The 72089-nt window shown below is 43.3% G+C and overlaps 2 protein-coding genes across 9 annotated transcripts in view; both read right to left on the bottom strand.

Moving 5' to 3' along the window:
* rbbp6 (retinoblastoma binding protein 6) overlaps positions 1-11323 on the bottom strand; it is a 13875-nt gene extending 2552 nt beyond the window's left edge. The window contains exons 1-16 of one of the 4 annotated variants that reach the window (XM_076995978.1): positions 10289-11323; positions 9948-10047; positions 9700-9736; positions 6775-6816; positions 5491-5579; positions 5290-5386; positions 5034-5176; positions 4708-4880; positions 4532-4635; positions 3930-4399; positions 3750-3822; positions 2729-2789; positions 2590-2641; positions 2126-2491; positions 1745-1864; positions 1-1651 (exon numbers count right to left, since the gene is read on the bottom strand). The exon at positions 1-1651 is cut by the window's left edge and continues 266 nt beyond it. In XM_076995978.1, coding sequence (XP_076852093.1) covers positions 1-1651; positions 1745-1864; positions 2126-2491; positions 2590-2641; positions 2729-2789; positions 3750-3822; positions 3930-4399; positions 4532-4635; positions 4708-4880; positions 5034-5176; positions 5290-5386; positions 5491-5579; positions 6775-6816; positions 9700-9736; positions 9948-10047; positions 10289-10454 — 3744 coding nt within the window. In that variant the 5' untranslated portion in view covers positions 10455-11323. The remainder of the gene's footprint in view (positions 1652-1744; positions 1865-2125; positions 2492-2589; positions 2642-2728; positions 2790-3749; positions 3823-3929; positions 4400-4531; positions 4636-4707; positions 4881-5033; positions 5177-5289; positions 5387-5490; positions 5580-6774; positions 6817-9699; positions 9737-9947; positions 10048-10288) is intronic. The other 3 variants (XM_076995980.1, XM_076995979.1, XM_076995981.1) reach the window with 3 other exon arrangements.
* Positions 11324-22023: 10700 nt separating this feature from the next.
* cacng3b (calcium channel, voltage-dependent, gamma subunit 3b) lies at positions 22024-68559 on the bottom strand. Of its 5 annotated transcripts, XR_013127623.1 has the most exons (6): positions 67176-68559; positions 36130-36213; positions 32041-32181; positions 23303-25214; positions 22726-22833; positions 22024-22446 (listed from the first exon to the last, which is right to left on the bottom strand). XR_013127623.1 is itself a non-coding variant. In XM_076995983.1 (4 exons), exons 1-4 carry the CDS (start codon positions 67384-67386, stop codon positions 24727-24729), a joined length of 924 nt encoding a protein of 307 aa, XP_076852098.1. In that variant the 5' UTR covers positions 67387-68559; the 3' UTR covers positions 22028-24726. The 5 variants fall into 5 exon arrangements, 1 of the variants encoding a protein (XP_076852098.1); XR_013127617.1 differs by having other exon boundaries at positions 22025-22446; positions 22726-25214; XR_013127616.1 differs by having other exon boundaries at positions 22028-22833.
* Between the last annotated feature and the right edge of the window lie 3530 nt (positions 68560-72089).

Genomic DNA, 72089 nt, shown 5'->3' with positions numbered 1-72089 from the left:
CTCTCTTTCCGCAGGCTTCTCTCTTTCCGCAGGCTTCTCGCTTTCAGTCTTAGGTTTGGGTTTGGGGGAGCCTTTGACCATTTCAGCTGTTTCCACCCTTGGTGATTTACTCTGAGGAAGTTCGAGGTCTTTCAAAAATGGCTTTTCATCTTTACGTTTCCTTTTCTCCACCTTTGGCTCATTGGATTTGTTGATGGTTTTCTCCTCCATTTTAACTGGCTTCTCCAACTTGAGCTTCACATCTTTAGCAAGTGTTTTTTCTGGTTTCCCAGAGTCTTTAATTTGTTCTTTTTTAACTTTCTGTTCTTCTTTGACAGGTTTCTGATCCTGGTGGTGTTTGACCGGCCTAGACGGCATTAGCTTGCGGGGAAGCATGAGTTTCTCAGAAGGTTGTGATTTGGCTGTGTCAGTCTTCTGAGTTGGTTCTTCCTTGATTCTCTTAATGGCAGGTTCAGTGGTAGCCACTTTCTCGCGTGCCGTGTCCACTTCCTTTTCTTTTGCAGGCTTGCAGCTCTTTCCTGATGCATCTTTCTTTTGCGCGCCACTTTCGGTTTTACGTTTCATTTTTTCCGTTTTGTTTTGTGCCTTCTCCGTTTTCTCCTTGTCTGAAGTGCTCTTGTAGGGTACTGCAGTGCTGTCCATCGGTTCGTCTCTGACTGGGGTGGCGTCGTCACGACTCGAGTTCATCAGCACCGAATCGCCCTTACGCTCGTCTTTCTTTGTCTCATCCATGGAGTCGGAGTGGCTCAAGATGTCTCCGTCCTCGCCCTTCCTCTTCTTCCTGTGTTTCTTGTGCTTCAGGCCTTTGGAATCGACTGCTGTGCTCGTGCTGGGCTCTCGCTCTTTGGTGGGTTTTAGGGAATCTCTGCTCACACCCCTTGCCGTGCCTGCATTGTTGAGATGGAGGTGACCATACTTCTCCGCACACTTCTCCTGGTATGTCATTGGACGGCCTCTCGGAGGCATCCCATGACCCTGAGCATGGGGTGGATATTCGTCCCGGCGCCCCCTGTTGTAGGGGGAGTTGTCTCTGGGTCTTGGAGGAGCAAACCGCTCAGGGGAGTATGGATCTCGACCACCTGGGCCACGACCTCTGACTTGACCGGCCTGCGGAGCATCATAGTTCTTGAAGTACTTTTCATACCACTCTCTGTACTCCCTCTCCCACTCACGGTACCTCTCCCTCTCAAACGGGTCACTCTGGTCAACTGTTCGGCCATAGTATGCCTTTGCGTCATAAGGCGGAACCTCCCTGAACCTTCCTGGGTACTTACGGTCCGTCTCAATTTGAGAGTTCGGTGGGAGTTTCTTGCTGGGACTGTGCACTCTGTAGACAGGTGATCTGGAGCGAGAGCGATATATCCCGCTGCTGACCCCCGCACCATCCCGTGCCCTGTACGAGGGAGACCGGGTTCTGGAGCGATGGTAGGGGGGCGTGCGTGACCTGGAGCGGTAACTGCGGCTGCGCCCGCGGCCCCGGCGGGAGTATGGAGAGTAGGAGCGGGAGCGTGAGCGAGAACGTGAGCGAGACCTGGAGCGAGAGCGTGAGAGAGACCGTGAGTAGGACCGCAGGGAGCGGGACCGAGATCGGGACCGGGAGTACGAGCAGGATGACCCACTGTAGGAAGAGCCACGATACGGAGATTTTGACCTGGAGGAAGAGAACAGATCACATACACTTAGTTTCACTCAATTGTTCTAAAGAACTGAAGAACACCCTGACTGGGTATGTGAAAACACAAACCTAGAATAGGATCGTCTTCTCTCCTTCTGGATCTTTCTATATTCCAGTAACTCTTTGGCAAAATCGTTGGTAAACTCCTCAAGCTTAGACTTCTCCCTGGTAACGAATCGACAGTGGGGACTATTTATTGAAAACAGGAAGAAGATAAAACTTGACAGTTAAAACACAGCAGAGCAGGGCCTACTTCAATCAACTTTCTAGCTTATGTTTGTAGGAGAAGACAAAACATGTGTTATATTAATATTAATAATAATGAATATATAGAGATTGTCCATTCTTGTTGCTTCAGTGGACGATATGAATAAACATGAATGAATAAACAACTCATTAAAACCAGTCCACCGGTGTAAAGTAATGCAAAAGCAAACTGTTTCTACTCACTCTTCCTTGAGTCGACGCTGCTGTCTGTAAAACTCCTCCTTGGACAAGAAGGGTGCTGATGTCATGGAGGGGATAGGGTTGGGTAGGGGAGGCTGCGTGCCTGGGGGTACCCACGGAGCTGGTACGTTAGCCGGGGCTGGAGGGTACCCTGGAGGGGGTACGGTGTAAGGGGGCGGGGGCTGCTGTCCTGGGGGGTACGGCATCGTGTACTGCTGTGGCACCACGCCCGGGGGCTGTGGCATCGTGTGCTGTGGAGGAGGAAAGAGAGGGGGCACATATACAGGTGGAGCTACAGGTGGAGGCTGGATCAGTGGAACCGGAGGTCTTAGGGGTCTTTCACTGGGGGGCCTGCCTCTGTTCGTGGAGCTGGTGGAAAACAGGTAAATATAAGTAAATAAAATAACCAGCCACATTGCTTTTATAGACCATACAAAAATATTGGCGTTAGGTGTGTGAAAACTCACGGCTCCCACGCAGGCCTTGCTGGAGTTGGTCTAGGTCCACTAGGTCTGGGTCCTTAAATTAATTAAGTAAATAAATCAGAATTTCTCCTCCACATACTTATCATGGGTAGATAAGAGAGGTGTAGATAATGAGTCTCACCTGCTCTGGGAGAGGGGTGAGGAAGTGTGTGTGGTTGACCAATAACAGGAACATGGTACCCCTAAAAAAACAGAAATGGGCTGATCAAACAGATTGATCCCAGAAATCACAAGGCACTTTATTATGGGAGCAAAACTACCACATCCTCACAATCACTGAATTAGATCCAAATCTTACAGCAGCATCCTAAAACATCATAAAAGTTGAAATCGAGAATCAACTTTCATGTCTTTAAGTAAGCAACCCACAACACACATCTGTACATCATGTCATCAATGTAGCAGTAGCATACATTTTGGAATGGGTAACCTTTATTGTTTTTAAAGCAATTAGCCTGTGAAATAATTAGAATTATGGGGAGGTCACAATAACGTACTTCTTGTGGCTTACTGCTTTATTAAATTATTTTACAGCTTGTATTGTTAAAGTGACGACTTAAATTGAAGGGTGTACAGCCCCCATACTCAAATAGCGGAGCTATCTATTTCTGGCCCGCGAGCTGTTTTGAAAAGTGTTTTTTTTTTAGGAATCTTTTTTTTCCCCCAATCGCGCTATCCACTCTTATTTTGAAATCGCGCACCGCATCGTCTTGAGAAATCGCGTCTCAAGACGATGCCGGGGATTGCCTTTATGGCAACAACAAACAGGTAGCAGAAGCCCAAATGCACCCCCCCCCCCCCCCCCCCCGACAGTTTACGTTCGCCATGTGTGATGCACACTTGCCTGTCTAGCAAGGACAACCCACTTCAAAAGAACCACATATGGTTACAACACAGCCTATTGCAAGAGAGAACTGTGGATGTCCTAAAGTTACACTTTTTAGTGCTTTTTACAACGTCACTTTACAAACACAAGGGTCCAGATCCCTAATGAGCAAACCAGGGGTGACAGTGGCAAGGAAAACTCCGTAGGCAGATTAAGAAGAAACCGCCAGGGGACCAAGACTCAAGAGGGAATCCATCCTCCATTGGGCATCCATGGCCCAATGTGGTATGGCCTGTGGTTACTACACACGTGGTACCTTTGGAATAAGCGGGGTTGGCAGTGGAGTCTCGGATGAAACTACAGCTGGTGGTGCCTGGATCTCTGGCTCTCTGTCAACACCACAAACATACCACAAAACCTCAAACACAATGCAAGCCAACAGCTTTATAATTCAGCTTTTCATGTATTTCACCAACAATTCTGTGGAACCACGTACTTGGGCATTGCCGGCTCTTCCTGTTTGTTGGGCTGTTGTTGGAGAGGCAGTGCTGTGTTGTAGTTAGCGGCTGCAGAAACACTGCTGCTCCCTGCAAGAGAGGACCTGCTGGCAGAGGGAGGTGGGCTGGAGCGGTTACCAGAGGGGGGCGTGCTGGAGCCCTGGAGAGATACGGCAGGGGGCGGGGCAGCTGCAGGGAGGTTCTGCGGTGGGGTGTGGGCCGCAGCAGGCCGTGGGACATTAGCCAAGAGTGGGTCCTGCTGCCGGGAGTTGGGGGGCCTGAGGGGCTGGGTGGGGCGCTGTGGGAGGGGCTGCGACTGTACAGGCCGCTGTGGGAGGGGCTGCGACTGGGCGGGGCGTTGTGGGCGGGGCTGCAGCGAGGCTGCAGGAGGAGCAGACTGAGCGGCTGCAGCTGCGGCTTTGCGGATTCGCTTTGTGTAACCAGTCTCATTCCTGAAGTTATTCACGGCCTAAAGTTAAACCAGCAGTTGACAAATATAAATTTTACAAAGAAGATGCAGAGGCAAAACAAAAAACAGAATTTGTAATTATATAAATTATGTGAAAATTATTGTCCATTATGGCAGGTGTGAGGGTATTACCTGGCGTAAGAATTTATTGGCAATCAAAGCATCAGGGGAGACTTCGGACTGGTTACATGTAGGGCAGACGTGCTCCTCTGACTCCAGTAAACTCGTCCGAATACCTGTAACAAGAGCATGTCATGAGGTTTTGAAGCAAAGCGACATCAGCCAGGACTTTCTGAGTTCACACTCACACTCGTCACAATAGCTGTTCCCACAGCAGGGGATGACCACAGCGTCAGTCATCAGGTCCTTGCAGATGAGGCAGAGCAGCTCATCCGGTACAGGGTCCTCTTCCTCCGAGGAAGAGGAACGCTCCTGTGGCAGGAACGGGGGCTTTTCCTTCTTCCCAATTGCGTAGGCTTCCCTATAACATCACCGCAATAGAGGCAAAGAAAATCCATCAACTACACCTCAAAAAACAAAGGCTTCAACACTGGCTAAGGGATTTCTGAACTGACACACAGTGGGAGTGTATTTAGGACACCGTGTGTGTGTGTGTGTGGTAGTGGGCTCTTACGCGTCGATTGTGGGAATTGCGTATGTCCCAGTGTTGGTCAGCATGGCACCTTTGATGCTGGGATCATCCACCTCCACCATGAAGCTGCGAGGAATCCCAGTACTCTTCTTGATCCGCTGAGGGGCTTCGAAACTTTTGTCCTGCTAACACGAGTGAAGCAGAGGATTAGATTACTCACACACCCAGAGACTAGGGAGAGGGCTCCACACACACTTCTTAGAGATACAACTAGAAACAGTAATTAAAACCCAATTACCCCATTGGTGGGGCAGTTTCTGATGTAGTGTCCATTTTTTCCACAACGAAAGCAGGTGTAGTTTGGTGGAGGCGGTCCCACGAGTTTCTTTGTGTAACTAAAAGGATGAGAAAAAACAACAAAACAAAAACAGCAACACTAATTAGGGTCTGCATGGGGACACAACAAGACACGCGACTCAAGTGTGAATGCAGTACTTACTGAACTGGATCATAGTCATGATTGGACTGAGACATCATTGCTCTAATTTTGTCTTCCTCTGACGCATTTGCTTCTGCCAGATTGGCGGTCTGTGTAACAGGCAATAATGTTTGCAAATACAGATCAATAGAGGTAGGCCAGCAGGATTCCGACATGCCCTGGTTGCTGACGCTGTAAAGAGTCATGGGAAGCGGGACAGGGAGCACGTCTAGCCTTGCGGGACACCAGCTACTGGGCTACTTGAGCTGGTGGAATAGAGAGGACATCACGGAGCCCTTCAGAGCAATTTAAAGGGCAAAACTAATTTAAATACATGCACAAGGGTGCAAAGCTGGCACTAGGTCGTCACTAGGGACCATTAAACAAGATTTAAAGATCAGTCAATCTTTTAAGCCTTCATATGATCCAAAAATCTGTAGATTGTCTGCACAAAACATGCTTCAGTCATTCAAATAGTCAGCTTCATTACATTCCATTAACCTTGCTATTTTTTTACCAGATACCTTTAGTTTGTCAATTAAAAATATTAACTAAAGGCAGCATTATACAAATGTTTAACTTTTAAAAACATTGTGTGCATTTAAACCATACAAATAACACTCAGAAAATAAATCTATAACGTTAATACAAAAAAGGTTGCATAAAAGGTCAACGCTACCATAAAATCCATAGTAGAAATTTTTTTATATTCAAAGTAATACTGTATAAACAGCATCAGTAGTAAAACAGACCACATGGCCTTTGTCTTAATTAATGGGGAGGGGGTGTCAGTCAATTGAAAGACAGTAGGACACAAAGGCTTGCCCCCTTAACACATTTCCAATTATGTCTGTGGGCAAGAGGGCTGTAGGGTTCTCTCTGTCCTCCACTGAACATGGCAGAGAGCGTCGTCTTTAGAGCGTCTGGCAGACTCACGGCCAACACCCAAATGCACACAGGAATCCATCAGAAACTACTACAATCTAAATCATCAAGCTAAACCAAGTCATTCACCCGCTATTTATTTCAATAGGAGTAAATTGATCAACTGCAACAAAACAATGAAACGTTTCTAACGTTATTACACACAGCAATGCAGTACTGCAATTATGAGTTAACATACATTACATATTTGACACACAAACCAACAGCAATCTGCTAGGCTAGAGCAAACTATAGGACAGCTTTAGCCAATCTTAATGTGTGGAAGAAATGACTCTTGCATAATTAATATGGTTTGCTAAATCAAGTAGAGCAAAGTGCCTTCCTAGCTGTGTGTGCTGGGAACTGACAGGAGGGGTATACCTTTGAAAGCTGGGCCAGAGAAATGGATGGAGAATCATCAATCTGTTTGCAAAGAAATTGGACAAGAAGGTTTACTGCAACATTAAACATTATTACACCCAACCGACTGACAAACTGTCTAAACACAATTTTACAATGATTCCTTTTGCTCCTTTTAAAATCAGACCATTCTCTAGAGGCAAACTTTAGGTCTGGAATTATATCCTCAGTTCCCATCAAAATAATGGTTCATTCCTCACTGGAGGAAAAAAAATGTAAACTAAATGCTGCTTCTTCCATTAGAAGCTATTGAACATGATGAGAGAAGCACCAGCACACGCCGCAGCCGTGTTACCGTCACGCACACAGCCCAGTCTGCACCCCGGGGCCGGGCCCTCACAGAAGAACACACAAGGCCTTGTGAACTAGGAGAACACATTTTAAAGGCAGGGATTTTATTGACAAAGCTTGTGGTCAGCAGTACAGAATCAAATTCTGTAATAAAACAAGTTGGCCTTGTTATGACCCAGAGAGAGGGAGAGAGAGAGAGGGAGAGAGAGAGACAGAGAGAAAGAGAGAGATCCTCTGGAAAAAATTAAAGAGGAGGAGAAAAAAACCTATGGTGCCAAGAAATTGAAAGCAACCAAATGACAACATGTGTGTTACAGAGTGGAACACAGCCCAATTTAGGCCTTAGGTTAAAGGTTAAAAAACAAACCAATCAGTTCATTCAAAATCATCCATAATAAATAGAAGACTTGTGTATGCTTATGTACAGCGCAACACTCTCCTTGGAGATCTGTGTGAAATGCATATCTGGTCAGATTTTCATTGAAGTGTACCAAAACTACAGCAACAATGGCAAGGTGAAGAAATAAAATCGGATCAGCTTAACAAAACGCACAAAAACATCACAAGCACATCAGTTACTTGTTAAAAGAATCTGAGTGTAAAAAATGAAATCCAACATTTTAACAAACCAATGCAAGTGTCATACAGACATGAGCAAACGAACAACGATTTTACAATTACAGAAGCACAGTTCATTCCAAAAATATAATGTCAGTGTAAATCTTCATTGATCATAAAAATAGTAAATTCAAATAGTACTATGTACATTTTTCACATTTTTATAAACTTCATTTTAATGTTTCTTTTTTTCTATACTTAAGGCAAAGGTGTACCTTAAGCATATTATTTTCTACAAAATGGTGGTATTAGTTTATCATCACAAAAAGACATGATCAAAAACATTCATTCAAAATACTGTTACTTTCCAAAGTCTCCAAAACCTTATGCTATCCTCTGCAGCAACATCTCTGTAGACCATATAAATTCACCACTCACACCAATAAAATCCAAAGATCTACAACGTGCTATTCAAGACAAAAGAAATATGGATCATGAACATGCATTGACCAATCACCACAGGTTGGAAGAAAATATGTCGCTGCTGACCAAGTGATGACCAATTCAATGGACTTTGGGACAAGGCAGGAAAGGAATGATACTATTAGAAGTCTCTATTTACACAATACTACAAACCACATGTGTCTCAGTCTCTCCTTCTCCATTAAAGGATAGGACTAGAGATGGCCTTCAGAACAGCCAGTATTACAGAAAGCTAGGGTGGCACATGACAGTCCCTTGCTCCTACCAAACACTTACAACCCATTATGATGTGAAAGTACAAACTTTTACACAATGAATTAGATTTGATATGCAATATTAATTAAGCACTTTGAGTAATGGGTAAAAAGAGCCTAAAAAAGCCTTTCACTGTCATTGAGAGATTTGCTTCTATTTAATGACAAAAATGTTCAGAGACTACTCATGGCCAGCCCTGTGTTGGCAAAGTGGCAAATGTGTTTGAAGTGAAAGTTCCTATGAGGTTTAGGAAAATGAGACATTTCTAAATCTACACTTAAACACAATCTCAAATACATCTGTCCATATGTACACAAGGCTGACAAAATAATCCAGCGTAAAACATCAAGCTCTATGAAAAACTAAAGTGGCCTTAAACTGCAAAAGCTTCAGAACTACTTTGGTCTTAGAATTAAGTCTTGGTATTAACTAACTGACAACTCAGTGGGCAGGGCTTAATTCTTCCCAAAAGCAGAAGCAAAACTGGTGTTTTGATTAGACTGGTTACTCAGTATTTAACAGAAGTGCATACAAGTATGCAAAGTGTAACCTTGTGAGATAAAGTTGTGTACCTAGTTTTTTTTTTTACTTCATCAGCATGATTCCAGAGCCTTACTAAATACAATGAGTTTTCACACATGGCTTGACACTAGCCACTACCCCCCCCCACACACACACACACACACACACACACTTACTGGCACAGGCAGGCACGTGCACCCACACAGACGTACATATGTACTGGTACAAGAGGGCAGGCACGCGTACATGTGCGAGCACGCACACACACCCCAGTTTGGACCCGTTAAGCATTATCTTTACAAATGATGTAAATCTGGACAGTGAGACACTGAAGCTGTGCGATATAGGGTATTACAAAATAAACAACATCTTTTTTTATTATTGAAAATAAAAACAAGACAGCTTTTACAGATGGACCACGGTAAGGACAAACAGATTGAATGCTACCATGTTCAACTCACTCTAAAGATCAATATGATCATACAACAGTACATAGAAATGTACAATTAACTCTCATGTTCTCGTTTCAATGTGAAATACAGTGCAGTGGCATGCACGTAGACCTCTTTACAGTTAGAACTGTGTAAAATTGTAAATTAAGACAATTTCAACACATCACAATATAATACTCAGCCCAACAAACTTATTGCAAGATGGTTTCAAGGACAACATTGGAGAGCAAGAAAATATTTGCTGCATAATTTTTAAAATGTGGAGCGAACTGCTCAGTGAGGGAGTGTGTGTAAACAAGACCAAAAGTGAGGTGGTGTTACATACTGCTTTCGATGATCCACCTGCAGGTTCAGAGCGATCACTGCAAAACAAACCAACAAAAACTCAGTGCTCACTCCAAGCTGCCAAATACACTAGTAGCCTTAGTTCTACTTTAGCATGCTTTGAGAATTTCTCAAGATTACTAGTAATGTCAAAAGGCAAAATTTAAGGATCAACTCATGCATATTAAATTTGTCCTGGAACAGGTTTTACATTGGGCACCAAGACACTAAACCAGACTGATCACTTACATAACAAATGTTTTACTGGTGGCCTTGACTCCACCAATTGGAATTCGTCTAATGATGACAGACGAATTTTTGGGGATGAGGGCTCCATCATCAGTATATTCTGAAAAGAAGAACAACAATTGAGCTTACTAATGATTTAGCTAAACCACATGCGGAACCTGTGCGTAGAACTGCAGCCTGCAACCCGCTATATATAAACGCGTCAATAAACTAACGGAGTCACGTGACCGCTTCCGCGTTGTCTCGCCACCCACCCAACAGGTTCTCGTCATGTAGCTGGTTGGGTGGCTATCCCTGTACAAAAAAAGACAACAGGCAGTACTAAGCACATGCAGTTTTACCTTCTTTCGTTTGGGCGTTTGTAATCTGCAGGTCGCAGTCAGCCGCTTTGAGCTTCTCCCGCCCCATGATCTGCCGCTTCAGATCACTCAGCGTGATATGGAGTCCGTCGAAGGTGACCGTGTCGTAGTTGAGTTTGGATGAAAACTTATAATGAACACAAGACATGTTTACACAACTCTTCCAGCTAGATTTAAAAAATCAACACAATCAAAACCCAAGTACAATTCGCAGTGCCGGTTAAAGGAAATGTTCCCTCTGTCAAACCAACAAAGAAGTTGGCCGGCCAGCCTCTAATGTGCGGCAACCCATTCAACCCCATTCAAGTCAGCACAGCCACCGTCGCGCAGTCCGGTAGTGACCGGTAAACGACACCGTGCGTCGTGTGCTCGTATCCCGGGCGAAAAGCGCAGAGCGGAACTAATAATTGCGAAGCACTAGCATCTGTCCGTAACAGTCGCCACTACAGCAGCGATTAAGGTTCTTCCTCCGGAGAGAGTCAAGTGTCCACGAAAACGACCCCAGTCCGTGTTCTTCGCCCCCGCGGTACCGACGGGCAGCGCGGTGTCCGCAACGTCCAACCTCAACAACGAATTATGAGGTTTCCGGTACGATCCACAAGGTTAGGATTCGCAGTCCACCGGTGTCCACTCCAAGTGTTCTCCGAATGTCCCGACGACTGCGGTCCAAACACAGAACGACCGCGCAAACGAACCGACTTGAAGATGGGTCGCTGGCAGGAAGGCCCGAACACCGCCACCAGACCACGAAACGGCCTAAAATGGCCTCCAACACCAAAACAAAAGACTACATGAATCAAACACAAACAAAACAACAACGGTAGATACGATATCTCGGCTCCATAACAGATACTATGGCAATCAAACCAATTATGTATTAGTATTGATCACCAAAAAGCAAAATATACGAAGCTGTCTAAGTCACTCAACAACGTTAGCTACCTAGCTAACACATTTAAAATGCCCTTCGTTCCAAGGGGTTTCCACAGAGAACGCAGGGGCGACGTCGCCTACGTCACTAACCACACGACTATGACGACAGGACGCAATGAGTTCTTTGTTTTGGTTTGTTTTTGTATTTTATATTACAGTGTCGTTAGTTTCACGCCAGTTATCGTTTGCGATATACGAATTTACCTAAAAGAATCAGAGCAAACTATACATCCTTTAAAAATATTTAGTTTTTTTTTGTTACAATCGTTTTAACTCACCCTTTTCAAAACACTTAACAAATTCACCATAAACTTTGTGAGCTAAACTGTCTATACTTTCACATTGCTTTGACACAAAAGGCCAACAACCAACACTTCATCCAAAATTCATTAATACCTCTCTCCGTATTCACAAGCAAAGGACTGTACAACTACATAAAATATTGAACGTTCAGTTCAAAAACCAACAAAAATAAATATGTTGAATTTTGACAGATGAAAATATACACTTGAAATACTTATGACATTACATATTGCACATAGATTATTTCAATTTTAGCAGCATACATTCGTTTTTTTGTTTGCAGCCTTGTTACCATCGGTACAGAAGTGGTCATACTTGCACTGAAATGTTCAGGTATATAGGAAAAATATAGCTGTAGTTGTCATTGAATAGGTCTTTCCACTATTGCTGCAGAACATGTACCTCTGAAACATCTGTCTGTAATTCCATTTAATTACCTAACCGTGTGGGTTCTCTTTGTGCCCTGTTGCCATATTCACTGTGATGTTGATGAAAATCTGCGATCAAATGCAGCGAATAGTATAGATGAACTAGGCCAACAGAAGACTCCTGATACCAGTAAGAGGACAAATATGAACATATTACTATATATACAGAAAATATTGATTTAGCATTACAGTACAGTGCAGTTTTTCTGAACTATTGTATATTACACTGTGAGAACAAATGTCAGAATCAAGTAACCCCACTCAAACACACTGTGGCCACTGTGATGTATTTCTTTATCATATGCTGTTTTACATTACACAGTAAATATTGTTATTCTGGGTTTTTGCTACAGTAAAACATTTAATTTACAGTTTACTGTAAATGTAGCAGTCATGAGTTGTGTCATGAATCATGAGTTGTGAGTGTGGAAAAGACCAAATGTTTTTTTAGCTGGCTTAAAATATTTGTGGAAGAGAAAATAGTGGAAAGGGAGACTCATAGCACATATATTGTGCAGTTTTACAGGTAGTTGTACAGTTTTACAGGTAGTTTGCATTTAGAAGTTGGTTGTACACTGAGTGCCAAAGCAGTCTTGTGGGAGAATGAAAGTGATTGTAAAACAAACAAAAAAACCCCATAAAATCTATTTAACTTTTTACTCTATTATCATCCTTTATCAACTATAGTTATACAGTGTTACTGTCTCACCACTAGATGGCAGCCTGTAGTTGCTAATCCTGCCTCTCTATCCCACAATGTTGCACTTAGGAAGGAAATGTTTGGATCTTCATATATAATTTACACACATGCATGTCTGTGTGGATCTGCAGCAAATGTATAAGGACAGCACATATATCCCATTCACTCCAGTGGTTCATACACACACACACACACACACACACACACACACACACACACACACACACACACACACACACACACACCAGTAAACAGAGTGGAGCTTTCATGATTCCATGCCCACTGGGTCTCAGCATCTTAACGTTGTAAACTTTCAAAGGCTAAATGTGTGAGTGAAGAACACCCACCTAGTCGTCCTCCAGAACCACACTGTCTTCATCCTCAAGCCCCATTCCTTTCTCCCTTTCTCTTTCACCAGGTTGAAAGCTGCGGTGTGCGTCTCTGTGCTTCAGACCGTATGTATTCCAACCTGTTCTGGGTGCTCAGAGAGAATCTTTGAAAATCCCTCCATCTTAAACCCAAGTCTGCAGTAGACTACATGGGTGTGGCTTAAGTGCACTTCTAAAGCTTATAAACATAAAAGTACATATATAAAATTACAGTGGCCTTTAAAATATGTTTATTCTAAATGTATTTATTTAAATGCAGGTATTAATCACTTTTAGGCATCAATTACACAGGAGAGTTTTAGCACTGCATTTCTTTACTTCCAGAAATCTTCTCATACAGTATTTCAGCTGCATCTCATGCCATTTGCTATATGCTGTGGCAGTCTCAGATAATTAGATCATTACTTCAGTTGACACACAGCATAGGTTGAGCAGGTGTGTGTTTGTACAGTTTGGGGAAGGTGGGGTGCAGTTTGGGGGCATAACGTTAGTGGTTTTGGCAGAGTTTGGGGGTCTAGTGGTGGTGGTTTGGGGGTGATACATAACACTTTGGGATTTGATGACTGTAATTATCCTTGAGTACTTTATTATCTTTTTTTTTCTTCTCATAATGTCATTTCACATTTATGCTCAGAGGATAATATGGCTAAATGCATCTCTCTGAGATTGAGAAAGGGAAAGATTGAGTCAGAGAAACTGCAGGTGTTTCCAGAGATAAATCCCAAAGTTCCCTCCGGTTGTGTGTCAGCCTCGGCAGTCTAGGAGGTAATTAAAATCAGCAATATCATTGCATGTTTGGAGAGGGGCTCTTTGGGGAAGAAGGACGCTCTGGTATTAGTGCAGGGGAGAAAGGAATGAAATCACCAGCTATTGTGTCTGTCATCTTCACCACACCACACCTACTCGACAGCACATCAGGCAGCGTTTCAGGACCAGAAGGCTAAGCTCGTTATTCAGTATATGCTGATCAAGCGATGTGAATGTGAAGCCAATCAAACAGACATGGGCAAACCTACACACACACACACACATTCAGGGTTCAGAACAGAACAGCTATGGCATGTTTGATTTGTAAAGGCTGTATAGAGATATCTCACAGCTAAGAGGTGCAAAACAGTGGAGGAGAGGAGCACAATGAGAGGAGAATGGAGGAGAAAGAGGGGATGAGAGGAGAGGGGAGGAGAGAGGGGAAGAGAGAGAAGGGGAGTTTATGGGTTCTTTGGCTGTCTCATACTCCCCCACTCAGCAGTGACAGGTGATGGCTGGGAGGTGTCTGAGCCTCCTGGGGAACACCTGGGTAAAACTCCCTGCGGCCTGCCACAGAATCCCAGAGACACCGTCTCTCTTCCTGGGGCAGCTGCACTCACACTCTCCACACGCTCATCCCCATATCAGAAATGAAGAATTATCATAGCAAGATTTTGTAAGGGAGTGTTTCTCTGGGACGATCTCCTGCAGTAATACAGGGACACGTGGCTGCTAGCTTCAGTCACACATGCTGGAGGGATTGAGGACATTGGTGTGAACCAAGCAGCATGCGAGGATATTTATTTGAGAACTGTTTAATGTCACATTCTTCAGTGTCTGTACAAGCTGTCATGCTATGCAAAACTAAAAGGACATATTACCCATCTGCACATATACATGGATGACAAACGCTAGCTTGAGGAGCAGTGATGGGGCTCATATATCTGTGCAGATAGCTGAGAGTGAGGGGATCCGTGGCGTTTGTGCTGACATCTGAGAAGCGTGTGAGGTGGCACTCCGATTCACAGCGTGAGTGGAGAAAGCGGTGGAGGCTGATGTTAAACAATGCTGTGAATCATGCGTGTCAGTGGAAGACCCAGTGACAGAGCCTGCAGGGGGCGCCTTACACTGAGTATGCTCAGGTGGAGATAGGAGAGCATGGTAACTGGAAATTACAGCCTTTCTATAGAACATGAACTGTGAGGAGATCTTCCGTTTTCATGACCTCAGATTCACTAACACTTTTGTCCAGTTGCAAGATATAGAAAACCTATGCTGAATAATTGTATATTTCAACACACACACACACACACACACACACACACACACACACACACAAAATTCCCCACTACTTCAGGTTCGGGTCCTCTATCACAGCTCTGGAAGCTTGAGGGTTCTGCACAGATTCTTTGCTGTTCCCAGGACCGCACTCTTCTGGATGGACATCTCTGATGTTGAAACCCCTGTTGTCTTCACCTTACACATCTTTTCCAGCTCTTCTATCAGCATTTGGTATTTATCCAGCTTTTCACGATGTCTCTATCACTATAGCCTCTTCTGATGTTTGTCTATCACTACATCTATCACTACAGCCTCTTCCGCTGTTTGTCCATCACTATGCCTAGTCGGTCAGCCATTAACATTTTGTTAGTTTGTATCTGGACCCACTTCAAGGGTGTGTCCCACTTTCACCTCTGAACTCCCAGTCCATCTTTGCATGGCTTGCATCTGGGGTTCTGGCTGGTGTGGTAGATCCAGCCTCTACTGATCTGGTGTTCAGAACTTGTTCCTGTTCTGTCTCCATGTTGTCTTTCAATTCACTCCAGCCTTTTCCAGTACTTGCAGGTTGTGCATATGATATAGGAGTTTGTCCACCCATAGTGGTTTCTGTTTCTTATTTCCACCCACCTCAGGTCTTTTTTGTCTGAGGTATGAATATATAACTACAATTAATTATTAATTATTTAATATATATCAAAATAAAATTTTAAAATTACATACAGTGAGGAAAATAAGTATTTGAAAACCCTTTCTCCCTCTTAGAAATGATGGAGGGGTCTGAAATTTTTATCTTAGGTTCATGTCCACTGTGAGAGACATAATCTAAAAAAATTCCGGAAATCACAATGTATGTTTTTTTATAATTTCTTTGTGTTACTCCTGTAAACAAGTATTTGAAAGCCCACCTCCACTCCACTTATTATACTAAATTAGACACACCTGTTTGAGGTCCTTAGCTGCATAAAGATACCTGTCCACCCCACACAATCAGTAAGACTCCAACTACTAACTACTAAGACCAAAGAGCTGTCCAAAGACACCAGATCCACTGTTGGAGAAATTATTAGAAAATGGAAGAAGCTAAACATGACTGTGAATCTTTCTCAGACTGGGGCTCCATGCAAGATCTCACCTCGTGGCATTGCAATGATCCTAAGAAAGGTGAGGAATCAACCCAGAACTACACGAGAGGACCTGAAGAGAGCTGGCACCACTGTTTCCAAGGTTACTGTGGGTAATGCACTAAGACGTCATAGTTTAAAGTCATGCATGGCACGGAAGGTTCCCCTGCTTAAATCAGCACACGTCCAGGCCCGTTTGCCCATGACCATTTGGATAATGCAGAGGAGTCATTTTTCTGTGGTCAGATGAGACCAAGAATGAGCCCAGAATTTTTTGGTCTTAATTCCACTCGCAATGTTTGGGGGACAAAAAATGATGAGTACCATCCCAAAAACATCATCCCTACTGTGAAGCATGGGGCTGGAAGCCTCATGCTTTGGGGGTGTTTTTCTGCACATGGGACAGGATGACTGCATTGTTTTAAGGAAAGGATGACCAGGGCCATGTATTGAGAGATTTTGTGTAACAACCTCATTCCCTCAGTCAGAGCATTGAAGATGGGTCATGTCTGGGTCTTTCAACATGACAAAAACCCAAAGCACACAGCCAGGATAACCAAGGAGTGATTCCATAAGAAGCATATCAAGGTTCTGGAGTGGCCTAGTCTCCAGACCTAAACCCTATAGAACATCTTTAGAGGGAGCTCAAACTCTGTGTTTCTCAGCAACAGCCCAGAAACCTGGCTGATCTGGAGACGATCTGTGTGGAGGAATGGGGCAAAATCCCTGCTGCAGTGTGTGCAAACCAGATGAAAGACTACAGGAAATGTTTGACACGCAAAAATGTATTAAAAAAATTATACATTGATATTTGCAGATTTTTTTTTTAGATTATGTCTCACAGATCAGATTTACAGCCCAGTTTTTTCTGAAGTCGAGAGCTGCGAGATAGAGCTGCGAGATAGAGCTGCGAGATCGAGGAGGTCATGAAGTGGATTCTAGCCACTGATCTCTCAATGACACTACCATGCTGCTTCCATCCAAACACATATAAACACAGTTTATTGTTGTTTTTTTATGATATATGAACTTTACTGTGAGCCATTTGACAGAACGCCCCCCAAACTTTATAGAAATGTAAAATCAGAGTACAGGCTGTGAAAAGATGGTAATTGGAATATCAAAGCAAGCAGGCTGTCTCTTGGTGTCTGACAGAGAGGCTGCCAGATGTTACAGCCATGTTTGTGCTGGTTGTGCTTTTCTGCAGACCTTCACTTGTTTGTGCAATCTGGTAAGTCTTGTTAAGTGGCATCACTGTGTGTGTATGTGTTGTATCCCATGCACTGGTCTGAAGGAGCCAGTGTATCTGTCCACCGCGGCAGGCAGACAACTGGTGATACCATGTGAGTGTGCTTTACGCACACTCTCACTGCGACCCACCTTGACATCTTGGTCCTACACCAAATACACAGTTCTTTTATTTTTCTCAGTGGAAGTGTAAATATTAGGCTACATGATCAGTGGTCGATCTGCGAAACCTCTTTTGTAACCCCTTGATTAAATGATTCATGCACCTGGTCGGTCAGTTTTCACACCTGACTCCCAGGAAGACGGAATATCCACAGGACCTGAATCTTGAGAGTTGGAATTTTAATACAAGAATTAATTTTCTTAATTTAAGAAATTTTAATTTTAACACAGATTTGAGGGTTGATGTAACATGATCCTTCATGCCTCTGAGTATGCATTCACTCTGAATTTGCTTCAGGTGATCGGTGCAGTTGTTGTGTAGTCCAGATAACTCTCATAGTAACAAATATTACAAAAATGTAACAAACACATGTATGAGGTGGGATATATATATATATATATATATATATATATATATATATATATATATATATATATATATATATATATATATATATATATATATTATATAATGGAGCAAAGTTTAAGGTTCCTGCCTTATGAATCTGCACTTGAAGGGCTGATGTGTAGATGCAGGTGAAGAAGGTTATTGACCCACTTTGAAGTGGATTACAGATCACAGAAAAGCACAGTAATTACTAGACTGCACAGTTTCTAATGACAGTAAAACTCACCTCCCATTAGCTCACAGTCAGAAGGACTTGTGGAAGTCTTTATGGGCTTTAATGTTTGTACGTGTCGGACCAGCTCTCCGTTCATCCACCCAACCACAGATAAGAGAGATTTAACGGCGAAGTCCCCCGTCTTTACTGCAGGCCGAAGAAGCTCCATGAGACCATAGATAGACCAGCTCAGTCACTTTTTTCTTTAACAGGGGCCATTAAGTGGAAGAACAATTTCACCCTGATTAAACACTCACACACTAAATTAACTGCAAGGACCCAAGTGAACTGGGAGAGTGCAGGGCCACAGAGCCGGAGACACTCTCCAAGCAAAACCGAATATTTCCGTTAAGTCTTGACAAAACAAACCATGAATGCAAAACAAGACCTTCCTCTAGTGCTTTTCTCTCTGTTTATATGGCATTTACGGTCAACTGCATCTAACCAACATTTTGAGTTTACAGAACAAAGTAATGCACACGATCTGCATTCAAAAGCATTACACAGAATGTAGTATTGATTCAGCGTTCGTGGTAACCGGCCCAGAATGTGGTGCATGGCCAGTGTCCTTAAGACGTGCCTTGCCAGATAATGCCCTCGTGTACCTGTATTGTGGTGTTTAGTCCTTGATGACGCCATTCATTCTCTCCATTCGGTACCGTGTCCACCAGTACAGTGATGACTACAAGAGGGGCGAACTTCTTTCAACTCACGTGTTTCTGGGCGGGAGAAAGAAGAAGCACGTTTTGTCTGTTATCACGAGCGAGTTTCTGGGTTCTTTTGAATAAAAGCCCGCAGTTGTTTCTTGCTGCATGTGATTAATCGGTGCGCATCTCCTCTGTTAATTTTATATTAAGTCTTTAAATGTGCTGTCAGCGCACGAGCTCTGCTGCTCCCCTGTCTGTATGTTAAACAGCTCTCGAGCCACTGGTTCGTTATTTATCTGTTTACACCGATTGACTCTACCGTTTCGCTTATCTCGCGCCGTAGCAATTCAAGCTGAGTTTGAATGAAAGTCTTCTGGTGGTTATGAATAGCTTCTGTAAATGTTTCCCTCGTGCTGGCGGAGGCCTATTTAACACTGCGTTGAACCTTTTCTCGCGTGACTAGGTGAAGACAAATAAGTACATTTTAGATACTTCAAAATGGGAAAATCAGAAATGTGGAACTGCGGTGCTCCTGCGTACAAGGAAGCGAGAGAAGATGGTACAATACATCATTGAAACAGATGACAAGTTCAAAAACAAACTGCAGAGGAACCTTCTCTGCGCTGATAAAAAAAGATGGAAACTTTAATTCTTTCTGATTTAATATAAGTTCCTCTGAATCTTGCATTGTCTCAGTCAGGTTGCTGCAAGAGCTCGCATTCACTATCGCGCTGTCCGCATACGCGGTTATGGTGGAGGAGCGCGCGACTAATCTGACCCCTGGGTTGTGTGAAATAGACAGGGAGGATCCGTGCCGTGTGGCGCCCTGTCCTGTGGCGCTAATATACCTGGACCTGGCAGGGAGATACGGCGGTTTTATCGGCCTTGGGAGGGTAATTTAAAAAACGTTGACACAGCAGCACAGATTAAGATCTGACAATACTGGATGAAGCCTGCTTTGTCTGTAGTCTAGCTGGCTGGTTCGAGCCAACATTGTCTTTCACTGGCGATAAAAGGTGCAGCTATTTATTCTGCTCGAGACTTTACGATAGCTAAATTTTGGGCAGACTGTAGAAATCATTCTAAAGTGTCAGCACGATAATTTAATAGTTTTCTGTTGGACGTCTTAGAACCCTGCAAAGCACCTCGTGGAACTGGACAGCAACTCACTCACGCTTAGCAAACAGTTAAAGTGTCCACTAGGTGGTGCTACTGGGAAGATACAACTATTTCACAGTGGTGCTTCGCATCAGTGACACTGCGTCCTTGCTACAAGAATTACAGTTAGGGTGACCACAAGTATTCTGCTGCAAAAGTACTAGAGTAGCCTACTAGTGCTAAGTCTTATGTGATGTCACCCTGGTTCCAGTCCACGTGTCTCTGTCTGCCTTGGTTTAGATGCAGTATGCAGACAGTTTAAACCACAGGTGTTTAAAGGGAGGCCTGTGTAGTCAGGATTTTCTATAGATGATAAGTCACTCTCTGCATCTTCAAAACCTGTTGGGCAAACATACATCCTGAATCCCTTTAACCTCAGAAATGAGGTCTTCATAAATCCCCTTGTTATTTTCCTCCATCACTCTTTGCTGGTGCTGAAGACATTAAGACATGAACACATGCTCAGGGAGCAAAACAGACGTGAAATAATGTCCAACTCATGTCCAACTTACACCGCCACTTCCCTCGCTGTGATGGACATTCGAAAATGGAGGGTATTGTTTTGGGGAGGAACGGCTGCAGGGTGGACGGGAGGGGAGAGGGGAGAGGGGAGGGTGGAGGGAGGAAGTCAGAGGGGAGGGTGGGGGGAGGGGAGGGAGGAGGGGAGAGTGGAGGGTGGAAGTCAGAGGGGAGGGTGGGGGAGAGTGGAGGGAGGAAGTCAGATGGGAGGGTGGGGGGAGGGGAGGGTGGAGGGAGAGGGGAGGGTGGGGGAGAGGGGAGGGAGGAGGGGAGAGGGGGAGGGGGGGTGGAGGGAGGTAACTGAAAACATGACCTTTCTGTGATTGTTATCTTGCTACTGCTGGGAGAGAGAGCCAATGTTGCTATATGAAGAATAGCAATGCTTTTGTTAGTAATCTCTGCACGATCAGCCTGTCTTCCTCTTGCTAGGAGTCAGATTGCCCTGATCTCCAAAATACACACAGTCAATACCACCTGCATGGCTGACCTCACACACCCCCTGAGGAGACCACCACATGGCCACACTAAGTCACCATCACTTCCTGCTGAACGCCCACCCACCCAAATGCCCACCCACCCGGGCTGTCTCCTCCCTGCTGGGTTGAGGAAGGCACATGCCCTGGAGAAGCTTGCTTCAGGGTACTCCCCATCACTGGCAAAAGAGCTTTCCTTAACCAGCGTCTCCTCTAAGGGAGCACATCAGACCTTCACTCACTGCCATTCCCTGGATCACAGCCAGCTGCAGTACTGAACATGAAGAATTGGAGTATGAAGTTCACAGAGCAACAACAGGTTTCCTATTGATTTTACAGCTGAAGCTGCTGTCATGACGGGGGCGCTCGGGCACACTGACGCTCCTGGCCTTTCTGAGTTCTGATGGACTGCCTGGACTGCACTCACTCATCCTTCTTGTCAGAAGCCATTACGCAAAGTGAACTGGATGAATGTCTTACCTCTGCACTGTCCTGTGCACAGGGGCAACTGGCAAATCAAACACACACACACAAGGGCATTTTGATTTACCTGACCCACCTCTGGTAGATAGCTTTTTCAGGAAGGTACTTCAAATATTTTTGCAGCTTTGTCTGTCAGGTTAATGATGATAAAAAGCGATGCTTAAAAACCTTATTACTGTCAAATTGGAAACTCAATTTCAGAATAAAAGCAGATGTCTAAAGCATTAGATGTAAGCGTTTTTTATCTGTGAAGGATTTTTTTACCTGGAGATGTTTGTGCTTAAGATGAGTAATGGATTACTCTCCTTTCAAGGATGCCATGATGCCATTGTTTGTATGTTGTGTAAATATGTTTTCTGAATCTCTGACTCTGACTCGTCATATGAGTAATTTAATTTGAAACCTCTGGTGATTACAGCACACAAATAATTACAAATACTCAAATAATTCAAATTTGAGTATTGCAGGTAAGTCCAGGCAATCATTTTACATGTAGCATGAGTGAACACAGTTTATTGTGATGTATAGCATTGGAAAATAATTTTACTCCCACATAATGAAAGTGAAGTACAGACAGAGATCCACTTTTGTCATTTTTCAAAACTGACTTTATTTTCTAACTTTTAAATATTTTTCTGTATATAATGACCTTAATTATTTCTAAACAACTACAGTATTTAAAAGGTGTGCTTTTCTACAGCATGTTGTAAGCTGAGACCACTGCCTTCGTTGCGAGGTTACATGCACAACGTCCCCTGCAGGCCAGCATGGCGCTGGCTCAGGTCTAGGGACAGAGGGAGGGTCATCGCTCAGCAGTAACAGTCCCAACAGAGCAGAGTGGAGGTTTGACTGAGATGGACGAAGGAGGAAGAGAAGCCTGTGGGGGAAGGCTCTCTAAAGGCAGGAACAACAGGCAGTAGTTGGCCTGAGAGAGCATGGAAGAGAGGAAAATGGACACATTGCACACCCCTGTGGAACTCACCCCTGTGGAACTCTAGAACATAGACCACCCCCCCTCCACACCTCCTTTAGTTTCACACTTAGAACAACACAACTTCACAACACAAACCCAACTGAAACAAAACATTTACAATAATAACCCCTCAGTGAAGGTGTAAGTAAAGTTGGGTAATGTGGATGACATAAAATGAGCAGAATGAGATGAGACTAGGAGACACATTTGTAAGATGATGTAATGACATACCTGGAGATTATATATGGCAGATAAATCTTTAGCTCTGCATAAATATGATTGGAAATAGGCAAGACACCCATGGAACTGCATGGCTTTTAATGTCAACTACTTCCGCCCCTGCATCACAGGCAAAAAGGAAATGTAATGCAGACTAAATTGCATCGTTTTTGTATTCTTAACAGTATCGCATCTGACCTTGAAAGTCTTTTGCAAATATGAATATGAACAGGTACTGTATGTAAATGTTTTGCAATTTAAATATTTAAATATTTCCTTGGGCAAAACTATTGTTTCCATAGAACTATAACTACTTCAAAGCCCTTGTCAGCTCAAATAATTTAAAAACCAAAAGCCCTTGGAGTTATATTAATATAACAACTAAATTACTGTATTCTAATCCTATTTTGTATTTACATCACATGTGTATGAGTCAGAAGATAGCATCTTTATATTGAATGACTCTACATTGCAGATTAAGCACTTCAGGTTTCGAAAGTGCCCATTTACTAATGTTTTTGTTTTTATAGTGTGTGTGTGCTGTGCTATTGTGAAGATTGGGAAGGTGAAGTAATTGTGGGGGTCTCACCCCATCTGAGCTCAGCCTTGGAACTGTACTGAATTTCTGAGGTCCCAGAGTTTCCTCACTGGACTCCATGGACACCATTGCCCAGAGACAGCTACAGTACCAGCCCCTGCTCTCACGTGGAGAGTTCCTTGCAGTTAGTCTGGAGTTCCTGACTTCCTGCAACATCTACATGTAGAGACGACACATTTAATATGTTTCTGGTTCTATTTAAGAAGTATTAAAACTCTACAAAATTGAAATCTACAATTGGCAGGCACTCACTAATCTGCTGATAACATCTGAAATCTAATTTAAGATAAGAATATACATACTAATAAATACTACTTTAATCATCTTGGTACAAGATAACCAAATGAATCACCTATATGTATATGTATATATATATTTATATATCTCAGTGTAAATGGCAAACTAGGTTCTTATTCTTTTTAAACATTAGTGAAAGAAATGTAATTACAGGAGCTTAGGTGGGGTGTAAGATGGTGTTTAATAGCAAGCGTTTTACCACCTGTTATGAACAGTTGTGTAAAGAATATTTGTTGGGGAACATGAGCTGAGTGGAGTGATGTTTGGCAGAGCTCAGCGTAGCAGCTTTCTGGGACATGAAGAAGATGATGACCAGACTGTGGGTGTGTGAGTGTGTGTGTGTTTGTGTGTGTGTGAGTGTGTGTGTGTTTGTGTGGTGAGGGTGATGAGGGTGAGAATGGACAATGGCTTGTTGGAGACCCAGAGTCGATGGCACTAGGGGTTAGGTTAAAACACCCAGTCCAGGACAGGAAATCAGGGCTGCTGGTTGCAGCCTCCTGAATGTGGATAGGCCCTCCCAGAAACAGGGCCTCTATCCGTAAGGGCAGGTGAGGGTCAGCCTTTCAATCCAGCTGTAAAAAAAACTGCACCCTGCCCTCTCCTTCACTTCCAAAGGGCTTTGGAAAAGTTTAGCATCTCACAGTTTCACTGGGCTAACATCTACATGTCACATTTTATGACTAACAGTGGAAGTTCTTTGAAGAGTGACATTGAGGAGAGTATAGTCTGAGGAGAGTATTGTTCCATTTGAGCAGCAATCACCCATGCCATGGGGTGATTGGGGGGGGGGTATTCAATTACACTCTCAGTTAAAACAAAATAAACTGAAAAATGAACAATAAAAGGAAGCACCAATAATCTAACAATAACTACCTATTAACCCTATATTAACCCCATATTAACCCTATATTAACCCTACGTCAACCCATATACTCTCTATTTTCACCCTAATCCTATCTATATATATTTATGTTCACTAGTGAAAGAGGGTTTTCTGGCAGGTCTTTACTAGGGTTTCTCCAGGCTGTTTTGAGTTTCTCTGCTCAAGTCTCTTGTTAAGTCATGGCACTTGTCTTGTGCTTGAATTCACCCCCTAAACCCAGACACCCCCTACAGCATCACACTGGCGTTGTCCTCCGGCTTGCTGCGTCTTTGAAGTCTTTAGAGTTGGAGTTGTGGGCCTGCAGGAACTCAGAGTTGAGCAGGGTCCCCCCGGGGGCCTTGCCAGGGTCGCGGGACAGTGTGTACATGGAGATGTCGGCGGCTGCTGGGCCACTGTACCCCCCCTTGCCGATGGGGGAGGGGTCGCGGGAGGCGGGCTCGCTGGAGCGACAGCTGGATCGGCGCCGGAAGCGGTAGCGGTAGCTCGGAATGCGGCCGAACGCAGATTTCTTAATGAGCTCTGTGCGCGACTTGGCCCTCTGCTTACGGTGTTTCTCTATAAACATGTGCACGGCCAAGACGCCCACCGTCTCGGCCATGATGAAGGAGAGAGCGCCGAAGTAGAAGGACCAGCCGTATGAGTAACTCTTCTTGGAATCGCTTTGCCCAGGATCTCCTGAGTTGGCAGATATATATACAATTATCCCGATAATGTTACTGAGCCCTGCAGTGATGGGGAGGAAGGGAGAGAAAAGGGTGTTGAAAAGAAGGGAGGAGTCAGAAAACTTTATGCATCTAAGTCTAAACACACCTCATCGTACCACTACACAGAAAGGCTAGACACAACCTTTACCAGCCAGACGCAGCAAATACAAAAATCTACAAAATACTACAAAAATCAGGATGTTAGCGGTTTCATCCGCTCACTAATATTTGAGAGGAAATTGATGGAAATTTGGTTTTACACATTTTGATAACAAGGATAACAAGGAAGAACACAATGCTAGAAGCTGAAAGGATGTTAGCATGACCAAGGTCATGGGTCATGTAAAAAATACTGTAAAAGTATGTAAAATATTATCTTGTGTGAGTAGCTCTGGATAAGTAGTATATGTAGTATTCTCAAATCTTACGACATGAGTTGATACAGATAAACACACACACAGGACGAGGTACACAACATATACAGACATAGAACAAGGCGTCATGTTTTTCGCCCAACAGCTCACTGAACATTCTCATACAGTGCCTGACATAAGTTCTGTTGCTTATCCATGTTGTGGAAACAAAAGCTAATAACCTGACTTTAAATTCATCGATTGGTTTTAGAAATGACTCGTATGAAAGCTGAAACCCTCCCAAATGAGATTTAATTTACGAAAATAAATTTACTTTACTGCAGAAATATTGATCATTTAATGAACACAGAAAGGTCAGATTTTGGCAAGACAAACATTTTGTCGCCTTGTCATATAATGCACCCAATCCTAGTTTACAGCCTCACCTGTGCTCACTAATTGATTGGTTAATTAGTGGGTGTGTATAAAAAGAACTCCAGCACCCCAGACCTTCACTTGCACTGCAACTTGACCTCTGACAACATGCCAAAAATCCATCCTGCGACCAAAGCCTTGATTATCAAGATGCTGAAGACCAAATCCACTACAGAGGTGGCTGGCACCTTTAATGTATCTCAGCGTCAAGTACAAAGAATAAAAAAAAGATTTGAAGAGACTGGAGATGTTTTTGACAAGCCCAGGTCCGGCAGACCCCACAAGACAACTGCTCGGGAGGAACGTTTGTTGGTTAGAAAATCCAAAGCCAGTCCCTCTTCCACTGCAGCAGAGCTCCACCAGGCCTGGTCACCTCAAGTCCCTGTGTCAACTAGAACAGTTTGTAAGATTCTGTCTCGAAATGGCCTCCATGGTCGAATCAGTGCCCAGAAGCCAGCACTAAACAAAAGGCAGGTAAAAAACCGTGTGGCATTTGCTAAGGCCCACAGCCTGCTAAATGGATGGATGCTGGAAAAGTGGCAGAAGGTGGATTTCTCAGATGAATCTTCAGTTGAATTACACCACAGCTGCCGCAAATACTGCAGGAGACCTACTGGAGCCCGTATGGATCCAAGATTCACCCAGAAAACAGTCAAGTTCGGTGGTGGAAAGATCATGGTCTGGGGCTATATTCAGTATGGGGGTGTGTGAAACATTTGCAAGGTGGAAGGCAATATCAATAGCCTAAAATATCAAGAAGTATTAGTTACATCTTATATTTCCAATCATAAAAGGGGTCACATTTTGCAGCAGGATGGTGCTCCATCTCATACATCCATCTCTACATCAAAGTTCCTCAAGGTGAAGAAGATCAAGGTGCTCCAGGACTGCAGCCCAGTCACCAGACATGAACATCATTGAGCATGTTTGGGGTAGGATGAAAGAGGAAGCTTGGAAGACAAAACCAAAGAATTTTGATGAACTCTGGGAGGCATGTAGGACTGCATTCTTTGCTATTCCTGATGACTTCATCAATAAATTGTATGAATCATTGTCGAACCGCACAGATGCGGTCCTTCAAGCTCGTGGAAGTCACACAAAATATTAAATATGGCTCTAATAGCACCACAACGTCATTCACCAGTGTTATGAAGCATATATTTGTATATGAAGTGAATTATTTGTTTGATTTTCACCTTTCTTTCTGTGGGTGACAAAACTTTTGTCTTGCCAAAATCTGACCTTTCTGTGTTCATTAAATGATCAATATTTTTGCAGTAAAGCAAATTTATTTCCGTAAATTAAATTTCATTTGGGAGGGTTTCAGCTTTCATATGAGTCATTTCTAAAACCAATCAATGAATTTAAAGTCAGGTTATAAGCTTTTGTTTTCACAACATGGATAAGCGACAGAACTTATGTCAGGGACTGTAGCTGCAACAAAAAGTTGACTGAATCAGCCATTTGTATCTTTCCACTGCCTTCCACGGTCTTCTCAAAATATTTACCAACAGAGAATTTTTCCCGCCTACCAGCCTTTGTCAGACCAAAACACCACATGGGTCGATACTCTGTTGTAACAGGGCCAGACAGTTTCTTTGTCAATAATCCCAGTTAATCAGTCAACAAGCAGTAAACACACCACAGGCGTCTGTGTCAGAGGATGACATCATAAATCGTTTGTGAGCTAATATGTTCTCAGTAAAATAACCAAAAACAAAAAACAAACAAACAAAAAAAAGGCAGTAAAACTTATCCGAAATGACGTTCAATTGCACGCATGCGTAGTCCAAATCGGGTTTCTGGTTCAAATCGGGTTTCTGGTTCAAATCGGGTAGCGACATTGGGCACACTCACAGACACTCAATGCTGGAGAAAAGTTCCTGATTGGACATTTACCTCTAGTTATCTGTCAAAAACAGTACAGTATTACATGCACTTCACTTCAGGAATTACAGCTTCTCATGACTTTCATTTTTGAACGGGCTTCATGTACATTTTTGTGTTTTATTAAATTTCTTACACTTTGATGTAACATAGGTGTCATGCAACCCGACCCCTGGTTTTGTCTTTTTGCTGTCTTTTTTGACTGTTTTTGACTATGTACCTTTGCTACCTCCCTGGTTTGGACCTCTGGACTGTTTCAAGGATATGATCTGCCAGCTTCTGGCATGCAGAAGCTTATCGCATTCACCATTCAGAACGAACATGACCCACACATTTCATTAAAGGAACAAGATAGTGTAGCCTGGTCACTCTTTTGCTTAGAAAATTGTGTTCATTCCCCAATCAATCGAGTACAATCTACTACCGTTGAAAGCCCTGAAAACGGCAACCCTGTAGCTTTCCACTTTCCTCCAGAATGTCAAGATCTAAGCACAGATCTAAGTGTCAGAGCTCCAGGTACTTATCAACAATATTTTACAGGAATACCTAGGCAGATGCATTATAGCATATATTTATGACTTTCTAATCTATTCTCCTGATCTACTCACACACAGGTGTGTCAAATTGGGAAAAACGGTACTATGGTATGTCAATTACAGAGATTCTTGGGTTTCGCTCATTTCTATCGACATTTTATATGTAACTTCAGTACTATTGCAGCACCCCTCACTGCTCTCTTAAAGGGAGGTCCCAAGCAAAAGAAATGGTTACATGAATCAGAACAAGCTTTCAAACAGCTCAAGATGGCTTTCACGGTACTTTAACACCCAGATTCTTCAACCCCATTCAAAGCGGTGGAGTTGACGCTTCTAACGTAGGGATCGGAGCTGTTCTATCATAACGTGTTGGTGAATCACATCTGCATCCAGCACCTTATTAGTCCCACAACCTAAAACCAGCAGAATGCAAAGAAAGTTATTGGCCATCAAACTCGATTTAGAGGAATGGCAACACTGGCTGGAGGGGGCTAATCAGCCCTTTAAGGTAATCACGGATCATAAAAACTTTTACACAACACAAGGAAACTCTCAGGTTGATAGGCATGCTGGTCACATTTCTTCGAGCAGTTCGATTTCATGATTACCTATTGAGCCAGATAGAGGCAGATGCTAAGGCAGATGCTCTCCCTAGGATGTACTAAGAAGAGGCAGATGAAGAAAAACAAGAACAGCAATACACCCTACTTCCCAAAATGATAATATCATCTATCTGTTGGGAGATCGACAAAGGGATTAACCCACCACTGGTGTCCTCCAAAGAAAATGCATGTACTCCCTGCATGTCGAGATCTTCTCCTGATCCTCACTGACTTCTCTCACAATGGTTCATCCAGGGGAAACACACGTCAACTCATTTCCAGACGCTATTGGTGGGAGACACTGATGTACACAGGTATGTCCCACCTTGTTTGATCTGCTCTTAATACAAAACTCCTAAAATGCTTTCTGGATGCAAGCTTCACCCTCCTGCTGTACCAGAGAAACCTTGGACTCATCTAGCTCTGGATTTTGTGATAGACTTACTGGAATCTCTAGGCAACACCACCATACTTACGGTAATGATACCGATACTCCAGAGAAGAATGTTTTATTCCTTTTACTGCTATTCCCAATGCCTATCAGACATCTGATACACTTTTCCAGCATGTATTTCACAACTTATGGTTTCCAAGACATCCTCTCCGATAGATTATGTGAATTCACCTCCCAAGTGTGGTTAGCATTCCTCAAACGAATAGGGACAGCAGTAAGTCTTACATACTGTATACTTATCTTACATGGTGTATTCGTATGTATTTTAAAAGTTCTATGCTATGTAAAATTCTGTGTTTATCATATTAGTTGGTTATATATTGTACTTTTAGCCACTCTGTACAGCACTTTGGTTGACTCTGTTTCTCCCATAGGCAGAGATGGCACAAAACTCACTAATAAGTTCAACCATAAGATGAGCTTCTTTCGAGAGTTATCTGGGTTATCAACCCAATATGGCACCATGGACTGGCACCTGATCTGACATACCCACTGTAGATGAATGGGTGAAATGTCTGGCTGTCCATGAAGGATTTCCACCTGCAAGGTGTTTGTCACAATTCAAACCCTGCAACATTGGACCCTTCAAGATAAAGTGAATAAATGAGTTTATGTACCAACTTGATCTCCCTCCACACTACCGCACATCCAGATAATTTCATGTTTTGCTGCTTAAACCTGTAGTTTCAGGTCCCCTAGATGAATAAGGCTACACCAAATGAACCATCGACTATGACGGCACACCCATCTACACAGAGGCATCTTCAATTCTAGGAGACGGGGATCAGTGATGCATTATCTCAACGTTTCTCAAAGTGTGGGGCGGGCGCAAGCAATTGGAAGAAATTAACCTTTTTAAGCCTGTCGTTTTAATGCCTGTTTGGTTTTCATAAGCCCCGGATGTTTGCGGAACAAAAATGTCTGCGGAACAGTGTGAACCAGGGCTAGATTCGGCACTTTAATGAATTTGTACCGGCCCCCCGGTCAACAAATTACATTCGCCACGTTGGCCATTCTAGACACTTTGGGGGGTGTGTGTACTGTCATGCGACCAGACCCAGGGAACTCCAATTCCCAGCATGCCCAATGTCGCTGGCTCTGATCCTCCTCCCCTAATTACTGGGATCCTCCCCGCCTGTTCCTCATTATCACAGACTAGATAGCCTAGTTTGCCATACACTCTCATTGTGAACTATTACCAACAACATTGTTGGAAGCATACAGGGGCGTTCCTTACTTTGCATGTTATTCATAGTTCAATCTGGTTTGTCTCACGTTTTAGACTTTTGGAGTAGCCCCGTTGTACTTCTGCCTGGTTTTGTCTTTATGCTGGTAAATTTGACTTGGACTGTTTGGATTCTGTATTTGTACCTTTTCTGTTAATCTAGTTTTTACCCCAGGACAGTTTCAAGGATACAATCTGTACAAAAATCTCTCTCATTCAAGGTCTGTGTGCGTCTGTTTTCTGAGTTTGTTTGTATGAGTGTCAAATTCTGCAAAGGCTTCTAATGTCACTAAATAGTCATAAATGACATTTGACAGTCCCACTTATCCAAAATCACGAGAAACTGTAAATTAGCATATTTGACATCCCTGAATGGCGAACAAAGCTAAGCGTCCTGTCTGATTTATATCATTCATAAAAATAGTGTTTGTAGGTAAAAAGAGCAATGTTCCTGCTGTCTAGGATCAGTAAATGAACATTAACAATATTGTTAGTGGAATTTCATAGCTGCTATGAAGTTGAGTCATGGGAAAGAAACATTTATAGCCAGTCACAGACATGAAGATATGGCTTCATAAAAATTCAGATTAAAAAAATTAAATTTAAGCAGGTGATGCAAGACAAAAATATGAGACGGCCAAGGGGTTACTGCACAATTGTGGTGTGCACACCACAATATCTTATCCCCCCCAGTATTCCTGCTCACACTTGTATTATAATGGGAATAATGGGAAATGTCATACTACCATGTCTTACAGAACGTTCTCTTGACAGTGACTGGCAAGTGTGAACTGTTAAATGACAGGAATTAATTTTAATATAAGGTTAATTTGGAAATAAAATCTGAATATAAAAGTCAGCGGGTGACAGTTCATCAGACATTTGCAGATGAATAGCTGTTCTCTCAAAATGACTACTGTTGCAACATTTAAGGTTAATTTATATTTTACATTTAAACTCAAAGCTAATTTAACACCTTGATAAAACATCTATAAACAATTAGCAGTATAACATTAGCCTCACTTTGTACATTTCTTAGTGAAAATTGTAAGTAGAAGAAAATTGGTGAACCACATGAACCATTTCAGAATGATTTCAGAAAAATTTCAGAATGATTTCAGAATGTTGTTCTACATGAATCCCATTGGGTGTGTGAATTCCATTAGTGTGAATATGTGTGCCGTCACAGTGCTGTATGGGGTAAAGATGATGTCACAGTGCTAGAGGGGTTCATATGTGTTGTAGCAGTGATTGTGTATGTTGTAATGGTGTGTATGAATGTGTCTATTCACGCAGTCTTATAGATGGACAGTGTGTTTTGCCACACCGCAGTAGATGGGTAGTGTGTGTTACCAGCTGAGACGAAGAAGATTCCAGCGCTGAGGATGACATTGTGTCTGGTTCTGTAGAATTCACTTGCAGCCACACACAGCCCTCCCATGAAGAGCAAACCCACACTCATAATGGGGAATATACTGGATGCTCTAACTGCTCCTGAAGACAGACAGACACAAACACACACCCACACACACAAACACACACCCACACACACACACACACACCCACACACACACGATTTCAGCCATCATATTATAACATTTGTTAGGTTCATAATACATTATACTAAATCAGTGTGCCTTTGATAAACAGAGTGTTAGACCTATGTAAATGTAATATTTATGAGCTAATATTTTTAAAACGTGACTGAATGCGTGTGCTTTTGTTTGTGTGTGTGTTGTTTGTGTAGCACCATGACTGGATACAGTGGCTACACTACAATCCAGTGTGATGATCTGAATGTTCAGTGCTTCGTTTCATGGTACAAGCATCTGAACTCCTCAGAGCATTTCACTGGATCCGCTCCACATGGAGATCCAGGTGGAGGGACTGACCCCATCAAAAACAACAGCTCCTCCACACTCTGCCTTTAGTTGCAAAGAAAGCAGCCCTCACAGATCCGAACTTTGGAGCAGTCAACATCTGTCTAAGAAGCATCACACTTTCCTTCCCAATTAGCAGCACAATGTCCTTATAGTCTTAAAGCAGAAAATCCAGGCTCGCCCTCCACCCCTGGCCATGCCCTCCACCACATTGGCTTCGCCTATATCCAGGCAGAATGAAAGAGGAACCTTGGAAGTGTGAATGGCCAACACAACTGCTCTCATCAGGGAGGCATCAGATTATGCACGACTATGGCATCTGTCCGCCCAAAGCCCTTCTGCTGTGCCTGTGGTGGTAATGTCTGTGCCCTGAGCAGAGAAGGGAGGGACTGGCAGTGCCACCCCCACCAGCTGCACAAACCTCCGGCACACAGGGCTCTGTTACACGCTAGTTCATCAGCTTAGATAGATAGTTACACGCTAGTTCATCAGCTTAGATAGATAGTTACACGCTAGTTCATCAGCTTAGATAGATAGATAGATAGATAGATAGATAGATAGATAGATAGATAGATAGATAGATAGATAGATAGATAGATAGATAGATAGATAATCTATAAACTCTTATTACCTTTTACCTTAAACTCTTATTATCTATAAAGACACTCTTCCATAATTTAGTTTAACTGCCATACTGGCTGCCTCAGGACTCCATCAAAGGAGGAGACAGTGGACTCTTGTTAAGGGACGTCTGAGACGTGTGACTGCTAGCTTTCTCTGGGATAGTCCCTATGGTCCTAACCATGCAGAAAAAAAACAAAAACGAACAGTACTGAACTAATGCCACTGAAGGCAGATGTGAATGAAAGGAATCTCTGTAGGAGTCTAAGGGAGTCCATTTACCGTTTTTTACGTTTTTCACATTTCTGCATTTAGCTGATGCTTTTATCCTGGCTACAAATGTGCTGTGGCTTCTACTCATAGAATGTATCCAAGCCAGGAGGTTATAGTCAAAGACACTGTTAAACTACAACACTGCTGCAATACAGGGATCGATGCTCATACCCAGAAGTAACAGAAATAAACAAGATCTTTATATGAAAACAATAAGTGCAGTTTAAATATGAAACAAGGAGTAGAGTGTTCTGTTAATAAGCAGGAGAATAACATTCCACAGCTGCAGGATTAATGATGATTTAAATACAAATGATTTAAATAATAATTTGTCTGTCTGCACAAATACATGAGTCCTCAGTCTGCGTTTGAAGATTGAAAGGGCCTCTACTGTTCACACAGCCAGCGGAGGTTCATTCTACCGTCTGTCAGCAGGACAGAGAGTCTCCACACTTCCATGAGATTTGAAGCATGGTGTTTCAAGCCAAGTGGTATTTGAGGTTTGAAGTACTGTAGGTACAGATCAGGCTTTGACCACTGTCATCACGGTACTGGAAGCTAGTGAAGAGAACACTACAGGCAGGTCTTCAAAAACTGCCCAGCTGCTCTGCCCTTAAGAGGGTGCTGTGGCGTCATTACACTTTTGAACGTGTACCGCAGCAGGGTGGAGGAGTCACTGCAGCAGGGTGGAGGGTATGAGGTGTGTGCCCCTGTCACTTAATGTCTCTCAGCCTGTGGGTGGTGAACGGGGACGCTGGATACACAAAGCCTCACACATCAGAATGCGAAGTGGGTGAATGAATTTGAAGGAGTCAATATGAAGGAGTGAATATGAATATGAATGAGTGAATATATATGGTGTGCAGCGCAGAACAGAACAGAACAGAACAGGACATCACATGTGCTCCAACAGATCCAACATGACAAAAGAGAGGCATGCTTATAGCATTTGAAAGAGAGAGAGAGAGAGAGAGAGAGAGAGAGAAGCTGGATGAGAGAAGGAGAGAGGATGAGAGGGAGGGGGCGGGTCTGGGAAGGCACCCAACCATATCAGCTCCATTTCCAGTCTATCTCTCAGCTCCTCTCAAACCAGGCTGCTTGCAAAATGGTGCTGTGCTTCTAAATGTATTTGACTGGTATCTTTATTTTCACTGACAGTCCAATGGCACCAAAGCACATTTTAAAGAGCTGTGAGGAAGCTCCAGTGAAAGAGTTCAGCCGCAGGGCATGTCCACATACCTCAGTGGACCTCTCTCTCTCTCTCTCTCTCTCGCTCTCTCTCCATCTCTCTATTCCCCTCCCCCTCTCTTTCCCTCTTTCACTCTCTCTCTCGGTTTGTTTCTTTCTCTCTGTCTCAGTATCTCTCAGTTTCTCTCAATCATTTTTTCCCCTTAAGACACAGAAAAAATATCAAGATCTTAGAAGTGCAATTTTGGATAGCAGATTTTTAAATGCATACATTCTCCCACACACACTCACACACGTAGGGACACACTGTGAGCTAGACCTATTTCCCCAGGCATTTCAGCCTAAAAAACCCTTTTGCAAACACTTATTGGCAGGAGTCTTGCTTGCTGTGGGATGCCAGTCCCACATCTGTGCTGTATTTCTACCAACTGCCTGTGTGAAGATCTGTGTGTGGCCACCTGTGTGAGACCACCTGTGTGTGGCCACCTGTGTGTGGCCACCTGTGTGTGGCCACCTGTGTGAAGGTATATATAACACTACTGTATGAGGGTGTATATGAGATTACCATTATCACACCCAACCTTTCCTACATCTCCTCTTCCTACATCTGCATATACATCCATATAAAGAAGTCATTACACATTCACCTTAGTTTGAAATAAGTTACAAAATAGCCACAATGCTAATTTCCACAAGGATTTCTATGGGACTTGTTATGTTAGAGTAGCACTAAACTAATGGCAGCGTTTTAATGTCGTCTACCAATCTGGTCAGCCTAGCCAATCAGGCAAGGTGTCAAGAATGAATGAGCCTTAAAAACACAGTCAAAACAGTCACACCAACAGTTTCACACCAAGAAACAGAGATAAGGGAAAAATCAATGTAGAAAAAATGTAGCAAAAAAGTTTTCACAGTATTTAGCATGATTTTACAGGTTAGAGTCTGTATAAAGGTCCAAAATAAAACATACATCATCAGGTTGTAATAACACCTGACATGATTATGTTTCCTGCAAACTGCCATTGTATTTGTTACAGTTTTGCATGCTGTTATTTACGTTTGCACATTACTTGATAAACCCAAGCACACGGCGGCTCTGTGCAGCAGCCGACGGTAAAGGAGATGTCAGTGCTGGCGCGTGAGCCGGGCATACGAGACCGAGACACTGCACTGGCTGCAGGGCCAGTGAGATTTATCTCCCCGCGCTCTATGATCCGCTCGGATGGGTGCGTCTAGGGTGTTAAGCTTCAGTCACCAAGCAATTTCAAGACACACCGCACCTAATCTACGAGACAGTCAAAAGGGTGGAGGTCATTGCTGAAACCGCGAAAAAAGCCGCTGGACCTGAACAAGAAAAATCCATCTTGCCTATATGACCCTTCTCGCTGCATGTGCTCCCAGTGAGCGGCAGCAGGCGGAGGCCAGGCGGGTGGAGGCAGCAGCCGTGAGGGAGCTCGGACGGCTCTCTGGGCAGACTTACGCAGTAGATACTCAGCTGTGTCCTGCTCATAATCAGCGTCTTCAGGAAAGTGGTCAATCTTCTTACAGACCCCACGAAACGTCCCTAGAACCACGAGGGGCCGCAGACGATGGACAGAGAGAGAGAGAGAGAGAGAGAGAGAGAGAGAGAGAGAGAGAGAGAGAGAGAGAGAGAGAGAGAGAGAGAGAGAAAGAGAGAGAGATGTGATTAGTTAGTCTTCCATGGTAAGTCATCTCAACATTTGCATACTCTTTACATATCTATACATCATGTCTGCTATAGCACATTTCAAACATATGTAAATATGAGCATAATTCTGCTTAGAATATTATATTTTGTTTAATAATATGGCAAGTCAGTAAGTGCACTCCTGAAACACAATCTGCTCTGTCTGCATGACTGTGCATGTGTGCGTACATGTGTGTGTGTTGTGCGCGTGTGTGTGTTGTGTATGCGTGTGTGTTGTGCATGCGTGTGTGTTGTGTGTGTGTGTTGTGCATGTGTGTGTGTGTGCTGTGCATGTGTGTGTGTGCTGTGCATGTGTGTGTGTTTTGTACATGTTTGTGTGTGTATGTGTTGTGTGTGTGTGAGATGTGCATTCATGTGTGTGTTGTATGTGTGTGCATGTGTTGTGCTTGTGTATGTGTTTTGTGCATATGTGTGTGTATGTGTGTTGAGCATGCATGTGTGTGTGTGTGTGTGTTGTGCAAACATGTGTGAGTGTTGTGCACACCTGTGTGTGTTGTGCACACCTGTGTGTGTTGTGCACACCTGTGTGTGTTGTGCACACCTGTGTGTGTTGTTACATAGTGTGTATTCACCATCAACCCGTTGAACCTGGCTGCATGCTCATGATGACAAATGAATAAAAATAACACATGTGGCCCCAAGCAAAGCAATGAAGAGCCTTATCACACAAAGTCTACACACAACGTCTAACACACACAAACACACCCTGCAAAGAGCCCATAGGACCATCCACACAGTGCACAGAGCCATTCCCACACTTTGCAAAGTCATCTGCACACACCCTGCAGTCATCTGTGTAGACACTGCAGAGGGCCATCTGCACACACACATCCACATACACTGCAGAACCATCTATGTGCACACATACACACACTGCAGAATCATCCATGCACACACACACACACACACACACACACACGTCAGCCACACACACATCTACAAACACTGCAGAAAAACACACAGCCACACACACAGACACACATCACATGCAAAGTCAAAAGAGCCATGCGCACACACTAGAGAAAGCACATCCACACACACAACCAAAAAAAGCCATCCACACACACTCCAGAGTCATCCACACATTCTCCAGACTGCACACATGCTCCACATGCTCCAGAGAACCATTAGCACTTGCACACACACACACACACACACACACACACACACACACACACTGCAGTGAGAACCATCTGCACTGCAACTGTTGTGAGAGACATCCATAAACACTCTGCAGTTAGACACACAGACACACACAGACACACACACAACGCTATGTCTCTGCTCTAAATACAGTACTCTGTAACAGTCAGTATGTATATGAAAGTCTGAAAGAGTATTAGAAATGAAAACTCCAGTTATCAGTTCCACCTGTTCATGATGCATCATATAGAGCTTGTACTGTATGTGCTTAATGTTAATAGAGTAACAGTGGAGAGAATGTGGGGACCAGTGCAGTGGGGGCGGGGGGGGGTTGAAGCCTAGTCCCACACCATCACATACACCCTCAGCATCCAGCAACAACTCTGCAGGTGCCCTCATATACCTGGGGCTCAGTTTTTATAAAAGTATGTGGAGATAATGTGGAGACAGTAATGATACAGAAAGGAGGTTTCCAATGTGTGTGTTCCAGTGTGTTTCTTTCAATTTTTTCAAACCTACTGAATGTTTTTCATGTGTGGCTAGGCCTGAGGTTCCAGCGCACAGTGACTCTGGGGAGGTTGAGTGAGTGAGTGAGGGGGGGAGAGGGAGGAAGAGAGACAGACAGAGAGAGAGAGAGAATCATGTTGCCTGTGCTCTTTTCCTAATCTCTGCTGGCTGCTGCAGTCTTTCTCTTTGCCACACTAAAGATCGACTGACAAACCATTCACACACACACACACACACACACACACACACACACACACACACACACACACACACACACACACACACACACAGAGGGGACCCTGTGCTGAATGGAGGGGGTATCTTTGTTGACTCAAAAATAGTGCGTGAATCAGCAGGGCAAACATGCAGGTAGTCATGTGTGTTGTGCACCCTTAACTCCAACACACCTGACCACCAGCAAGCACAACAAAGGCTTCATAAACGGTTGTTTCCTGCCTACCAGTGATTATTCTGAGGCCACATGTAATCTTTCGGGTTCCTGATCAGTCAGCCTAGCCCATCGTGCCTCTCTATGTGGGTCATGTTATGTACTGGTGAGTGTCAACATGTGGCGATCTGTTTATGTTTAAATACAGAGAGCTGCTGCTGAACCCAGAGCCTGCAGCTCCGCCCCACAGGCCCCGCCCACAGCCTGCAGCTCCGCCCCCAGGCCCCACCCAGAGCCTGCAGCTCCACCCTGAGTTGGTCATTCCTGGCTCTGTCCACACTGCATCAGGCAGAGAAAAGCCTGTTTGTCAGTCTCAGCTTGCAGAGAGAAGGGCGAACACATTAGTGATGGAGTATTTCATTAGCTTTTATCGGTCCACTCTGCGGCCTCTATCATTTCAAACTGCCTCTGAATAAATAAAAGAAATGCTAATGCTATTATCCCAGTGGCTCCTTTACAAACTAGCCTGCCAGGGGAACTGTGTAGTGAAATTAAAACTCTTAATTCGGTTTCTGAGCTGACCAGTGGCTCAAAATGATTCAATTAGGATACTGGAAGATTGGGCCTTATTCATGAAACCGTCTTAAACATGTGAATAATTCTGCACATAAAAGCCTCGTTTACAAAAAGCCAGATTGGTATATTCATGTAGAAGCTGGATATTGGTGAATCCCTTTTTTATCTTAATGCTGTGATGGCAAACTAAAGGAAGCGATAGACCCCGGTGGTAAGCTGGTTAACATGAGAGCAGAGTGAGGAGGGACGGGCGGAGGTGTAGGACAAATTATTAATATGAAAATTTTACAGTTATAAATGTAAACATACAAATGCAAACAATATACCAATGTGAAAGAAAAAAAGGGATTGTGGGGTGCGAGGACCATGTTGTGGTAACTCCTAACTGCATAACTGCAGTAAGAGATGTAGAGAGATTCAAAATTGTAGTGAAGTTTCCAAAGAAACAGGACATTTTGGACAGAGGTCCTTCTGATTAACTGAATCAGTTGTATTAGACCAGGGGGATCAAAACTGCTGGACTAACTAAAATAAAGTCAGTATGGAATGTCAACAGCAGTATTACTGTAAGGGACCAAGATTACAGATTAGTCTGTAGCCCCACGGATGAATCAGGACTGAAAAAGTCAGCACAGTGGCACTAGCACAAGAACAAACATGCAGTACTACTGATGTGGAAGTGTATCAGCCCAGCCAAGACCAGGGGGCAGAGGGGCCACCAACACAAAGTAGAGGGATGTGAAGTAGGGGTGGGAACTGTATACAAGGAGAGACACGACCACGTCCCGGGTTGATCTTCAGAAACATGGAAAAGGCATATGAGCTGCATGTGATACCCAGATGCAGAAGACAGCAGTGATGGTGATATGGGCACTAGTTACTGAAAGAGGAGATATGTTGAATGGGGACGGTTTAAACCAAAAGTTGCCCCGAGTGTGATGGGGGCATTTGGGGCTATGACGGGGGTCTTCAACAATTCCCACAGTCAACAGCCCTGACCTGCAGGATGAAAGGCCAGAGCACAGCCCTAGGAATAGTGAAAATATTGTGCTCCTCTCAGATCTCTGGCAGAAGGCCTGTGTGTCTGGAAAAAAAGATTTGGCAACCCAAGGGGAGCAAATTTTTGAAGTTTTTTTGTATATATACATATATGTATGTCTGTATGTATTAAGACACTGAATGTCCTCGTGGCAGCTGTGGGCTTAGAACCATGGACACGGTTATAGCCACAGCTGGACACACACACACACACGCACGCGCACACGCACACGATGCACCAAGCCATGGGTCATCCCTTGGCTATGAGCTGAAATCAGATCTGTGTGTTCATATCACCTCAGTTAAGCTGCTTAAAATGGGTGGCTGAATGGGAGCAAAGAGAACAGCCAATTCTGAACAGTCTACTGTGAACAGCCCAATATAGACAGTCTACTGTGAACACCCTCTGATGGTGAAGAGAACAGCCTACTCTGATGCTGATGCCTGGCTGAGTGCCTTACAGCTGTGATCTACCTGTTTATAGCAACAAGTATGTTCTCTATAGTCTTTTGCTTTTATGATCTTGTCATTCTTAATGCATTAATATTAATCACCAGTTATCAGTGAAGCAGTATAGTCTCTAAACCTGCCTCAGCCAGCACCGCTCGCTGGTCCTGGACCTTGTGCCAGCTCTCGCTGCGGAGGCCAGTTTATACAAGCTATAAAAACGAAGAAGCAGTCACAGCTATTTAGGTCTTTATTTATGACTCCACCTATCTGTCTATGCATTTATTCTGGCAGTCGGAGATAAAAGTGATTTCATAATAGCAATCACTGTGAACCTGGCACTCACAATTAAAGAATTAAGTGAGCTACTTGTTTTTATATCTTATTGTAGACCAAAATGCACAGGTTCAGTCCATGGTACTACATACCGCGAACTCCTTCCACCACTCAAGTGGTGCACAGAGAACCTGGGAATGTTTTCAGAGCTGTGACATATGTCGGAAGAAGTGACCCCAGGCACACATCAACCCCCACACCAGAAACAACGAATTGTAGATGGGGAGCAGGTGTAGAAAGTTACACTGGGAAAGTCACCTGACACTTGTTTCACATTTAGGGCCACCCTCGTCAGATTTAGGGCCACCTATGTTTATTGTATTAAAGACAGTTCCTCTCGTGGTTTTGTCGCTTCAGAAGCTGAAGAGGAGGAGTCTGAGGGGTGGGGCAACATCCCAACTGAGCCTTCAGGCTCAGTAATGCAGCAGAGAGTTCTGTAAAGCAGGCAGCTCAGTGGGACAGGAGCCAGACGATTAGAAGCTGTTGGAGAAAACCACACCCCCCGAACAGCACAGCCAACCACGATTCTCCTGGGCTGGCCAGTTCCCTGCCATTCACTCAACACGTTCTTCAACATTCAGTTTCTAGTGCTTTTCATGTTTGTCTGGTTGTTCAGTGAATTAAGCACACCCACAGCAAAAGATAATCTCACCCTCCACTAATTAACACCTCCTCCCACTAACCCCCCCTCCACCAACTACCCTCTCTCCCCTTCACTAACTAACCTCTTCCCTCCTCTAAACACTCTCCCCTCCTCCAACCTCTCTCTCCTCTTCTAATCACTCTTCCTCTCCCTCTCTCTCTCCCTCACTGACACACGATTAGTCACACTTCATAGAAATACATGCTCAGCGTAATTTGCCTATACATCTGGCTTGGGCTTAAAAGTGAACTTAGTCAGTGTGTAAAGATGTCATTTATGCTGAGCCAAATGCCCAGGCAGAAGGCAGTGTGAAGTCTAGCTGAGGACAAGCTCCCACAATACCCTTCATCTGGGCTAATTTAAATGTTTCTACTGACTGGGGAAGTGTGTGTGTGTGTGTGTGTGTGTGTGTGTGTGTGTGTGTGTGTGTGTGTGTGTGTGTGTGTGTGTGTGTGTGTGTAAGGAGATGAGACTTCCCCCATGATGCACTGCGGCATGACACTGAGCTTCAGCTGACCACTGACTGATGCGCCTGTATAGCTGGTACTGACCAAACAAAGTTGAGTTTAATTCTGCAGGTCACTTTAATGCAGGTGAGTTTCATTCGGGAGAGTTTAAATCTGAAGGATGTGAATTAAATTTTGCGTGCCAGTTATTTGGTTGAAACTCACACTGAAGATATGTGAAGGATGGTCATTCTAATGGCTTGGACACATCAAGTCATTTGCTTTCATTAGAGTTTAATGATCTTGTGGCACACTTATCTTTCCTTCTCCTCATCACAGTGTTAATCCAGCAGCATTAATCCAGCAGTGTTAATCCAGCGGCGTTAATCCAGCGGCGTTAATCCAGCGGGCATGGGCAGGGCACTTACCCATTCACTAAATTATCTGAGCATAACAAGGCATAGGAATGTGCTGTGCTGGATATAAAACCCACGATGTGGAGCTTCTGTGCTAAATCAGCTTCCTTAGGAGGGTTGGTTACAAATGCACTGTGTGTTCTGTCAAACACTGGTGGGACAAGACAGCTCTGAGACTTAGTGGTTCACAAGAGGCAATCTTCCTCCCACTCACAGCTTTGCATATTCTATCTCCTTCCTGCCCCTTCTCTCTCTCTCTCTCTCTCTCTCTAAGTACATATTTCTTCTTTAATTTCCCTCTCTGCCTCCTTCTTCCTCTGGTCTGTGACAGTTAGCTGTGTTCTGCAGTCTCTGCAGTAATGGCAGTTCTTCGTATGTAATTCCCAGACAGAGGCCCCATGTCCATGGGTGTTTCCTACTTTACGCTGCAGCAGCAGGGTGGTCATGTGTCCCAGCGCAGGCCTTGAGGGGCCGAGACTTAAGAAGGACACAAGGGATGATGTCTGGTGTTTGGACCCAACCAGAACACCAATGCTGAATACATCTACATCTCTCGTTACTCCAGTTACTCACATATATGCACACACAGACTCATCCATTCCTCCTCATGTATTACTCTCGATTACATTGGAGTCACCAAGAGAAGACTTGATGATTGTTTTGTGGAACAAAACATCAGAATTAAGGATTTCCAGTCATTTCCAGTGGAAAGGCATTTTAATACTGATGGACATTGCATTAATGACATCTGTTTGCATTTTCAGTTGTTGCTATGGCAGCAGTGAAGTTAAAAAACAAACTAACTGATCTATACTTTCAGAACTTGAGAACCCCGTGGACTGAAGGTTACGATTTACATTTTCTTATACAAACTGCAATCGTAGCTCATCAGAAGCACTTTGCTTGCACAGCTGATGAAATATCTCTGTTCCAAATGTCCTGTTTCTCTGTCATCAATGCATACTTCACTATAATTTTGAATGTCTCTCTCTCCACACACACACACACACACACACACACACACACACACACACACACACACACACACACACACACACACACACACACAACACATTGATATTCACTGAGCACTGTTTAAAGAAAGCCCCTTGTACCTTACACCTCCAATTTGTAAGTGCATCAAATGCATTAGACATAAATCAGTGTGTAAGGACAGTCTGCAGTTGATCAATTAGCATGTGCAAGTTGTGCAAGTTAATCTGCACTGAGCTAACCACGAGTCAGCATCTGCCCCCAGAGTCCCTGCTGACTGCACCGTGCCTCTCAAAGTGGGCACGTCCAGGGATTTGTACACGGAGTGGCAAGGGGGTGTCAGGAGCACACTAAGGGAGCCAGGCAGTCATTTATCAGGGCCAACTGACAAACACACCACTCCCTCAGCATGCGTGCAAGCATCCCGACTGCGTGAACAACACAGTGGAGGCCTGATCTAACCAGCATATTCACACATTAATGGAGTATTGCAGTCATCCACACATTTTTAAAAGTAATTGTTATAAAAATATAACAATTGTTAACTTGCAGAGCCAATTAGAGGAATAGATAGTAGTTGTTTAAATTTAAATCTAAAAAAATCTAACCACAAAATTCTGATAAATATAATTGTTTAATATAGTTGAATTTATATGGTTTAAATTCAGTTGGGGTGGTAAGGTTTTTTCTAGGGTGGCAAGTGCTAGCGTCTGACACCCAAATGGCCACGCCCCTCCATTCTCAATGCACCAACACGAGTGTACAGTAGCACCACTGGATTAGATGAGTCATTTTGCATAGCACAGAGCCACATATCAACTGCAGCTTGTAATTGTGTAATGAAGGTAGAAGGTAGTGATTCAGTGAATCATTAAGGTCACCTGAATCATTTAAGGAGCACAATGTCCCTCACCCCACCCCAACACTATCCCCAACCCCCACTCCAACCCTAACCCTAAACCTAAATCTCACCCCAACCCTAACCCTATTTCCAACCCTCACCCCAACCCCTACCCTAACCCTATTTCCAACCATCACCCAAACCCCCACCATCACCCCATAACTGACTCTCACCCCCCCCCCCCCCCCCCCCCCCCCCCCCCACAACCATACTCCTTGACATTCGTCTCCTCATGATGACCTCACAGCAGGGCAAGATCATGGCTGCAGTACTAGTGACCTCACCGAACCATCCCAGAAGACGCCGTCACCTCTTGAAGGAGAGGGCAATGTGAGGAGGAGTGTCCCTGAGGAGGGTAAAGGTGTGTTCTGGCTGCCTGGAGTGTCCCTGAGGAGAGTAAAGGTGTGGTCTGGCTATGCACTGGTGTCCCAGCACACGTTTGCCACCTGGAAGTCCTGGTTAGGGTTGCTGCCCTCTCCCTCCATTATAAATCGTACACAGACACATAATTGCACTGATACGACAAGTGTACCTATTAAGGTAAATGGTGACTTCAGGTACAAGGTATGTGTTCCCAATTAAACAGTCAGTGAGTGTGTGTATATATCTATATAATAAATGACATGCTGTCTAGGGCACTATGCTGCAGCAGAGCTCAGAGCCTCTCCCTCTGACTGAACTTTATTCAATTATTATGCATGTGGACAGAACCAGGGCTGTGTGTGTGACTATAACCCAAAGAAAATTCCCTAGACAACAGTAGATTGGAAAATGGGTAAAGTATAATTTCTCTTGCCATTATTTTATTTTATATTCATTTATTTATCTGTTCATTAATAAACTGGCTATGTAACTGCTGAATTTATTCATTGATTCTTCCTCTCTGCTACATTCTTCAGTTCGCTTTCCATGAAAACACACTGCAAATTAATTTCTTCTCTTTTTTTTTTTTTACTTGAAACATGCTTCAGGTGACCTTCATCTGCATCCTGTGCTGTGGAGCTTTGGATTGTGCCCCGTGCTTCAGTTAGCTTTCTATGCAGTGTATGAAGCAGAGTGTGAAGTGGTGTATGTAGGCCAGCCAGAGCTGTCTGCCGGCCTGCTCTTTAAAGACAGGCCTCAGCAGCCCTGGACAGGCTCTCCGTAACTCCATTTAATGCTAGCCTTCTGTGGGCTTGAATCACTCTTAATACGGTTCATATTGAATCAGTGAAGAGGCAGTCATAGTGCATACAGACAAACACACATACACGTTCATATGTATGTACACACACACACACACACACAATTTGAATTCAGTACAGTACATGCACTCTCTCCTTCCTCTTTCCACTTATAATAAAATGCAAGAAATATGAAAGGGATGGAAAATGGAGCTAGTTGCTAATGTAATCATTCTGTGATTCCAGAATGCAAAACAATGTAATGCAAAGTTATAGAGGAACATAATTCAGTTCACACATTCACCAAAAACACAGAAGAAGCAAAGAAGTAAACAAACAAATTGATGAGTTTAAAGGAAGAAGCAGCCAGTGGTTATTATTGCTGCTGTGCCTGTGAATCTCCAGGGTTCCCAATCCAATCTGTGAAGCCCTCCAGGTGGACAAGCCACAGGTATTGAAGACACTTACACAATTCGAAAGCCACAGTGATTACTGTGCTGTCAGGAGAGGCTCGTGTTCTGGACGTCATTAAGCTCCACGCAATTGAGTTGTAAGTACATTAGGAGAAGAGGCAGAACTGTGGTGAGGATCGAGGGAATCAATATTTGCCTGAGGTGAAGGTTTGGATCTGACACAGTGAAAGTGGAGGTGCTGCCAGCTGAAGGCAAAGACAGTGGAGCCAGACTGGATCTAAATCAAGTACATGTGGACCATGGGAACAGGCCATTTATAAACCCAGAGGAAGGATTTTTTTTTTTTAAGTGACATATGTGACAGTAGGATTTCATACTCGAACCTTAAGGATTAGGATTGGAACCAGGGTCTGTTCATTTCATGACTTTATTCAAGAAATATCTTCTGTTAGAGTTGAACCTAAGTGGTTTCTGTATATACTGTATACACACCACAGTTGCATACAGTTTCCGAGTGCTCAAACATCATGAACTGACGCCTTCTGTCACAACTGGAGGTGAATGAAATAAAGGGGAAATTTCAACGTACAGATACAATTCTATCGCATCTGAGAAGGAACGGACAGAATTTCCACTAAAATCCAGGAGTATGTCAGGTGACTTCAGGTACAAGGTAGCAGAATGCACTGTGGACATGTTTAGTGATTGAGCGCTGGATGAGCAGACGATGATTGTGACCAAGGTAACTACTGTCAGCCACCGCTGCAAGCTCCTCCAGCGGGAAGCTGTCAAGATACCATCAGACTGCACGCTAGCAGATACGAGACCAGGAATAAGCACAATACCAACAACCACAGTATAACGAAAACCAACAAACTGATGTATGCCACTGAAGTAGGTATGCTCGAGATCCTAGGATACAGAATACAAACCATAATCCACTCCCATTGTTCCCCTTGGAAACAAAGGCTGGAAATCAATACAACACTGACAGGGCACCAGAAGAGCATCAGGATCAGAGATAGGGCCTGTCTGGAGAAGAGCCCAGTGGGAAGTGTAAGTGAAGTTCTAGTGTATGCTAAACACAGGTACACAGCACTGGTGTTACGACTGCAGACATACACAAAGGAAACAGTGGCCAAAAGATTACAGTTGTAGACAAAATGATTCAACCCTCACTGCAAACTATGGTTAGTAAAATTTTTATACTTTGTGCAATAGTTCTATCAAACACAACTAATATAAGTGGGTTTGTTCAAACTCAACACAAAGTTCCATGTTTAATGTCTATAACTGCCTAAGAATGATTCAAGCCCCTAAGCAGTCCTCATAACAGTACACATCTGCAAAATGGGTGTTGCCTGAAGCACATGTGATGCAGGTAATCAAGCGCTTAATTAGTTAAAGGATACAAGTTGATAGCAGAGGCACAAATATTTCCTAGAAACACAGTTAGAAGCACAGATTGCAAGATCAGAGTTAAAGGAACACTGGCTACATTAGCTGGAGGTACCATAAAGAGGATGCCATCACTGTCTGCCAGCAGGTACCTGAAGATGCAGGTGGTCAAAACCCCTCGATTGACAGCAAAGTAAATCCAGTTAGGTTTGGTGGCAGCGGGCACAGAGGTCTCAATTTGCACAGTAAGATGCATACCAAACGCTGAAGGTTTCCATGCCAGAGCTCCAAGATGTGCATCTGAGACAAATGCACTAGAAAGGTCAGCGCCAATACGTTCAAAACCAAACAAAAAAAGACATAAAAGTTTTGGGATTATGTTCTGGGGTGCAACGAAACAAAACTACAACTCTTCTTTCCAGCCTTTGGATCAGTGGCATGTCTGGAGGAGGTAGAATGAAGTACATGCTGAAAAGAGCTCCATGCCTCCCGTGAAGCACGGCGGTGGCTCGGTGATGCTCTAAGGCTGATTCGTTTGGATTTTCCAAAAGGACAGGTCAGCTCAAGAAAACCTCAAAGTCCATCAAGACTTGGTTTCAGAAGTCCTAGAAGTCCTAGAAGATTCTGTAGACGTTCTCATTGTCATCTGACTTGAACCCCATAAAAAATCTACAGTGGGATTTAAAGAAGACAGTTGCAAATAGGGGTGACCTGCGATAGTCGCTGATTCGACTATAGTCGACTATACCCCCTAGTCGACTATGAACGTCATAGTCGAATGTACCATTCTAACTGCATGGTGGCGCCCAAGGATGCTGCTAAGCATTAGTTGTTACATGAAATGTCTTGTTTTCGTTATATATAGCCTTTTGTGAAATAAAATCATCCTAATTTCTGTTAATAAATCTTTAAAAATGATGTTTGCGCATTAACAATAGGCATCTTCCTTACTACACATTAATAAATCACACCCTGCAGTTGCACAATCCAAACGAGCGGAGCTGAACACGCAACACAATACGCAGCATCTGCCGAGATTATAACGGCTACTAAAAAACTTCAAAAGTATTTTGAAAAAGATAAAGATGAATCAAACAAAGTAAAGTGCAAGTTATGTCATCAACGTCTTTCATTTCGCACGACAACAACCAACATGGCATACCATTTAAAACGCGTAAGGCGAAAAAAAAACTTTTTGTCGTTTCGGTCGTGTCGTCTCGTCGCGGTGCGTCTCGGCAAGTAGGCCTATAAACATTTTTTGATGCTGTTTGCTTTTAAACCCCGTTACTTGAACCTTTCCTTGTACTTTTTTGCTGTTGTGTAGCAATTTTTTTTATATTTTCAGGCAGGCATATTTTATTTAAAATATTTTTGACATTTTGCACAGTGCCTGTCTGACAGTTCGATATGTGCAATGCGCACTGACGGTAATAAAGCCAACCTAGCGTGTTTATTCAATTATCTGAGTGTTTTAGGTTTTTACTTTGAAGAGGAAAAAAGTCCTGAATGAGAACGGGATCCCGTTTAAGGTGCTCTAAATAAAAAAAATAAAAATAAACCCGATTCGACTATTAGTCGACTAAAGGGAAAAGCTGACGAATCAGATTCGACTATGAAAATCCTTAGTTGAATACACCCCTAGTTGCAAAACACAAAAACTGTAAATATAAGTGAACTGGAGGCAATTGCCCATGAGGAATGGCCTAAGAATCCTCAGGAATTCTGCCTGAAGCTGGTGTTTGATAGTCATCAAAAGTGGTTTTATTTGTTGAATTTGGACAATCAACTTGTTATATTAGTTGGGTTGAGCAATATCAATTGTTCTTGTTTGATTTGTTTATTGCAAACAGCTGTTTATTGCAAAGTTCGTAAACTTAATTTACAATGGGAGTTGAATGATTTGGATGCAACTGTAAATATTCTCTTTGCCAACCAACCATCCAAAGTCTACTCCCAGCTGCAGTGCAACAGAGCCATGACTATGGATCTACACTGAGGAGAAACAGGACAGTACTCGGAGAACATATGGGAGAATGAGTCAACACCAGTGGTTAAGAGATCTCAGAACAGAGCACCACAATCTTGTAGAGCAGGAACCATTCAGCATTCCAACAGCAGATGTCCAAGAGCATTGCCAACTAGCAGAACAAATGAACCAGCTGCTAGATACTAGCTCCGCTCTGGACTGGATAACAGAAGCTATGACAATACTGGACATGAAGGACCCCAACTAGGGCCAAGGACCATACAACTACAGACCAACAACCTGCCTGTCCAGATCATGAAAGCTCCCATTAGGAATACCAACCACCAAGTTGAATGAGCATTATAGGCTAATTCATGAGCACTACCTACTGGCAGGTAGACCATATGGGCCTACATAAAAACAACACATGACTCTACACACCTAGATTCTTGAAAGCTGCATAAAAGTCAAGGAAACCACAAAGGCCTCCATGCAGAACTCCATGGAACACTTGAGGACAACACTAGAAGCCAACTCAAAGACAGCTGCACAGGTCACCATAAAGTGTGGTGTATACCAAGGGGATGCTGTGTCCCCACTGCTTTTCTGCATGAGCTGGAATCCTCTCAGCCAGATCACCAGTAAGAGTGAGTATGGGTACAGATTCAGGAGCAGAACAGCTGTCTGCCACCTCCTGAATTTAATAATAAAAAAACTGCCTTATGAATGAAAATATAAGTTTATATCTGCAACTCACATATATTACAATTATGACCATTATTTCTCTCCTTATATAACAACACTTGTGCGCAACATGACTACATCACAAATGCAAACCCCTTCCCCACACGGAAGATCACGTATCGATGTAGGATTCTCCGCTCCCTATGAGTGACTAAGATGAGCTGACCATGAGGTGTTAACTGACCATATGCCTCCAAAGACTTCAGGTGAAAGGTGAACTACAAATGGTCGAACTAATCAAAAAGAATTGTTCAAAATCAACAGGGTTCACTCTTACAAAGAATAACATAGAAATAAATACAGTTTAGAACTATTAAAACAAAAGTAATAGTCATAAAATTCTCCAAAATAAAAGAAAAAAGAAAAAGACTTTACTACTGAACTTCCACTGACTATCTGCATGCTGCTTGTGTGGAAACGATCACAAGCTCAGCACTGATCAGTGGGGAACCGTCAGGGCCCTCTACGCCCTCTCAGAGGGCCTAAAATATTCTTAAATAATTATCCAATTTTATTTTATCTACTTACAGTTTGACAATTGACATCTAAACAATTACAAGAATATAAGCAAATAAATTATTCAATCGTGTCTATTCAATCTGTGTTGGAAGGTGAGGGGTTAAGTGGAAGCCTGTGAGCCTGTGTCTCCCCCTATCAGGACGCCTGCTGTTCGTTTACAGAGGGCCTGGCAGTTATAATTCAGCGCAATACCAGTTTCAAATGACAGCAAAATTGACCAATCATATCTTCTCTCTTAGTGGGCGGGCTTAACTGTATGATAATTTCCGCCCGCTGTGGCGACGCTAGCTGTCGTTAGCACCACCGCTAGCTAGTTTCGATTCATCCCTTTGACGTCCTCGTGCGCGCTGTTTACATATTCCGCTTCCGAGAACCACGGATCTGTGAACCTTTTTTTGTTTGGAAACTTATTTTGCTTAAGACGTTATCTAGTACAGATATTATTGTTTATTGCGTTTTTAAAGCTGTACTGTCGTCTGTTTTTCTTTATTCTTTATTGCAGTTTAGTAAGAAAGGAAACAATTTTTTTCGGGGGGAGGGGGGGGGGGTAGCGGGCCCAGGTTTAAAGGTCACGGTTCGCTACTGGCACTGATAGAAGTAAAATCACATTAGCATTAATCCATAACACAGCAGTTACCAAAAAATGGACATCGCTCACAACCGATATAACCCTGGGAACAGTTATTCAGTGTCTTCCACATGAATGTGTTAAAATTGCATCATGGACTTTTACTTTAAATGCTTCATAGTATAAATGCTCAGGAAGCGTCTACCTTTAACACCACTGAACCTACAGGTCAGGACACCAGACTCCTTGTCCTTCATTTATATTCACTTTCTTTTATTAATGTTTTGATCCTCTAAAGTATGAACCAAACTTGTACTGCACACGCTACTGACCAGGTGCACTTCCATTGTGGGTAACATCAAATACAGCATTTTCAAAACTTTTTTCTTCATTTTGGATAATGTTGTTGTAGTGGAATCATGTAATAGCTTGTGTAGTTTTAGGGCTGTGAGCTTTTAATTGTTCCCACCAATGCAAAACATGGACACCCAGTGGAAGTGGATCCTGCAAGATTCATGGAAGAGGAACAAGAAGACTCTTCTTTGTTCTAGCATCCAGTTGGTGGAATGAACTTCCATTCACTGCTCTAACAACAGTCCCTTGCTCTCTGTAAAAGCTGACTGAAGACTTATCTCTTTGAAAGCAAAACTTAAATTGTACCTAATCAGGCACTGGTAGGAAGACTTGACCTGTCTTATTTAGCAATTATTCTCACATTGTGCTGTTTTCTTCACTGCAGTTCATTCATTGTTTTGTTTTATACTGTAACTCTAGCTTTGTCCCCTGGCACTGGGTTCTGGAAGTGTCCTGCATAAGGGTATTTAAGGGTATACTGTATAAAAAGGTATTTAAGGGTATATAAAAGGGAATTTCTGGCTCTAACCCAGTAGTGCTAAGGATACTGTGAGTGGACAACTAAGAGCTTTTTTATCTTGCTCTGGAGACATGCTTCTGCCAACTCCAAAATGTAAATAATTTTATGTAGTTCTATTACATTACATATGTTTCATGTCAACTAGCACACACTTATTTCAGTGTGTAGATGTTTGTTTAATAACAGAAGGTGTCATGAATAGTGCTAAATAAACAGTAAAGCACTTATGAGAACTCTGAGCGTCAGGACAGACATCAAACTGATACGACTGCCTGGGCACTTCATAAACATTCTTTCAGCAACTTTCAAGTAACTGGTAGCCATGGGAAACAGACTAATGAAAGCCCAAATGCAACATCACAGAGCAATGAGAAATGTGTTATTGAATGTTAACATTATAGTTATGGAGTGTAACCACTGCCATCTTAGGGTTGTAAAATAAAACCAGCATCTGAAGCTACAGATTGAGCATCAGATTTGAATCCTTTTATTCTGTCAGGTGTTGCAGCTCCATCAGCTTCTGAACAGCAGCACTAATGTTTATAATTTTTATATCATGGGCTTTGTCTAAATTCACTTTTTTTCTTTCGTCTTATGTGTTCTTGTCTTTGGTGTGTCAGCTGTTGGTGAATGATGGAGAGCCATTTCTTTCACTGATGGTTGTTTATCCACTGTTGCTTGTACACAGCTCCTAAAGCCATGCATGTGCATACCCAAGCAGTGACTGACATTACAGACACTCCTCCTGGTTCTGATTGGTTGTTTTGAGTCAGGTGTGGTGGGTTTTTGTAAATGCCATTAGGGTAGGTAGATGAGCCAGAAGAGCTTTTTTTTTCACAGATCTTCTGTGTCATGCACTACTGTGGGGACATATCGACAACAGTTTTAGCAAATATGACTATTTATGGCTTACACACTGTAGCATTTATCCCTGTGTGCCTAAAAAGCTAATCTGAACCACTAAATCACAGTGTTTGTTGTTCTTCTTATGCAGTTGATGATTAATAAAAATTGTCCTGTGTTTAGAACTTTTATTTTAAAACTGAATAAAGACAAAGGTTAGTTCTTTCACTTTCATTGTCATTTATATAGGATCTATTTTATGTAATCAATTAACTGAATTGTGTTTACTGCATTTTGCTAACTCGAAGGTTTGTTTTAATAATACAAATTTTAGTTACTGAAACATTCAAAGTTATAACATGATAGATAAATACTTTACTGATTGTACAGTACAACAATTTTTTTTTACTTCAGTCAAAGTTAACTTTGATGCAATTTAGTAGCTTCAGTACATTCATCTTAAACTGTTTTGTTTGTTCAACAAAGCAAACATTTTGTAGGGTAATGGGTTACCTCAAATTTTTAAGTGACCCAGAGTACTCCCTTGATTAATCTCATTTCCTTCTCCAAAGTGTCTCCAAGATGAAGGGCACTAGAATGGTTGAAACGGAATCTGATTTGTTGCTTGACTAGACATGCCTGTAGGTCTGCACTCAATCTGAAAACTAGCTTTAAGGTCATTCTTTTCGAACCCTGATCTGATAGGAGGTCAAATGTGCTTCATGGCACACAACTATTCTCCTTAATGCCATCAGAAAATACTCAGAATACATATTCCCTAAGAGTTCTAGGTGAAGACATTGCATTGTCATTCATTTGAAAATGATGACCCTTCTCTTCTCTGTAACATGACCACTTTAAAACTGGCACAGCCCAAAGCGTCAATTTCTGTAAAATAAAAATACTGACTTGAAAATCCAAAAATGAGTTTGTGGGAAATCAGCTGTTTTAGGAATAATTGTGTGTGCTATAACTGGTGTAACATGAAAGATCAAATACTATTGTTGGATCTCAGCAAACACCCACTCTGCTCCATGGCAATATATTAGAGCTGAAATCTGGGCATAGATGGACCTCTTCTTAGGGGTACCCTGGGTCTCACTAAGATAAAAATATAAAACAAAACATGACCTACTTTATATTTACTGAGCAGTTCTGCTACTGACCTATAAGGAGACTCCCCAAGCATCCCTAAGCAGGCTTTTCTTCCTTGCTGGATGCTAACGTCATATTGGAAATAGCAATTCAGGAATTTAGTAGATGTTGCAAGTCCCTAGCTCTCTAGGTTTGGTGCTAATCCACTGCTTCTGTACCACCTCCTTGCCTCTAGCGAGTCCACTGCACCTATCGTACATTGTTGCATCCTGGATGACTAACTAATGTCAGTAGTACAAAATGTCCAAAATGATATGCTAACGTAGTCCTAAAATCAATTCCTGTAGGTCAACCTGGGAATGGGAGTTCCAGTCACTCCAGCCTTAGGAATCTTCCAGGAGGTGGCCCCGCTCATATCTGAAGTCCTCCCGTTCATAGGACAGGACTGATCTTACCAATAAAGCTTCTAGTTTGTTCAGGAGCAGGAAAACTCTGTAGGCAGCAGTCAACCACATAGAAACATTCTTTGGCACTCATCTGATAGAGGCAAAAGGCTGCACGGCAGAAACTGCTGGTCATCCGAAAGATGGTTAAAGAATAGTGTACTTGTTGCTTCCCACAGGACCTGCAGAAGTGGTTCGTTTCTGTTCAACAGTCGGATGAAGGAACATACCTTTGATGCCCCTGGTGACTGACACACTTCTCTAAATAACTGTAATGCTCGACATAGCGAGGTACTGCATTCTGCTGGGAACAGATGAGTTCAACTCGGTTTTTGGTTATTATTGCTGACCAAGTGTTGAGAAAGGTACCAAGACTCAGTGGATAATGATATTTCAGCAATGTCAGGTTTGACCATGTAGCCAGAGTCCATTCGTTTCTAGATCTTCTCTTGGCAGGCTTGAGCACACTGGGAAACTTTAGCAAGCTGCAACACAGATTTGGCATCACTGATTCTTGTGAAACTCACAGTGGGTGGTGGGTGGCGTACTTGTACACTTCGTTGACTTCTACTCTCTCAGTCTCTGAAAATCACATACCTATCTAATTTTGACTTGGAAACAAGTTTTCACTTTTGTAAGGGAGTGTGTACAGCAATACATAGGAGAAGATGAAACATGGGAGGTGAACCATGATCACTATGGTTCCCAGAGGTGGGAGGTCAACTAGGATCACTATGGTTACCTAGAAGTGAGGTCAACCAGATCTCTATGCTGGTTAACCAGAGCTTAACCAGGTGAGCCACCACAAGGTTTTGGTAGGTAGGACCGGATTACTGATTTAGCAGAGTTAGATTGGGAGTGAGTGAATGCAATAGGGGCAAGAACTAGGATGACAAGACATCCTCTTTTACCTGGACATGTCCTCTTTTTGAGACTTAAAAAAACTAGCAGAATTTCACAAACGTCCAGCCTTTTGTTTTACTAGACCTTACATGTCCCCTTAAAGAGGACAAAAAAACTAATATGGGCAGGAAGAAAAGAACAAAGGATGCCAGGGGAAGGACTGGCTCTCTCAGCTAGTGAGGCAGAAACAACAGGAGAGCAAGTCCCAAAACCTCCACCAATAACTACAAGTGTCTAAGAGTGAGCTGCTTTTAAGGGCTACAGAGCAGGTGTCAGTCATCTGGCCTGATTAGACCCCTAGATCCCTCTGGTGGCCGGCGGTGGTATAGTGCTGAAGCCAAACCTTACAGAAGAAGGTAACAAACAAAAACAATTCTATCTTAATGAGATGAAGAAAGGAAAAGACAACCAGTAACCTAACTCCATAACTAAAACAACCAGGAGGAAAATTTGGAAAAATAAACATTACCTTTTCTTCCCACTGAGAGATTTAAGGATTTCACACCATCCAATTAACAGTCACAAGAGTTATAATCAAAGTATCCACAAAAACTCCAGTAAAACCAGTATTGCTTTAAGAGTACCTCCTTCTATCACAGAACCAGGAACACATGCCTTGTTGGAACCAAAGCACAGTCCCCACCAATCAGCAGAGTGGGCTTAGCTTGGCTACTGGAAAGCAAAGGTAATGCTCTTTTCTGATATGCCAATAACTAAGTGTGTGGTAGTAGGCATACATTCCAAAACCAAATCTATCTGCCATGAAATTTTTGTCTCAGGAAAGAATTGTCTATGTGGCAAATGAGTGTGTTTGAGTGGCCGCAGAAATGCTGAATGACACTGTAGAGCCATAGAATACCTCCATGTCTTAGCATATCACATGTGATATCAAATCTTCTGATGTACCCTATAATTGCATATGTGGAGAGTAATATGCTTCCCTCAGAACCACAATCCAGAAACTTTGGAATATATTGTTTCTCTAATGAAGGTTAACCTTAACAACTGTCAGAAGTACTTTGGTATAGCTGTACGTTTGGAATAGATAGAATGTTTATATGGGTAAATTCAGGAAAGTAGTAGTATGTAGATGTAGTGATTGTAGATTTCAGCTTTAGGTCATCTTCCCTTGTGAGAATGGCCCACGGGATCTAACTTCAATGAATCAGCAAAGTCTATTAGACAGCCTATCCCTGCTGTGATTGTTCTTTTAGCTGCTTCCTCTTAAACCATGGGTTAAAGCAAGAAATTTTCATTTGACTGAAAATTTTTCCTGGCAAAAGACAATGCTAGCAATTACTGAAAATGTGGTGTAGTTGGGACACGACCTCTTTTGCCTAATTCTACACAATAAACACATTTATAAAGTATATTTATCTAAACAGCCTGTGTAAGGAGAGAAGAGAGAATCTATGAAGCGACAAAATGCAACACCTGAGCAATAAATGTACATAAATCTGGGGGTCCTCTTCAGAAAACTATTTAAAGATCAAGTCAAATTTAGTGAATCCTGGTGAGTTTTAAAAGGTATGAAGCTCTCTTGTTTTTATCAAATTCACTATTCACAAAAACATAAGCCGTAAGATTACCTGCTTTAAGTAGGTATGTTACAAAAAAATTACACTGGATAGAGCTTTTAAATACAAACAGAACAAAACCATCCATGTTAAGCCTGGTTTAAGCCATTATATTTGACGCGGCGCGTGCGGGCGGCGCGGGCGCCGAAAATGACGTAATCGCGCTGGCTCCACCCGTGCGCGAGAGCCTCGCGTGCTGGTGATTCGCAAGGTCGTGCACCTCTCGAATTTTGTAACTTCGCACGCGCCGCGCCTCAGCACAATGAACAAAGTCATGTTTGCAGGGTTCATACACCTTTATAAGGTGGAATTAAAGCACTTGCACGTCACTTTCAAGGTCCATTTCAACACGTTTTCAATGTTACATTTAATTAAGTTAAATATTTATACATATACTCGAAATGATTCGAAATAATTCGCTTTTTATCACATTTTTTAATGGTTGTTTATTTTCAAAACACCCAATCTTAATGTCTTCACGTTCTCTCATGTTTCCTGGAATTACAAGAGGCTCGTATTTGTTAACGTAATGCAAGAAAACTGTTCAGTCAGACAGATATTTGTTGTAAAACGAGTTACAATTTCAACATTTTAAAGTACTTTAGCCTAAATTCCAGCACTTTTCAAACCTGGAACACATAGCAACATTAAAATTCTCCTGTTTTTGAGCGGTGTTTCTTTATACTACCACATATCGTTTCGGACAAGACTGCAAAAAGAATGTGACGCGTCAACTAGCCTCCGCCGTTCGCGCAAGTTTGCACGAGGTGTACAGAGTCGCGCGCTACGGTCACGTCAGGCAGGAGGGAGGTCACTTTTCTACATAATGTCCGTAAATCTGAAGGCGGAATGACCCGCAAGTCAATCAAATGACACCGCCGTCATCCATCCAGCGCTGATGAGCGCCAGTGAGAATCATATTTCGGCCACAAAAGATAGCACGCACGCGCGTGTGGTTTATTATGATTTGACGGATTTTTTCCCCAAAAAAATCAAATGACGGAAATCCGTCGTAGTGACGGAGAACTTTAACCCATGTCTTAAACATCTCCTGTTGGACAGGCAGTCTCACGAGAAGACATTTTCCATTTTCCATGCACATTTTCCTCACATCCCTCTTCTCTAAGGGACTTCATCATACCAACAAGGCACTGAACATGAAAGCATAATTCATTGAGCTATTTATCATCACCAGTACGAATGAGAGAGGTTCTCCAATATCTCTAATTCCCTCAACACACTGAGACAGACCCAGTCAATTCACTAATCTAAAGCTTTCAAAGAATTGCTACAGGGTGCACTTGATTCTGCTTTGACTGCTACAAAACAAAAGGAACATTTAGATAAGGAGGATGGCATAGGTATTAAGACTAACTAGGATACTGACTAGCAGTAGGCTATAGTAAAAGCTATCAGAATACTAAGCAGTAAGAGCTAGCAGTATACCAAGAGCTAGCAGTATAGTAAGAGCTAACAGTATACCAGGGTTGCCAACTTTTGAAGATCACTTGGGGTGTGATTTGACACAAATTAAGTGTTATATCGCGATCTAAAGATAGCAGTATACTAAGAGCTAAGTAGCATATGCTAGCAGTATACTAAGAGCTAAGTGAAGCTCAATGATTCGCAAAATCTTGAGTGTCAAAGTAAGGAAAGGTAAGCCTTTATTCCTCAAAGTGGTAACATGGTTGCTTTTTGATAAACCTTAAGCTTGTATGTGGGAAGGAAGTGTATACTATGCCATGTAGGTAGCATGTGTTCCCTTGATATTGATCAGTCAGCGTTGGGTGATGAAGAGCATTCATTCTCAGTGCTCAGTGCAAAAGTTTAAGTTTATCACAGAGGTGTCAATTCCAGGTTCAGAAAGTAAAAGTCCTCACCAGGATTTTGCTAAAGCTTGCTAGATTTTCTAATTAGTGCAATCCAGGTAAAATTAGTGGAATCAACACAATCCAGGAAGCCTGAGCAAAATCCTGGTGAGGACTAACTTTCTGAACCTGGAATTGACACCTCTGTTTATCAACTTAACCGAGTGGCTTAAAAACACAGAGTGTTGCGGAGGGTAAAAGATCGTGCTTCCGTTGCAGTGTGCATTACATAGACAAGCACGTACTGAGAAATAGAGAATTTGAAGAGACATGGTGTGAACACCCCTGCAGGGTTCTTTGACACAGCTTTATGAAAGGCAGGCCGCAGCACAAGCTCTGAAAAAGCGAAATTTGATGAATATGTTTAATGGACTTCCCACATGTATCCTGCGGGAAAGATATCTGCTCTGAGTAAAGTCAGAATCAACATCCCTAAATTTCATCCAAATAATAACCTTAGGACACACGAGTCTCATCTGTAAAGATGAGACTAATAACAACAATCACGTAGGCTACGTAACTACCTTAGCAATGTAATTTCCATAAAATTATGTGCAGGGCACATCTGAAACATGCAAAAGTATTAAACGTCATATACTGTCTTTTTGTCCTCAAAAACATGCTTAGGCAGATGGATAGACAAGCGGACGGACAGACAGATAAATACTGTAATGTTATAAATAGTGCTGAAATACCCATGGCAATAACACATACTAATAAAAATATACAGAGATACAGATGCTATATGTTTAGTGACATCCCCTCATATCACTATGGTCCATTAACAGTAAATCCCCTTCTAGCTGGTTAGCTTATGTTATTCAGCTTCATCATCACAATGTCCAGGGTTCTGGTAGCTTTTCTGGTACACACACACACACACACACAGCAGCAGCTCAAAATCCCACATCCCTAGTTTACCTCAAGAGTAACACTTAAAAACAACAAGACTCCTCCAGGCAGGTTGTCTCTTACTGGCACACTGCACTACAATACACACACAGAAACACACAGACACACACACACACACACACACACACACACACACACACACACACCTCAATACTAACTAGCCTAGATATCTCTAATACAGCTACATTTATACTAGTGCAGCCAATCTCAAGTCTCCCCAATGTGAAACACTTATTTGTGTGTGTGTGTGTGTGTGTGTGTGTGTGTGTGTGCAGGCCCGTTGACAGTCTTGCTGGGGCCCGGGACAAGAAAGATTCATGTACCCCCCCCCCCCCCGCGCGAGGGTTCGCGCGAAAATGACGTAATCGCAGTGGCTCCGCCCGTGCGCGAAGGCCTCGCGCGCTGTCGTTTCGCGAGGTCGTACACCTCTCGAATTTTGTAACTTCGCGCGCGCCGCGCTTCAGCGCAATGAACAAAGTCATGTTTGTAGGGTTCATATACCTTTATAAGGTGGAATTAAAGCACGTGTACGTCACTTTAAAGGTCCATTTCAATATTTTCCAGCACGTTAAACTTAATTAAGTTAAATATTTATACATATACTCGAAATGATTCGAAATAATTCGCTTTTTATCACATTATTTAATGGTTGTTTATTTTCAAAACGCCCAATCTTAACGTCTTCACGAGAACTGTTCAGTCAGACAGCTATTTGTTGTGAAACGAAGTAGTTACAATTTCAAGCATTTTCAAGTACTTTACCCTAAATTCCAGCACTTTTCAAACCTGGAACACAATGCAACTTTAAAATTCGTCAGGTAAATGTTTTTCCTTTCTTTTCTGCGCTCCAGATTTCTGTATTTACTTTAACTATCCACCACTGTATTTCCCGCTGTTGGGCCAATACCGGCCGGCTACAGTCGGTGCTGGATCAAACCATTTTCCAGTGGGAGGCGGGGGTGTATGCACTTAATGGAAAATATGCAGATAGGTAAAAAACATATATATTTGAGCCATTGAGCTTATTATGAGTACATAATTTTATATTAATGAAAGATTTCAAGATTAAAAAATTATAGACTTTAAATAAAAAATAAATTGCTGGGCTCTTTGATGGGCCCCCCTGGCCCTAGGGCCCGGGACAACAGACCCGGTTGTCCCCCCCTGTCGCCGGGGCTGTGTGTGTGTGTCTGAACCCCAAAACCAAGGGAAGATTGGAGAGTTGTTGGGCAAGCTGCATAAGTGTAATTTACACTGGGCATGCTGGAGACACTGAGATCTGTGGGATCACTGGGAACACTGGGAATGTGTTCCAGCACTTTCTGGAATAGCTGATTTTTCCCACCACCTTTTGGAATTGTACTCTGCAAATAATAGTGTTTCCTCTTGTGGTTTTTGCTAATAGTATTAAATGACTAAGGCAATTGCTTGCTTGTTTTCGTCAGTAAAACAAAATATTGTATATTTTGATCATAATGACAATCAAAAATGTTTTATCTTATATTTAATGTTGCATGATCTCAAGATAAATGCAACACAATTTGACATTTGGTGAAACAAAAGGAATAATTTTTAATCACAATAAATAGCAAACAACTGTATTACAAATACATTGTAGCCCATAATTCTGCTCCTTCTTGCCCTGTCCAGTGCTGATGGGAAATGCTCCCATAACCCCTTTCATGGAGCCCCACAGTCCCGCTGCTGATTTCTTTTCAGCGAGCGCTTGAGTTCTTAAAGGGAACACGAGTGTGCAGAGCAGCTGAGCTCTCCTGGTCCAAATCTTTGTCTCCAGCACTTCCCAAAGCAACATTACACCTTGGGGGGGAATAATTAGCCTCACAATAGCCACCTCAGCCAGGGGCAGGAGCAGAGGCTGGGGGCAGGGGCAAGTGCAGGGGCCAGGGGCAGAATCCCGGGCAGCTGGCAGGGCAGTAGTGGCTCAGTAAGGACTGTGCCCATCTGCTACACCCAGTGGCTCAGACCACCACGTCAGCACCATGTATGCAGAGAGGGAGCAGCAGTGTTCTGCATGGCCCCCAGTTTGCAAAGACTCCTGCAAGCAGCAGAGCAAACAGCACTGACTCTGCTGGCTATAGTGCTGCATCCACTTCAGTGCTGCACACTACCCACGCTCAACTCCACCCGTGCAACTCCACCCGCGTCCGCCACACACACGCTCTGTAATGTGGAACAAAAACCCGGAGCTGGAAGAAGTAGAATAAGTTTAGCACACACTGGTTTGTCACAGGCTTGTCACTGTTCTAAAGTCTTCGTGTCTGAGCATGCTCAGTGGAATACCCCCTCCTCATCCAACGCCCCCATAATACAAGCAAAAACATACTGTGGCAACTGAAGTCAACCTGCTGAATGAAAGTGCTGAATTCTGTCTAACTGTTAAAGCTTATAAAAAGAGCTTTCTACAAAGCTCCATTCATTATTAATTTCTTCTTCTCATTTAAAATTGCAACAGAAAAACCCTCTCTGCTGGCTTATAGATAAAAACTGTATTTCCATGATGTTGTACAAAAAACTGACAAGCTTCTTCCATTACTGTAGCCGTAAGGAAAACTCTGTCACTCTGTTGCAAGGAGGCTGTCCTCTCTGAACACACACACACACACACACACACACACACACACACACACACACACACACACACACACCTGTGAAAGTGTGTGCAGCAACCAAGGGTGAGCAGCACTGATGCTAATCAGGACGACTGTGTTTGTGTGTGGGTATGTGTGTGAGCATATATAACTGTGTTTGTGTGTATGTGGGTGTGTGTGTGTATGACTGTGTCCATGTCTGTATGACAAGGAGGAGGTAGGATTCTCATGACTGTGTATGTGTATATTTCCCTGCATGCATGATGTTTGTGTGTGCGTGTGTGTGTGTGTGAGAGAGAGAGAGAGAAAGTGTGTGTGTATGCATGGGTGTGTGTGTGTTTGTGTGTGCATGCATGTGTGTAATGTTCATGCATTTCATTTGTTCCTCATAAGCCTTTGCGTGGAAGAGGATGAAGGATGAAGGACAGAGCTGAGAGGGTCTTTCTACCCCGCCCTCGACTATCATCCTCTCTCTCCCTCACTCTCTCTCCTTCACTCTCTCTTTCTCAATCCCCCACTCCCAGGCGGGAGCGGCTGGTTTCCATGGAGACATGTGTGTCTGATGAGAGTGCATGAGACAAGCTGTGGTCGGGTGCTCACCCGGAGGGAAGATTCCCTCTTCATTGCTCTTCGTCTCTCATCATCGCTGTGTGCTCTGCCTACCACTCTCCTTCAGTCCAGCATTTCCCCCGAGCAGGACCCTCTCCTAACACCTACCCCTCCCCTGAGACCCACCTACACAGCGCAGCCCCTCCCCTGTGACCTGCCTACACAGTGCAGCCTCTCTCTCGAAACCCACCTTCACAGCGCAGCCCCTCCCCCGAAACCCACCTACACATTGCAAGCCCCCTTGAGACCCATCTACACAGCGCAGCCCCTCCCCCGAAAACCTTCTACACAGCACAGTCCCTCCCCCAAAACCCATCTACACAGCACAGCCCCTCCCCTGACACCCGCCTACACGGCACAGCTCCTCCCCCGAGACCCGCCTACACGGCACAGCCCCTTCCCCGAGACCCGCCTACACAGCACAGCCCCTCCCCTGACACCCTCCTACACAGCACAGCCCCTTCCCCGACACCTGCCTACACAGTGCAGCTCCTCCCCAGAGACCTGCCCATACAGGCCTGCACCTCTATCTCAAGAGCCACCTACACTGGGGAAACCCACTACACTAAACTACACTTCATCCGCCTTTACTCACCCACCTTACTTCATCCGGAGAAACACAACCAAAGCTCCAGTCCAGGTGAACTAAACAGTGATGAAATGCATGATGCTGCTCCGCTTGGGATGACAGAGGAGGCTGTGTGGAGCAGGGGAGATGTCACATGACACATGGCTTCACCCTCCAGTTCACTGCCATCACTCATCACAGTTGGAACGCTGATATAAGGCGTGATTGCATTTCACCAGTGTAAGTGGCCACAGGCACTAAGCTTATTATGGAAAGCTGAGGACCTTGATAAGCAGCCTGGAGTTTTTTCAGGCCTCCTGCAGACATTCCTTCATTTACACCCACCTACCACAGCCAGTCACAGACAACACATGCACAGCCAGCCACAGCACACACACAACCACAGACAGCACACCCATAACCACAGACAGCACATGCACAACCATAGACAGCACACCCATAACCACAGACAGCACATGCACAGCCAGCCACAGCACTCACAACCACAGACAGCACACCCATAACCACAGACAGCACATGCACAACCAGCCACAGCTCATGCACAACCACAGACAGCACATGCACAACCACAGCCATCATACGCAAAGCCAGCCACAGCACACACACAACCACAGACAGCACATACACAGCCACAGACAACACACGCACAGCCAGCCACAGCACACGCACAACCACAGACAGCACACACACTACCTCAGACAGCACGTGCACAATCACAGACAGCACATGCACACAACCACTGAGACACATAAAAACTCTGAGCACACACACAACCACCTACAGCACATACATATCCTCCTACATCTCAGGCAACCACCTACATCACACATACAGCCACCAACAGCCTCACAGACACACACAGTACTCACAATGACCCAGAGCAAACATTCAACTACACAAAGCCATCCACAACACACCCATAGCACACATAGCCTCAATTACCCATGCCCATCTCGACAGTGTACAATCACACTCACAGCGTTAGAGTAGAGCGCACCTGCTCAGATTAACACACACAGCGTTAGAGTACAGCATGCTTGCTCAGATTAACACTCACAGCATTAGAGTAAAGCATGCCTGCTCCGATTAACACACACAGCTGCTTCACATGACACAGGCATGAAGAGCACTGTGGCATTTTTGAACACACACACACACACACATGCATACACACATGCATACACACACACACACACAAATACACACAGTTACTTACCTTACTGCAGTCACACACACACACACACACACACACCACTTTCCAGTATGTACACTGTGCTTTGCTATGTTAAATAGGCAATTTATGCTCTATGCATTTCTCCATGAACAGGAAGCTCAGAGCAGGAGGGGGTTTCTGTGGATTACATCAGGCTTCTCCTGTGCCTTTTCCCCAAGTGTTTTAAAATAAGTAAAACATCTACAGGTTTCCCCATAATTAGATCCTTTGTGGTCACAGTCCTCACACTGCCTCTGGGCCAGTCTCAGTATGGCCTCTGAAGTCTAAAGTGTTATTTTAATAGTTAGGCTCATTTTCCATCATGTCCTCAGAAAAGGCCGACAGTGACCCAGCAACCAGCAGGTTGCTGCTACTGCTGCTGTTCGTGTCAGAAAGCAGAGCTCTCCTGGATCTTACAGTGATGCCAGACAGGTTCACTAACATACTTACAAGCTACAGAGCAGCACACACTCACCCAAAACCAACATCAGACACCAATATGCATTCCTCTCAACAGTAAAATAAGAATTCCTCCCATGTAACAACCTACTGGGGGTCATTGTTCTTTTCATAAGATTCAGTTGAATTATACAGTTCTGTCCTTAACTTGGTGTGAGGAAATAGACATAGGGGTATGTGATTTGATTCAGTGTGAAGTGAGGGGTATGGGCTTTGATTCAGTGTGAAGAGAGGGGTATGGGATTTGACTCAGTGTGAAGTGAGGGGTATGGGATTTGACTCAGTGTGAAGTGAGGGGTATGGGATTTGACTCAGTGTGAAGTGAGGGGTATGGGATTTGACTCAGTGTGAAGTGAGGGGTATGGGATTTGACTCAGTGTGAAGTGAGGGGTATGGGTTTTTACTCAGTGTGAAGAGAGGGGTATTGGTTTTAATTCAGTGTGAAGTGAGAGGCATATGGGTTTTGACAGTGTGAGGGGGGGGGTATGGGTTTTGATTCAGTGCAAGGGGACAAAAGATATTTTGGTTAGAGGAGAATCAAAATCAGAGTCAGAATCATAGAGAGAACAGATTTTGACTCAGTCAGACAAGAGCAGTGGGTTTTGACTGGGTATGAGGAGCTTTCACTGACATAGGTATGACAGACAACCACTGACAGGACCATCCGTTCCCAGACAATAAACAAGTGCTTGACCCTGCGTGGGAATTAAATCGGACATGCAGGAGGAAACGTGGGGGTCAGAGGGTCATTTGCATCACCTACATGAATGCTAACACACAACAACAACATGTCCTCATACAGAATGAAGCCTAACACATCAGCCATTGCACACGTGACCAACTCCACACGTGTGACCTGTTACATGCGTATGCACCCATCCCATCCCTTGTGAATCTGGTCAGTTTATGCATCATGCCCATGCTGGAATCCTCTGGACAGGACTCACAGGAGATGTGCAGACATTAATAGGTACATTAATGGACTAACCTCAACCGTAAATCTACTAGATTTATTCAGTTTTAGAATAAGGCAGAAAGCAGTATCTTTTTATAATTTTGCACATTTGAGCTGCAAAAGTAATGTGTGATGGAATTCTGTGAATAGCTGTTGTGTAATATGAAGATTTTTTAAGTAACTTTTCTTAAGCTTCCTTTACTTAGGTCACAAGGTCACCAGGCAGGCTTGCCTAGGTCACAAGGTCACTAGCTGCCTCTGCTCACACTGGACAGTGTGGCACCGTGCAGCCTGTTCTCGCAGTACTCCACCCTAAGCGCCACGCCCCACCCCCCACAGCCAGGTGGAGCTGCACTCTGGGGTCTTGCCCCATGCCCCAACATCCAGAGGCACTGACTGACTGACAAGAACTGAAGTAAACCCCCTCACTCCTTGGTGTAAGACACAGTAGACTTTGATCTTCCGTTCTCCTCTAACACTCTCTACAGGACACAGATCAAACTCTTCACGTACGTAGCTTAACACCCCGACACACACCTCAGATTGCACTACCTGCACCATCAGGAGAGTGAGGAAGTTCTTCCAAAGTTCTTCTGTCTTTTAATGGACTTCTGTGCAGATTTGTGTCAAATGGGACTGAAGGACCCTCTGTACTGAGGGGGAAGCCCCTCACCTATGAGGAACGTTTCCATCTGCTGTTCACCTGCAGCTGGACTGAGGGCTGATGCATTAAATCAAGTATTTTGATTCTTATTTTTATTCTGCATAAAATATTATATATATATATATATATATATATATATATATATATATATATATATATATATACAGTGTAAGATATTAAAATGAGATATTGATTATGAGATATTACTATGAGGATTTTAATTATGTTAAAATTCTGAGATTTTAAATATTATGTCCAAGACGTGGTGAAGATTGCTGTAACAGTAATTTGTTGAAAGGATATAGAATCTAGAGGTTAAATGGACTGTGTAGATCTCTAACATCTGAGATTATTCTCCTGAAAACTAAACGGCACGAGTTTGGAGTCATGGCCGTGACACATCAACCACAGGCACATCCCCTCCAGCGCGCCTAAAAGGAGGATTTCGTACGGCCCTCACTGATGGAGAAAACGTATTAAAGTGAATGACTTGCGCGTGTCACCGTAATACCACGGCTACGGCGGTCAACAGTATAAGACAGTTCATCATCACGGGCTCGTGTGGTGCAAGCTCCTTACCTTCCAGACAGCAGGTCCTCCATAGACCCGAATGCGTCATCACTTCCTCGTTCTTCCTGCTGGTCTCGTTTTCGTTATTAGTTTTGACCCGGCACACTCCTCTAGAGTACAGCCAGTAGTCTGTTCCTACCGCGATAGTCATCAGACTGAACGCAGCGAATGCCCCCACGGTGGTGATCATCATCTGAACGCCTCGGTCACACAGAAGCATCTTCCTTCATTTCAGGTACGAGGGCGCTCGCGCGGGTTTCCTAGCCTGCCTGGTGTGCGGACTCCTGGCTCCGGGCGACTTCAGAAGCACAGACCATTATTGTGGTGATTTCCGCGGTGTGCAGGCAGTCGCGCTCGCTTTGACTGTTTCCCAACTTCTTCAGTGAGCTCAGGGAAAGCTCGGCGGCCGTTTGTCACTTACAGTCCAAAGGCTTAAACCGTCTCCATTTCTCAGGGCGCGTGGAAGACAGCCAGGCACGAGAGACCGCTATTTGTTTTGATCTTTTCCGTTGAAGAAAACTGTCAGTATAAAACGACTTGGCATCAGCGTTACATTAACGTTAGAACGGCTAGACATTACATTACAACAGTTGAAAATAGCGAAACTACGTTGATATTTTACATACACACTCACACACACAAAAAAAAAAAACATTTGTTGATTTCCCACAAATTCCGGCAAAGCAGAGTTTATTATCTATAAATAAGTCAAAATTGTTTTTCACTCATTAATCCATCAGAACATATTTTAACCGACGAAAGAATCCGTTTTTCATCCAGAGTACAAGAGAAATACAAAAAATATCCGACTTGGTGACCAGCTTGTTTTCACCCGATTACATACTCTCCTAAATTCCCGTCCAGACCCAACGACTTAGATGTCGAAAAATATTTGATCACTAGAAGCAGCAATCTGATGAAGGCATCTATTAAAAAGTGATATTTAAATGAACATAATCACAGTACTTGTAATTGCTGTGCTAAAAACGACAGAGTTACTGTCAGCCTTGATGCTGGTCCCCGCAAATGTGGTTTAGAGATGACGGCTCCCACGTTCCTTCACTATCCGTCGGTAACGACGCCCACAGCCAGACCGGCGGGAGCCCCAACGCTGCACATGTAGCGCGCCGTTTGCTCTCCGTGCTTCGTAATATTGGACTTTCTCTCGGGCGGCTCTCTCGACAATGCGCCCCTGCCCCCTGGCTCAAACAATGTGCTACTTAGGCCTTCATATGCAAAGATATTGGCAAGCGATGCATGAATAATCGGACCCTGGAGAACATAAACGCATTTAAAGAGCCACGAACATTTAAAATGATTTCCTGCGCGAAGACTCCCACACAGACATTCCTGCGGAGTTTTACAGTCTAGCACAGAGGCCGTAGAGATAGTTACAATTAAGTTGATGATCGTAAAACATGCTCTATTAGGAATGAGTAATTTTACTTGCAAATCATGAATTGTATGTGTTTTTATGCAAAGAGTGCAGTGCCCTGGGCATCAAGGAGAGTAAGGGTAAAATATCCAGTTTCTATCTGCACCGAGACTCATAAAACAAATCAATACGTAGTGTCACATTTTCCACACGATAATAATTTCCTTATTGATTCCTACAACAACACGAAGGTAAATTCTTTACTGATAGTATGACAGTATTGCGGTGTGTTTACTCGAACAAGAGCCACTGCCCAACATGCGGTAAGAAAACACCTCCTCTCCTCATTAAGCACGAGCTCGAGCAGGAGTCGCTTGGCATTCTGACACACATATCTGAGCTGTGAAATAAAGGAGCAGATGAAAAATGTATGCATCACACCAAGTGTGACATTTATCCTTATGCTGTGAAGATCAAATCAGACCCTCTCACTCTCTCTCTCTCTCTCTCTCTCTCTCTCTCTCTCTCTCTCTCTCTCTCTCTCTCTCACCCTGGCCCCTTCTGAACACGCTGCACATACTTAGATTCTTCATGCTGTCGTCTTTTCCCGTGTAATGTGCGTTACCGCCCATTCAGTGCCTCTACCACCTATTAAAGTTAAAGGTGCTCTAGAGCATATTGCTCTGAGGACGCCTTTACCACGTTCTGATATCTGTGTAAGCTGTGTCTAATGTTATACCATGAATAATGCTGTGTAATTCAGATTCCCACTAGTAAATCTTCAGAGTGACATGGTTTCTCGGCACAAATGGAAGGGTTATGCATGGAGGGTGTAACTGATTTGAAAAAAATTCTAGTATTAAAAATACATTCATTTTGCTAGGATCCTCACAGAAGCTTGAAATAAGGCAAGAATAAGGTAAGAATTCATTCATTCATTCATTTATCCAGCCATTAATAAATCCATCCATCCATGCATGCATCCATCCATCAGTGAGTGGGTTCAGTCTGTGACATGATCACAGATAACTGCATGACTCTCTCCTCCCCCTCTCTTTCAGCTCTCATTCAGAGTTCCGCAGGAGGGTGGGGTTTTTCGATCCATCGATAGTGAATGAGCTCTGAGCTGTCTTTAGATGCAGATGTTGTGTTTGATGGAGGAGGAGTCTCAGGAAGGTGAGTCACCAGACAGATCACCGGCACAGACGAGTTCCCACAAGCGCAGCCTTCTTTGGTTCAGGAGTTGGATGTGCCTGCTTGACTGTCCATTCTCCCTGCTGTTTCCACTTTAAAGCTTCAAACCACTGGCCTTAAACCACAGACTTTAAAGTCACAGACTTTTAGACAATTGGCTTTGAATCCACAGATATTAAAACCATTAGGTTTTAACAAATTAGGTTTAAACCATTAACAAATTAACAAATTAGGTAATTAAACCATTAGGCTTTAACCCTTTAAAACCTGTGTGAGATTTCTTAACAGACAGCAAATAAGACATGTGAGCCAGAAACAAGAGGGATTTAAATAACAGAGAAACAAAAACAAAAGACACTAAGATTGACTCTGAGAATATGGCAGAGTAGATTACTCCAGTGGCGATGGTGTCTTCAAGGATACAGCATGTGTTCATCTGTAGCAGGCAAATGCAATGCATCATGAGTAGGGAACTGCAGAATTAAGGAGGGGTGGAGAAGTGAAGCACAGGTGAAGGTGTCTTACTATTAGGTGGGCAATTGTGATCTGGGGGCTGTGATTGGTGGACGTGATTAGAGGCTGTTATTGGTGGAGGTGATTGGGGGTTGTAATTGGTGGATGTGATGAGGGACTGTGACTGGGTGAAGTGGTTTGGCTGGGTGCTGAACCAGTATGAAATGCAATTTGTTGCATGAGGTAGTTATTGTGTCTTTTCACCAAGTTTGATGTATAGCTTGAAAATTAAGGGAGAAAATCAATGGGATTCACTGGGAGGATGGAGGGATGAATGAAAGGCAGAGGTGTCAAATCCAGGTTCAGAAAGTAAAAGTCCTCACCAGGATTTTGCTCAGGCTTCCTGGATTGTGTTGATTCCACAAATTTTACCTGGATTACACTAATTAGAAAATCTAGCAAGCTTGAGCAAAATCCTGGTGAGGACTTTTACTTTCTGAACCTGGAATTGACACCTCTGATGAAAGGATATAAGGGGTGGATGGATGAGTGCCATCAGTATGAATTGTAGTTTGGTGATTGGGGCTAGTAGTTCAGTCCGTTTGGTGGCTTTAGTTGTTATGACTTTAAAGCTGAGAGAGTATCAAAATCATTGGATTCCTATGGGAGGATTGAGGAATAAAAAAAGGAATATAAAATAATGAATGGACGAAGTGTGGAACAAAGTCATTAAGTGTGGAGTAAGGTCCTGAAGGGTGGAGTAATGTCATGAAGGGTGGAGAAAGGTCCTGAACTGTGGAGAAAGGTCCTGAAGGGCGAAGTAAGGCCATGAAGGGTGGAGTAATGTCATGAAGGGTGGAGTAATGTCATGAAGGGTGGAGAAAGGTCCTGAAGGGTGGAGTAAGGTCCTGAACTGTGGAGTAATGTCATGAAGGGTGGAGAAAGGTCCTGAAGGGTGGAGTAATGTCATGAAGGGTGGAGAAAGGTCCTGAAGGGTGGAGTAAGGTCCTGAGGGGTGGAGAAAGGTCCTGAGGGGTGGAGAAAGGTCCTGAAGGGTGGAGTAAGGCCATGAAGGGTAGTGATGTCATGAAGGGTGAAGTAAGGTCCTGAGGGGTGGAGCAGGTACTGGTTTGTATGACCAGTCTGTAGCACCATAATATTTTTAAATGCCAACAAGGAAGCAAAGAAGTTGCACGTGCTCAATTTGATTTTCATTTCTGATAAAGAATCAGTGTATGAAAAGAGATGGATTTGTAGGTATATTAAATTAGTTTCCATGTTTACTGTGATTTTAGCAAAGCATAGGAGTTAGAAGGCATTGAAAAATTAATTAAGTGAATAAGATGAAAAGTGAGTGATGACAAAGGAACGATAGAGGTGTGAAAAGTGGACAAATAACTTCTATCACTCCTCAGATCATCCACAGCAAGTGCTTTTTATCTTTTTATGGTTTTATCTTGAAATTTGTCAAAATGGGAGCAGTTTGAAAAATTGGCCCATGAAATTCTATGGGAAAAATGGTCAGATAGGGGAATGAAAAAGTGATAGAATAATATTATGAAGAAGAAATGAAAGAATGGTAAGTTGGCTTTGGAAAACTAACTTAAGAATGTCATGCTTTGTCTTTTTGCTTGAGTAGAATGTCAATTTAATTAACGTAGTATTAATTCAAATGAGGGCTTTTTCCTCTTTAAACGCCACAGCCTGGTTGTCATTCCACTGGGAGTGTCTGTCTCTCACCTGCCTTCCTCCTCTCCGCATTTCATTAGTGTTTATCCTCCTTTCAGACCTTTATTATGGGATTGAAAACGAACTGCATTTTAATTTGCTATGGCGTGTCCAAATGCCTTTGAATGTCAAACGGCCTGGTTGGGGTGTGCATACGACGCTGTGTAGAACAA

This window comes from Brachyhypopomus gauderio, chromosome 2 (genome assembly GCF_052324685.1).
Source record: "Brachyhypopomus gauderio isolate BG-103 chromosome 2, BGAUD_0.2, whole genome shotgun sequence".
NCBI lineage: Eukaryota > Metazoa > Chordata > Actinopteri > Gymnotiformes > Hypopomidae > Brachyhypopomus > Brachyhypopomus gauderio.
Note: the sequence above shows the minus strand (reverse complement) of the source record. Positions and strands in the feature narration are given on the sequence as shown.

Bases quoted from the DNA above. Each gene is read 5' to 3' on its own strand.
- cacng3b (XM_076995983.1), bottom strand. From the start codon at position 67,386: ATGCTTCTGTGTGACCGAGGCGTTCAGATGATGATCACCACCGTGGGG. The intron at 36,214-67,175 runs GTAAGGAGCTTG...TCGTGGTTCTAG, and splicing joins GAGGACCTGCTGTCTGGAAG to GGACGTTTCGTGGGGTCTGT. The intron at 25,215-32,040 runs GTAACACACACT...CCATCACTGCAG, and splicing joins AATCTTCTTCGTCTCAGCTG to GGCTCAGTAACATTATCGGG.